General features: G+C 41.9%; 3 protein-coding genes across 3 annotated transcripts; 2 read left to right on the top strand and 1 right to left on the bottom strand.

The window, feature by feature from the left end:
- The first annotated feature begins 16,739 nt into the window (after nucleotides 1-16,739).
- Nucleotides 16,740-49,839, top strand: C8H11orf53 (chromosome 8 C11orf53 homolog). The gene is given in 5 exon segments (XM_032639874.1): nucleotides 16,740-16,836; nucleotides 20,442-20,551; nucleotides 45,375-45,417; nucleotides 47,935-48,233; nucleotides 49,438-49,839. Coding segments are annotated over 5 exon segments (951 nt in total).
- A 6,779-nt stretch (nucleotides 49,840-56,618) lies between these two features.
- COLCA1 (colorectal cancer associated 1) lies at nucleotides 56,619-58,656 on the bottom strand. Its single transcript, XM_032639873.1, is given in 4 exon segments — nucleotides 56,619-56,732; nucleotides 56,734-56,928; nucleotides 56,931-57,172; nucleotides 58,647-58,656. Coding segments are annotated over 4 exon segments (561 nt in total).
- A 693-nt stretch (nucleotides 58,657-59,349) lies between these two features.
- Nucleotides 59,350-68,875, top strand: COLCA2 (colorectal cancer associated 2). Its single transcript, XM_032639872.1, is given in 7 exon segments — nucleotides 59,350-59,526; nucleotides 59,529-59,613; nucleotides 59,888-60,340; nucleotides 61,117-61,211; nucleotides 65,144-65,198; nucleotides 66,604-66,833; nucleotides 68,225-68,875. Coding segments are annotated over 7 exon segments (1,467 nt in total). The 3' UTR covers nucleotides 68,597-68,875.
- Nucleotides 68,876-72,089: the final 3,214 nt, after the last annotated feature.

Here is a 72,089-nt window from a genome sequence, read left to right as displayed (position 1 = left end):
CTCCTCTCCCCTCCCTGGAGGATGTGTAGTAAGGCTGAATGTTCCAAGCTTTCAGTCGTGGCTTTGTCTTTCTGGTGACCAGCACCCATTCTGAAGTTATCCTAGAGCCCATCAAGTGTCACCTCCTTAAAACAACAGACTCGGGCTTCCCTGGTGCCGCAGTGGTTGAGAGTCCGCCTGCTGATGCAGGGGACACGGGTTCGTGCCCCAGTCTGGGAAGATCCCACATGCTACGGAGCGGCTGGGCCCGTGAGCCACGGCCGCTGAGCCTGCGCGTCCGGAGCCTGTGCTCCGCAATGGGAGAAGCCACAACAGCGAGAGGCCTGCATACCGAAAAAAAAAAAAAAAAACAGACTCGCCTATCAACCAGGAAATTCTAAGGGATTCGGGAACTCTGTGTCAGGAACCAGGGTCAAAGGCCAAATATTAGCAAACAAGATGCTCCTAGTACCCCTAACACTCAGGAAGTTACAAGGATTTTAGAAGCTCTGTGTCGAGAATCAGGAGCAGAGCCTGAATATATATTTACTATGTCATAATGCCTGTTCTTTTCTCCATTTAAGAGGCAGCTCACATGTTACTAGCACACTTCACCTCTGCCTCCCTGTAGAAACCTCTCCCTTCTGCTCCTGCACCAGTAGTAAGGGTGCCCCTGGGCCCCTGTGCACTGTACCGTGAAGCCCAAACCACCAGGCGGCCTTTACTGCTCACTTCAACGCCCCCTCATAAAGAGGCCTTGGAAACAGGAAAGGCTTGGAACAAAGGCAGGGTGGAAGAAACAGAGGGTGCTGTGCTTCTCACCTTGGCAGGCCTGCTCTGGGCTTCCTCTCACCTGCCCCCCGCAACCTCACCTCCACTTGACTGCCTTACAGCAAGTTTGTCAGTGAAGCACCTGCCAAGTCGTCAGGAGCTACCCAACCCATGCAGCAGGCCCTGGAAAGGATAGGGAAGCTGGTACAGAAATGTTGTGGTTGGGAGCATCTGACGGGTGTTCCCCAAAAAGATAAAGGAAGCAAATACTAGTGGTGCCTGCATTATGTGGGTTTGTGTTTATCTTACGTAAACTTACACTCGTTTTCCCCTCACTCGTAACAAGCTGCTCCACACCATCATCAGACCTTACTATGACCCAACAACCTGCCTGACTGTGCATGTGCCATGTTTCTGAACCCACCAGCAACTGAAGCGAACACAGGCAAAATAGGTCACCAACCCACATCCTTCCAGCAACAACCATCCACTCACATCTGCCGAAGACTTGGTTCCTTGGGATAAGAAAACAGCCTTTCTGGGATTTCTTTTTAAATGTATTTAATTCCATGTAAACAATTCTGGAGTTCTATGCAAATGCAGCAAGTGTACTAGAGGTTATTTTTAAAGCCCAAGCCCATACCTGTTTCAAATCAATTTCTCAGCGTCAACGCATTTCAGCTCTTCCCAAGACGTCTAGTCTCTGAAATGCTTCTGCAGGGTACTAGACGTCTCTACATTAAACTTCTTCTAGAAAATCATCATGTCTTTGAGTTTTGGATGCAGGATCAGCCTACAGGGAGATGGTTATAAACTCTTCAATTTTGTGTCCAGATTGTGGAAAGAGAAAGGTTATACTTGTAATAACGTTTCTCTACCATGAAAAATAACGGAATTCCCTCTGCTATATTTTATCTCTTATTGCTGCTCATACCCAGAAACTGTCATCTCTGATAGATTCTGTAGCAGGGTTCAGCATGGCAGGCACTCACTGGGGACCTGCTAGGGATACACAGCACCATCAACACAGTTAACAGCGGAGAGAATACAGAGCAGAAGAGAGAGGCAGTCTGCATGGGGATGGAGGATGACTATGCAAGCCACTGACCAGAATGGAAAGCAGCATGAAATCACTGCCATTACAGAGACTCAAGCAAGAAGCACCATGAAATGGGCCATTGAACCCATCTTGGTGAGTATACAAGCAAACTGCCTGGAGAAAGTAATTTGGGCTGAATCTTGAAAATCACTGAGTTATTAGTTATAGCTAGAGCAGGGCCCTCAAACTACAATATTTATTAAGAATCAAAACGGGGGGGGGGTTGAATCTTGTGTATTATGCAGATTATCTGGCATGATGGCCTGATACTCTGATTCAGTAAATCTAAGATAGACTGCATTTATTAAGTGTTGCAGGTAATTCTGAGGCAGGTGGTCAAGGACCACACTGTGCACTGGGATTGAGGCTGTGTGGGGGGAAGAATTAGTAAACAAGAGGAAAGGTAGGATGGGCCCAGATCATAGAAGACGTCGAGTGTCAGGCTAAGGAAGTTGAGTTTTATTCCATCAGCAATGGGGTCTGTATCTGTGTTTGTAAATGCTTCCATTCTGCTTGAAAGCTTTATAATGTTCCAGCTCCTTTAAAACTACAGTGTTGAGAAAAATCTACATGCTTGGAGAATTTACTGTCACTTAAAAATTTTATATTTTATTTTAATATAGAGCTACTGGTTCATAGATTAAGCAAGAATGCACTCCTGCTTGAAAAAAGGATGCAAATCACCAACTCTAGAACCAGTGTGTTTATGCTCTTCCTCTTTCTTTGCTTAAAGGAGGAGAGAAAACAGGTATGAGAAACTGGGAAATTGAGACAAATTTTGTCGTTTTGGTTTCTTTTAGAAATGTGGAGACCAAAAAAGGTGTATTCTATCAGTAAGACAAACACAGACACAAAGTTCTCAAATTAAGTGTGCGTTAGAACACTCTAGAAACTCATTTAAACTACTGATGTTCTTCCAGAGGAGAGTTCTCACACTGTTTGGTCTCAGAACACCTTTATTCTCCTATACATTATTGAGGACACCAAATAGCTGTTTTATAGGACTTATATCGACGTATATTTATCACATTGTAAATTAAAACTAATAGTATTTAAAATATTTATTATTCATTTAAAATAACAGTAATAATCCATAACATATCAACATAAATAAATTTTCCCAAAAAATAGCTATGCTTTCCAAACCCAAACAAATTTATTGAGAAGGGTGGCACTGTTTTACAATTTTACAAATTGCCTGTCTGGCTTCAAAAAAAAATAGCCAGATTCTCATATCTGCTTCTCCATTCAAGCTGCTACGATATCACAGGTCATGTAGCCTCTAGAAAACTCCTCTGGACATTCATGAGAAAATGAAAGAGTAAATGGCAAATAACGTATTACTTTTATTATGAAATCAGTTTGAACTATGCAGATCTCCTGAACCATTCTCTGGGACCTATGAGGATCTCCAGAACACACTTTGAACAGAACACAACCACTGTCATCTGGATTCCATTTGTCTGAAATGGGCATGTGATGCAGAGCTCGAGGACCACTAGCTGTAACCCATTTGAAGACCCGAAATACCATGTTATACAAATCCAGAACAACCTGGAAAGTATCCAGGAACTAACTTTGTTCAAGACTAGGAGACAGGAACTTCCCTGGTGGTGCAGTGGTTAAGAATCCGCCTGCCGAGGAGCTTCAAGATGGCGGAAGAGTAAGACTCGGAGATCACCTTCCTCCCTACAGATACATCAGAAATACATCTATAGGTGGAACAACTCCTACAGAACACCTACTGAATGCTGGCAGAAGACCTCAGACCTCCCAAAAGGCAAGAAACTCCCTACGTACCTGAGTAGGGCAAAAGAAAAAACAGAGACAAAAGAATAGGGACGGGACATGCACCAGTGGGAGGGAGCTGTGAAGTAGGAAAAGTTTCCACACACTAGGAAGCCCCTTCGTGGGCTGAGACTGTGGGTGGCGGAGGGGGAAAGCTTCGGAGCCACAGAGGAGAGCGCAGCAATAGGGGTGCGGAGGGCAAAGTGGAGAGATGCCCGCACAGAGGATCGGTGCAGACCGGCACTCACCAGCCCGAGAGGCTTGTCTGCTCATCTGCCGGGGTGGGTGGGGGCTGGGAGCTGAGGCTCGGGCTTCTGTCTGAGCGCAGGGAGAGGACTGGGGTTGCCAGCGTGAACACAGCCTGAAGGGGTTAGTGCGCCACGGCTAGCCGGGAGGGAGGCCGGGAAAAGGTATGCAGCTGCCGACGAGGCGAGAGACTTTTTCGGGCCTCTCTCTTTGATTTCCTGGTGAGCGAGGAGAGGGGATTCAGAGCACCGTGTAAACAAGCTCTAGGGACAGGCACGAGCTGCGGCTATCAGCATGGACCCCAGAGACGCGCATGAGACGCTAAGGCTGCTGCTGCTGCAACCAAGAAGCCTGTGTGCAAGCACAGGTCACTATCCACACCTCCCCTCCTAGGAGACTGTGCAGCTCGCCACTGCCAGGGTCCCGTGATCCAAGGACAACTTCCCCGGGAGAACACACAATGCGCCTCAGGCTGGTGCAACGTCACACCAGCCTCTGCCACCGCAGGCTCACCCTGCATTGGTACCCCTGCCTCCCCCCGGCCTGAGTGAGCCAGAGCCCCCAAATCAGCTGCTCCTTTAACCCCGTCCTGTCTGAGCAAAGGCCAGACGCCCTCAGGTGACTTATAGGCAGAGGCGGGGCCAAATCCAAAGCTGAACCCCGGGAGCTGTGCAAACAAAGAAGAGAAAGGGAAATCCCTCCCAGCAGCCTCAGGAGCAGCGGATTAAATCTCCACAATCAACTTGATGTACACTGCATCTGTGGAATACCTGAATACACAACGAATCCTCCCAAATTGAGGTGGTGGACTTTGGGAGCAATGATTTTTTTTTTCCTTTTTCTCTTTTTTGTGAGTGTGTATGTGTATACTTCTGTGTGTGATTTTTTCTGTATAGCTTTGCTTCTACCAGTTGTCCCAGGGTTCTCTCTGTCTGTTTGTTTGTTATTTGGTTTTTTTTTTTTTTAGTATACTTTTTAGCACTTGTTATCATTGGTGGATTTGTTTTTTGATTTGGTTGCTCTCTTCTTTCTTTCACTTTTTTTATTTGTTACATTTTATTTTTTTAATTTTTAATAATGATTTTTTTATTTTAATAACTCTTTATCTTATTTTATTTTTTCTTTATTTCTTTCTTTTTTTCTCCAGTTTATTCTGAGTGGTGTGGATGACAGGGGCTTAGTGCTCTGGCCAGGCATCAGGCCTATGCCTCTGAGGTGGGAGAGCCGAGTTCAGGACATTGGACAACCAGAGACTTCCCAGCTCCACATAATATCAAACAGCAAAAACTCCCAGAGATGTCCATCTCAATGCCAGCACCCAGCTCTCCTCAATGACCAGCAAGCTACAGAGCTGGACACCCTATGCCAAACAACTAGCAAGACAGAAACACAAACCCATCCATTATCACAGAAGCTGCCTAAAACCATAATAAGGTCACAGACACCCCAAAACACACAACTAGACGTGGTCCTGCCCACCAAAAAGACAAGATCAAGCCTCATCCACCAGAACACAGGCAGTAGTCCCCTCCACCAGGAAGCCTACACAACCCACTGAACCAACCTTAGCCACTGGGGGCAGACACCAAAAACAACTGGAACTATGAACCTGCAGCCTGTGAAAAGCAGACCCCAAACACAGTAAGTTAAGCAAAATGAGATGACAGAGAAACACAGCAGATGGAGGAGCAAAGCAAAAACCCACCAGATCAAACAAATGAAGAGGAAATAGGCAGTCTACCTGAAAAAGAATTTAGAATAATGATAGTAAAGGTGATTCAAAATCTTGGAAATAGAATGGAGAAAATACAATAAACGTTTAACAAGGACCTAGAAGAACTAAAGAGCAAACAAACAATGATGAACAACACAATAATGAAATTAAAAATTCTCTACAAGGAATCAAGAGCAGAATAACTGAGGCAGAAGAACGGATAAGTGACCTGGAAGATAAAATAGTGGAAATAACTACTGCAGAGCAGAGTAAAGAAAAAACAATGAAAAGAATTGAGGACAGTCTCAGAGACGTCTGGGACAACCGTAAATGCACCAACATTCGAATTATAGGGGTCTCAAAAGAAGAACAGGAAAAGAAAGAAACTGAGAAAATATTTGAAGAGATTATAGTTGAAAACTTCCCTAATTTGGGAAAGGAAATAGTTAATAAAGTCCAGGAAGCACAGAGAGTCCCATACAAGGTAAATCCAAGGAGAAACACGCCAAGACACATATTAATCAAAATATCAAAAATTAAATACAAAAAAAGGATATTAAAAGCATCAAGGGAAAAACAACAAATAACATACAAGTGAATTCCCATAAGGTTAAGAGCTGAACTTTCAGCAGAAATTCTGCAAGCCAGAAGAGAGTGGCAGGACACATTTAAAGTGATGAAAGGGAAAAACCTACAACCAAGATTGCTCTACCCATCAAGGATCTCATTCAGATTTGACAGAGAAATTAAAATCTTTACAGACAAGAAAAAGCTAAGAGAATTCAGCACCACCAAACCAGCTTTACAACAAATGCTAAACGAACTTCTCTAGGCAGGAAACACAAGAGAAAGAAAAGAACTACAATAACAAACCCAAAACAATTAAGAAAATGGGAATAGGAACATACATATCGATAACTACCTTAAATGTAAATGGATTAAATGCTCCAACCAAAAGACATTGACAGACTGAGGGGTACAAAAACAAGACCTGTATATATGCTGTCTACAACAGACCCACTTCAGACCTAGGGACACATACAGACTGAAAGTGAGGAGATGTAAAAGATATTCCATGCAGATGCAAATCAAAAGAAAGCTGGAGTAGCACTTCTCACATCAGACAAAATAGAGTTTAAAATAAAGACTGTTACAAGAGACAAAGAAGGACACTACATAATGATCAAGGGATCGATCCAATAAGAAGATATAACAATTGTAAATATTTGTGCACGCAATATAGGAGCACCTCAATACATAAGGCAAGTGCTAACAGCTATAAAAGGGGAAATCGACAGTAGCACAATCATAGTAGGGGACTTTTAACACCTGCTTTCACCAATGGACAGATCATCCAAAATAAAAATAAATAAGGAAACACAAGCTTTAAATGATACATTAAACAAGATGGACTTAATTGATATTTACAGGACATTCCATCCAAAAACAATAGAATATACTTTCTTCTCAACTGCTCATGGAACATTCTCCAGCATAGACCATATCTTGGGTGACAAATTGAGCCTTGGTAAATTTATGAAAATTGAAATCGTATCAAGTATCTTTTCCGATCACAATGCTATGAGACTAGATATCAATTACAGGAAAAAAGGTGTAAAAAATGCAAACACATGGAGGCTAAATAATACACTAGTAAATAACCAAGAGATCACTGTAGAAATCAAAGAGGAAATCAAAAAATACCTAGGGCTTCCCTGGTGGCACAGTGGTTGAAAGTCCACCTGCCGATTCAGGGGACACGGGTTTGGGCCCCGGTCCGGGAAGATACCACATGCTGCGGAGCGGCTGGACCTGTGAGCCATGGCCACTGAGCCTGTGAGTCTGGAGCCTGTGCTCCACAATGGGAGAGGCCACAGCAGTGAGAGGCCTGCGTACTGAAAAAAAAAAAAACCTAGAAACAAATGTCAATGAAAACACAACCACCCAAAACCTATGGGACGTAGCAAAAGCAGTTCTAAGAAGAAAGTTTATAGCAAAACAATCCTACCTTAAGAAACAGTAAACATCTCAAATAAACAACCTAACCTTACACCTAAAGCAATTAGAGAAAGAGAACAAAATACCCCAAAGTTAGCAGAGGAAAGAAATCATAAAAATCAGATCAGAAAAAAATGAAAAAGAAATGAAGGAAACGATAGCAAAGATCAACAAAACTAAAAGCTGGTTCTTTGAGAAGATAAAGAAAATTGATAAACCCTTAGCCAGACTCATCAGGAGACAAAGGGAGAAGACTCAAATCAGTAGAATTAGAAATGAAAAAGGACAAGTAACAACTGATACTGCAGAAATACAAAGGATCATGAGAGATTACTACAAGCAAATATATGCCAATAAAATGGACAACCTGAAAGAAATGGACAAATTCTTAGAAAAATGCAACCATCCCAGACTGAACCCAGAAGAAATAGAAAATATAAACAGACCAATCGCAAGCACTGAAATTGAAACTGTGTTCAAAAATTTTCCAGCAAACAAAAGCCCAGGAACAGATGGCTTCACAGGCAAATTCTATCAAACATTTAGAAAAGAGTTAACACCTACCTTTCTCAAACTCCTCCAAAAAATAGCAGAGAGAGGAACACTCCCAAACTCATTTGACAAGGCCACTATCACCTGATACCAAAACCAGAAAAATATGTCACAAAGAAATAAAACTACAGGCGTATCACTGATGAACATAGATGCAAAAATCCTCAACAAAATATGAGCAAACAGAATCCAACAGCACATTAAAAGGATCATACACCATGATCACATGGGGTTTATCCCACGGATGCAAGGATTCTTCACTACAAGCAAATCAATCAATGTGATCCACAGTATTAACAAATTGAAGAATAAAAACGTATGATCATCTCAATAGATGCAGAAAAAGCTTCTGACAATATTCAACACCAACTTATGATAAAAACCCTCCAGAAAGTAGGCATGCCAGTAACTTACCTCAACATAATAAAGGTCATATATGACAAACACACGGCCAACATCATCCTCAATGGTGAAAAACTGAAACCATTTCCACTAAGATCAGGAACAAGAAAAGGTTGCCCACTCTCATCACTAATATTCAACATTGTTTTGGAAGTTTTCACCACAGCAATCAGAGAAGAAAAAGAAATAAAAGGAATCCAAATCAGAAAAGAAGAAGTAAAGCTTTCACTGTTTGCATATGACATGATACTATACGTAGAGAATCCTAAAGATGCTACCAGAAAACTACTAGAGCTAATCAATGAATTTGGTAAAGTAGCAGGATACAAAATTAATGCACAGAAATCTCTTGCATTCCTATACACTAATGATGAAAAATCTGATAGAGAACTTAAGGAAACACTCCCATTTACCACTGCAACAAAAAGAATAAAATACCTAGGAATAAACCTATCTAAAGAGACAAAAGACCTGAATGCAGAAAACTATAAGACACTGATGAAAGAAATTAAAGATGATACCAACAGATGGAGAGATATACCATGTTCTTTGATTGGAAGAATCAACATTGTGAAAATGACTATACGACCCAAAGCAATCTACAGATTCAATGCAATCCCTATCACACAACCAATGGCATTTTTCACAGAACTGGAACCAAAAATTTCACAATTTGTATGGAAACACAAAAGACCCCGAATAGCCAAAGCAATCTGGAGAAAGAAAAATGCAGCTGGAGGAATCAGGTGCTCTGACTTCAGACTATACTACAAAGCTACAGTAATCAAGACAGTCTGGTACTGGCACAAAAACAAATATATTGATCAATGGAACAGGATAGAAAACCCAGAGATAAACCCATGCTCATATGGTCACCTTATTTTTGGTAAAGGAGGCAAGAATATACAATGGAGAAAAGACAGCCCCTTCAATAAGTGGTGCTGAGAAACCTGGACAGCCACATGTAAAAGAATGACGTTAGAACACTCCTTAACACCATACACAAAAATAAACTCCAAATGGATTAAAGACCTAAATGTAAGGCCAGACACTATAAAACTCTTAGAGGAAAATATAGGCAGAACACTCTATGACATACATCACAGCAAGATCCTTTTTGACCCACCTCCTAGAGAAATGGAAATAAAAATGAAAATAAACAAATGGGACCTCATGAAACTTAAAAGCTTTTGCACAGCAAAGGAAACCATAAACAAGACCAAAAGACCACCCTCATAATGGGAGAAAATATTTGCTAATGAAGCAACTGACTAAGAATTAATTTTCAAAATTTACAAGCAGCTCTTGCAGCTCAATATCAAAAAAACAAACAACCCAATCCAATATGGGCAGAAGACCTAAGTAGACATTTCTCCAAAGAAGATATACAGATTGCCAACAAACATATGAAAGAATGCTTGACATCATTAATCACTAGAGAAATGCAAATCAAAACTACAATGATATCACCTCACACCAGTCAGAATGGCCACCATCAAAAAAATCTACAAACAGTAAATGCTGGAGAGGGTGTGGAGCAAAGGGAACCCTCTTGCTGGTAGGGTTCCTACTTGTTGGTAGGAATGTAAATTGATACAGCCACTATGGAGATCAGTTTGCAAGTTCCTTAAAAAACTAAAAATAGGGCTTCCCTGGTGGCGCAGTGGTTGAGAGTCCACCTGCCGATGCAGGGGACACGGGTTCGTGCCCCGGTCTGGGAGGATCCCACATGCCGCGGAGTGGCTGGGCCTGTGAGCCATGGCCGCTGAGCCTGTGCGTCCGGAGCCTGTGCATCCGGAGCCTGTGCTCCGCAACGGGAGAGGCCACAACAGTGAGAGGCCCGCGTACCGCAAAAAAAAAAAAAAAAAAAAAAAAAAAAAATAAAAATAGAACTACCATACGACCAAGCAATCCCACTACTGGGCATATACCCTGAGAAAACCATAATTCAAAATGAGGCATGTGGGCTTCCCTGGTGGCGCAATGGTTGAGAGTCAGCCTGCCGATGCAGGGGACACGGGTTCATGCCCCGGTCCGGGAAGATCCCACATGCCATTGGAGCGGCTAAGCCCGTGAGCCATGGCCGCTGAGCCTGTGCGTCCAGAGCCTGTGCTCCACAATGGGAGAGGTCACAACAGTGAGAGGCCTGCATACCACAAAAAAAAAAAAGTGAGTCATGTACCACAATGTCCATTGCAGCTCTATTTACGATAGCCAGGACATGGAAGCAACCTAAGTGTCCATTGACAGATGAATCGATAAAGAAGATGTGGCAATATATACAATGGAATATTACTTGGCCATAGAAAGAAATGAAATTGAGTTATACGTAGTGCGGTGGATGGACCTAGAGTCTGTCACACAGAGTGAAGTAAGTCAGAAAGAGAAAAACACATACCGTATGTTAACACGTATACATGGAATCTAAGGGGGAAAAAATGGTCGTGAAGAACCTAGGGGCAGGACAGGGACAGGAATAAAGACTCAGACCTACTAGAGAATGGACTTGAGGACACGGGGAGGGGGAAGGGTAAGCTGGGACAAAGTGAGTGTGGCATATACATATATACACTACCAAATGTAAAACCCATAGCTAGTGGGAAGCAGCCGCATAGCACAGGGAGATCAGCTCGGTGCTTTGTGACCACCTAGAGGGGTGGGATAGGGAGGGTGGGAGGGAGGGAGACACAAGAGGGAAGGGATATGGGGATATATGTATATGTATAGCTGATTCACTTTGTTATGAAGCAGAAACTAACACACCATTGTGAAGCAACTATACTCCAATAAAGATGTTAAAAAAAAAATCTTACTAACAGCAAAAAAAAAAAAAAAAATGGGGCGTAAAGTCAATATTTTGTAATATACGTAAATGGAGTATAACCTTTAAAAATTGTATATAAAAGAAAGAATCTGCCTGCCAATGTGGGGGACTGGGGTTCGATCCCTGGTCCAGGAAGATCCCACGTGCCGTGGAGCAACTAAGCCCGTGCGCCACAACTACTGAAGCCCATGCGCCTAGAGCCCGTGCTCCGCAACAAGAGAAGCCACCGCAATAAGAAGCCCGTGCACCGCAACGAAGAGTAACCCTTACTTGAAGCAACTAGAGAAAGCTCACACACAGCATCGAAGACCCAACACAACCAAAAATAAATAAATAATTTAAAAGACTGGGAGCACACCATTGTAAAGCAATTATACTCCAATAAAGATGTTAAAAAAAAAAAAAAAAAAGACTGGGAGACAAAACCAAAATTAGGTTAAGCAGCAATAGTGGGTTAAGATAAATGATGGAAATATCAGAAAGTACCTCAAATTTGGTCTAAAGGAGTTCACACTGATAGTGCATCAAAAAAGACACTTTTTAAAAAAAAATCAGAAAGTTTGTTTTAAAATATAGCTATCTGGGCCTCTACTTCAAAAGATTCTGAATTAGAATTGGCTGGGGGCTGGGCAAAGTTATTTTTAACAAGCTCCACTGGTGATTTTGATGTACTGCCAGGTTTAGGAACCTCTGCTATAGATCATATATTGATGTTTATATATAATAAAAAGGATATCCTATTGTATTAAAGTGACATTCATTTTGATTTTTATCCCTAAATAAAAAACCTTTCTGAATTCTATCTTTATCTGAAAGATAGCCTAGCTTTTAAAAATCGTGTACTCATAATTACAGTATTAACAGCATAGTACCTATATTTCCTACTGGGAAATATGGCTTTTTCATACATACTATTTTTTAAAACCTAACTCTATATTAAAAGGATAGAAAATGCCACTGCTATTCATAAAGCAAATAATGGATTCCTTGTTTCCATAATGAACGTTCAAGAGAGTTTGTTCCCAATGGAAACTCATTGTTGCTGACTAAAAATCCTCCTGGGGAGGAAAAAAGTACCTTCATATATAATCTACATTGAGGATGCAAACTGTAGAGAAACTGACACAAAAGTATTTGCATTTAATCAAATCTAAAGCAAGTCATTTCAGAAGCATCACTACCATGTACAGAAGCCGTTCCCATCAGCATCAGGCTGAACTTTCCAGGAGACCAGGCTCCCTTATCAAGCAAAATACACCATTCACCAGAAATCCTACATTGCCATTAAGAAGGAAATTCACCAGAACCATCCAGAATGGAACGTGGTGAGTCAATATCAATGATTTAAAACTTTTTTAAAACTTTAATAATCCTAATGTTTATTTTTAACGTCACAAATGCATAACACAAAGCAAAGGACAAGAAGAAATATCCCTAAGTCCAGCTAGAACATATACCGTAAAAGTATAAAAACACAGACCAGAGACCAACAACTTTGAACTCTTGGTAACATTTTCATAATTCTGTTGCATTTAATTAATAATTGTTGGGTTTATTTTGCTGTTTCAAGTTCATGGAGGTATGGTTTCTGAAAGATCAATTCTATTGAACATTATTTTTATAAAATGAGAACTTGGATATTAAAGCATTCTTTTCCAGTGTAGCCAAATTTTATGTTAAAAGTAACAACTTCTAGTAAGCCCTCAATTATAAAGTGCAGGAGAAGAATCCACATTTATATAGAACTTGAAATATCTTTTATTCATGCATCTTGCTTTTAAGATTAAGGATGAAGGACTTTCCACATACACATGGTAAGGAAGGGCTGTTATTTCATGAATTCAAACTATATACAGATCTTTCTCAGTGTGTTCACTCTGAGGATACAAATGTTAGTGTCAACATAGAGTAAACCCCTTTCAGGAACAAATTTTAGATTAAAAAGTTAGCATTTAAATGTTAATAAGTGATGATAGAAGAAATATTCTTTAAACACTTTGTAAAGTAGCTTGAAAGAAAAATTAATATTTTAAAAACACTATAGCTCCTCAAAGATAAAAAGAGCCATAAGAGCATCTATCTTCTGCAGTATGGAATTGGTTATGACAGAAGTGCTAAGTGTTTGGATCCAGCTCTGAGGCTTAAAAAGTGGAAGAGGAGGGTGGCTATTGGGAGGGGCTTGTGGATGCCTATGGTATGGGCAAACCAAACTGCTAGAAAATCCTCACATGTTAACTAATTTAGCCCCACTTCTTTAAAAGTTTCAGTCTTTATTTCCAGTGTAAAATTTCCTAAGTAGTATATATTAATTAATATATTGAACATTTCAAGATTAATTGCTGAACTTTCCTTGTATTTCCTTGTCTTTCCTTGTATTCTCCTAGAGGCTTTGCATAATAAAACTAGTAATATCATCTCCCCAGATCAAAAGTGGAACCACAAATGCTGAGCATCTAGTGGGCATAGATCAAGCACTATATTCCTACGTAGGGATCTGCCTCCTCTTGGGGAGAGGGTTCTCAGCCTCAGCAAGACAGGCTGAGCTGGGTTGGTGGGGTAAGGAGAGGGTACCTACAGTCTCAAGGCTGTCACCTGAGCCAGACGGTGGGCCAAAGCACTGTATTGCCACTGGCCTGTCCAGGACCTCATTCTTCCCTGACGGGCAGAGAAATGGAACAAATGTAGATGCTGTTCACCAATAATCCAGGATGTTTATTCTGCTCTTTCTTAAGTGAGAGTGTGCCTGTATTTCATACCATGAGGGACCACAATTCAGAGAGACATCATCTATTATCTTAATTTTACCATTGTCTAATGATGTAACTCAAAATATGAATTGTTTTCTAAAGTTATGGGATTGTTTTTGTTTTACTCTTTGTTTTTTTTTTTTGAACTGTCTCTTTATTCCCTTACCTTATGTAACAAGAACCTGCTCAGACACTCTAAAGAACTTAAAAGCAAGAAAATGTATTACAGAAACTGTCATCAAAAGTAGTAAAATAAGGTGCTTCAAATGTCATAAATATATTTGATATTTCATAACTAAAAACAGTTGAGGAATCGCCTACATTTTAAATAGCCAATTTTAGAATGTATGAGTTTGATTTGATGGAGAAAAGATGTAATTTTCAGAAACAACATTAAAGCAACAGCATCATTAAATCTACTGTGGGTCAAATCCTTCTTCAGAGTGAACAGGAATGTGGAGAGGGCATGACTGAGACAGTTTGCTGCGTGTACACAGTCACGATACGACAGCATGAATTTTTTTCCCAAATTCGAAAGGATAAATGATTCTTATTAATAAATTTGCTTGTGCTTTCTCTCCGGAAACACATGTCTTTGTTTTCTCAGCAACTGATCTGAATGAAAGTTTGTATCTAGGGTATTTGAATAAAACCTCTTAAGCATCTCCTCATTTATGCAGGTGTGGATTCTTTAAATAGACACAGTGCACAAGGGGAAATACATTTGGAAGTAGGAATACTAGCAACATTTTTAAACTCTAAATATCACTCCTCTTTAAAAAAGGAGGATAGGGTAGGTTAAGGAACTTTCAGAATTCCCAAAAATAGGACGAATAATCCAGGTAATAGTTTAAAGAGTTTTTACTAGGTTCCATCTCTTAGTTAAAATGTATTTTAATCCACCTTATATGCTGTGTAAAATGCATTTGCTCTTTTGTATCTACTCCAGAGCCTGGTTTATCTCCATTGTCCCTGTTTTCTTACCACCCATGCTGAAGCCCCAGAGAAAGGGTTTCTTCCCCACCTCTTATGAAACTGCTCTCTCCCACATTCTAAAGATCTCCAATTTTCCAAACCCTATGATATTTCTATGTCTTCATTTCCCTCAAATTCTCTAAGGCACTTTCTTTACCCCACAAGTATTTACTGAGCACCTACTAGGCGCCAGATACTTGACATCACCTCTTTCTCCATGCCTAATGTCTACAAGGCCTTTCCCCCTCCATCATTATTCCTCTTTCTCTACACTCCGTCTTTCCTTCATTTCCTTGTTGCTACCACTCTGCTGTGTCACATACCTACATCTCTGCCCCCTCCTCCCCACTTCTGCCCTGACCTTCCCTGGCCCCTTACTTTCCCTGGGCATCAGAACTATAGCCTTTTCCCAGGGCTTCTACTCCTTTCTGCTACAAAGTCTTCCTTGGAGAACTTTCTTTCCATAGCTCTAGTTATCATAGTTTTATAGATGTTTCTTAGATGTTCAGTTCTAACGCTGGTCAAAGTTCTCGTCTATCTATAGGATGATTTCACTTGATTAAGCCACCACAACCTCAAAGTCAGCATATTCAAAACTGAACTCTTCTTTCCACATCAAAACCAACCCTCTTCCCTGCCTCCTTGATTTCTCTTCTTAATCATGGTAGTCTTTTTTATTGTGTGTGTGCATGTGTGTGTGCTTGTGTTCTTTTGAAAGAGACATTTAAGATTCCTTAAATCTGCCCTTCCCTTGTCATTTCCAATGTTTCTGGTTAGCTTCTCACTGTTTTATCATTTTCCATCCTCTCTTCTTCCTCATCCTCAACCCATCCTAAGATGGGCCTTCAGATTAATCTTCCAAAAAAAATTCCAAATCTTCCTAAATACGATAAAGTCATAATATAGCCCTGGTCAAAAAGATTAGTGGTTTCCATCACCTACAACATAAAGTATAAATTTTTACCACCTGGTTTTCAACACCTTCAACGTTTCCATTATTCTCAACTAAAAAAAAAGGATACTTTCAGCAAATATTTACTGAAGGCTTACTAAGTGCCAGACACTGTTCTAGGCATTGGCACTTAAGAGGTTTCAATGAGTAAAAACAAGCAAAGATTCCTACCCTCATGGAACTTACATTCTAGCAAGGAAGAAACAGACAATAAACAATAAACTTAATAAACAAGGAAATTATATAGGACATTATAACAGACAAGTACTACATAGAAATAAAAAGTAAAATAGGGTAAAGGGGAATAGAGATGTTTTATGGGAAGGTGTAACTTAAAATATGTTCTCATTGAGAAAATGACTTTTGAGCCAAATTTTGAAGGAGACAGGGGCATTTAGTCATGTGGATAACTGGAGGAAGAATATTCCAGATAGAGTGGACAGCCAGTGCAAAGTCCTAAGGTAGAAGTAGTGTGGTTGATGCATTTCAGAAACTGGCTGGAGTACAATAGAGTGTTATGAGATGAGATCAGAGGTGTCGTGGAACAAGGTTATGTAGGACCATTGTAAGGACCTTGGCTTTTACTCTGAGTTAAATGGGGAGCCATTGTATAGTTTTGAGAAGAGGAGTGAGGCAATTGGACTTTCTTTTTGAAAGAATCACTTTGGCTGCTGTGTTGAGATACACTGGGTATGGGGAAAGAGTGGAAGCAAAGAGATCAGTTGGAAGGCTACTGCAGTATCTACATGAGAGATGACAGTCGATTTTACCTGGATATCAGCAGTGGAGGTGGAGAAAAGTCAGCAGATTCTGGCTCTATTTTATAGGTGGCACCATCAGGAACTCCTAAAGGATGGGTTGTGAAGTATGAGAGAAAAGAGAGGAACTAAGAATGACTTTATAGCTTTGGGACTGGGCAAACAGAAGGATGGAGTTGCCAACGACTAATAGGAAGGTTTCAGAAAAGCAAATATAGAGGGAAGGACAGAGTTCAGATTTGGACATGTGGAGTTTGAAATGTCTACTAGACATCAAAGTGAAGATGGACATCCACGTCTAAAGTCCAGGACAGGTCTGGTCTAGGGATATCCATCTGAACTTCATCTATATATTGATGGCATTTAAATCCATTAACTCCAATTACCCTCATTCCTTTCTCTTCCTACACATGCCTTGCTCTTTCCGACCTCTGCTTTTGCTCATGCCATGCCTAATGTCTACAAGGCCTTTCTCCCTCCTCCTAACTTATCCACATCTATCTGAATCCAGACTAAATCCCATCCCTTCCCACAAAATTGTCATCAACAAAGTATACTCTTCCCCCTCCCTTAATCCTTCACATGTGCATGTCTTATTTCTCTCACTAAAAGAAGATGTCTTTAAGGACATCTGTTATATGTTCTAAACTTATTTTGCATCCCCTGTTGCATATAGCCCCACATTTTGCACTAGAGTTGGTGCCAACTGATACATAAGACTGATTGTTTTATGGCAAAACTTCAGAAGTTTTGATCTGCTTATTTGCCATCTCATGAACTTTGTCCATTAGTCACCATGTGCTTATTTGTTAAACTTATTTAGAATAGGTATATTTCCTCTAGGCTTTTTGGCATACACATAAAGCATAAATGGATAATTCAGATTGAAACCACCAACTAAAAAGCCCTTCGGAAAAGTGAAACCAAGACTGTCTGCAAACACACAGAGGATCAACCTTTGGGACTGGGCAACTGGACCTCTTCAAAGTCAACCTCAATCTCCTCTCAGACCTAAGTCCACACCCACCATCAATCAGCCAGTTAGGAATGCCTAGGTTAGAGTTGTCCCCCACTTCCACAGGAGCCTTATAAAGTCCCTACTCTTATGTATATCTTTGGTTCTCAAACTTCAGAGAACATCAGAATCACCTAAAGGGCTTGTTAAAACACAATTGCTGGGCCCACCCCTAAAGTTTCTGATTCAGTACATCTGGAGCAGCACCTGAAAATCTGCATTTTTAACACATTCCTAGCCGATGCTATTGTTCCTGGCCCAAGATTCACACTCTGAGGATCACTGGTGTGTATTCTCACTTGGTTGGACTTTTCTGTCTGGCCTTGACTCCTGCCTTGCTCTGACCTTTAGTGCCTGTGTCACTCTCCTACTCCAGGCTGCTGGAACGAGCACTAGAGATGTCTTAGTCACTGACCATACGACCGGGCCACCACCCCTCCCCTGTCCTTCTTTATTCTGGGCTCAAAAGTTTGAAAGCCAACTTGTGTCCTTGACCCCAATTTCTCTCTAGCTCTTCAAGATCTCCTTTCATCATTTTCTCCCTCTTCCCTAAATCTTCAGTCCCTCCCTCTTCCTGTTCAAATATCCTCAAATATCTCCTATCCACGAATTCATTAAATAGATGTAAAAACATAAGCAAAGCTCTCCTTGTCCCTGTAATTGTCTCCAATGATCATTCAATCTCTTGCTTCCCTTCCTCATTCAAACTTCAAGAAGAAATAGTCTCCCTCCCTTTCTCCACCTCTGCCCTTGATGTTATCACCTGGATTCTAGGTAATGCTTCCAAAATTACTCTTGCTAAGACAACACCACAACTGAATTGAAAGCAACGGATGTTTTGCTGTCCTTATCTTCCTGAACAATTCTGCGGTATCTCACTCTTTTTCCTTCTTTCTTGAAATCCCTTCCCTTGAATTCTACCTCATTCTCCTGTTTTATTCTGGTTCTTCTCCAACCATTTCTTCTTCATTAGGGTTCTCTCCTTCTCCTCAGACAACCCTTCAAATGTGGATGTTCCCCAGGCTTCCATCTTTAACCATCTAGTCCAGAGCTTCCCAACCAGTGTGTCAGGAATTAGTATTGTAGGAGTTCCCGGGATATTGATCTCAGCCGTTGAGAGTAGCCTGGTCTATTTATCCCAATATGCCAGATGCATACATTTTCCCTGAATGCCATTGTTATGACTCTACCTTTCAAACAGTCCAAGAGAGTTCATTCTCTTTCCTGGTTTCCTTACTATCAACATTATGATGTCTCTGAAACTTATATACCCAGACCAATCCCATGGTGGAAGCCTGAGAATCAGCCTTGAATCTTCCCTCTCCTTTCCCTCCTACATCTAAATAATTTCCAGATCTGTCCTCTCCTTGCCTTCCTATCAACCACAACTCAGACCCCACTATCTCTTGCCTGAATTATCCTAGAATCCTCCTGACTGTGGCTTTGTAATTCTTAAATCTAAATCCACCCTCATACAGCTGCTAGAAATGTCTGTCTAAAATGCAAATCTAACCACGCTACTACCATGCTTGGAAGCCTCCAATGGCTCACTGCACACAGGATGAAATCCAAACTCCTTCGCCTACAAGAAACTTCATGACTGCGCCCTGATCACTTCCTTTCCCCAGGCTCAGTTTCTCCCTCCTTCTGTTCTTACCTCCAGGACTTTGCCCATGCTTCCCTCTATACCTGGAATGTTCTTACTCATTTACCATCATACACACCGCTTACCTCCGCTATCACATTGCCTTCCCTAACTCCTTCCCCACCCTCAAGAGAAATTGACACATTCTGTGTTTTTCTGAGTATTCTATTCAGGCATACTTTTTGTTGTACTTTGCATATTTGCATTATAATTATTTTTAAGTATTTCTCTTCTCCCATTAGATGGCATGTTCTTTTGTATTACCAGCTCTGACACAATGCCTGACACATAAAGAATACTCAATAAATTATCGATGAATAAATGTAGCCTCAGGCTTTTCCCAAAAAATAAGGCATCACACACAATTCTAAGAGCAGCACTTAGATTCCTTTGGAACAAACATTAAGATCCTTTAGCTTTAAATTTGAGGCTGATTTGAAAGAGATACTTAAGCCTCTTTAATTAAAAGATATATAGGCCAAATCCTGTCAAAATAAGACCCAAAGGATCAGTCAAATAACTTTGTTTTGCTGAAATCAGTTTGCATGTGGCTTTATTTGAATTGAATAATAAATTGTCTTGGAACCTAGTTTTTTTCTCTCCTTCATTTTGTACAGGAATTTTGTATTTAACTTGGTACTTTTCACAACATTTTCATATGCATAGCTTATGTAACTCTGCAGTCAGTTTCAGAGAGATTATTGTACCCATTTTACAGATGAAGGAAACAGGGCTGAGAAATTGTTATTTTCCCAAGTCAGTGGCTAATACGTAAAAGATGGAATAGTGTTTCTTTCACTTAGCTTGGATAAGTTTCTGTCAAGGATCAGGAGATAGGACTAAATGACCTGTGTTGAAGCCACTTCAAATTCAAGTCTATCATTCTAATGAGAAAATAGCATCACAATATTAACCCTGGACAGGTTAACCTACTTATAGTATCCACATTTGATTGTTATTATTCCATTTGCTTAAGTCCCAGGAGACTACAATAAACGAGGGTATCAAGGCGTGAGAGTGAAGCACACAGTCAAAGATCTACTGGCAGAAAAACGATCCAAGCATACAAGTAACTCAAGATTTAATGTAAGTCTCTGTTGAATACATTCTGAAGTCTTTGGGTGTTTAAGTCCTATTAAGGTTAATTATCTCCCCTCTCCCTTTATCTTCTCACCAATCTCTCACCTCTTGAGTCTGGTATTCTCCACAGCAAAGCCCCCCTTTAACTGGCACACACTATATAATTAATCTATAAGCAAGGATTCCAAGAGCTCTGTGAACTTATTGACTGGCTACTTCAGCTAGTGGATATGAAACGATGATGAGTCCTGACTTTTTCATTTCTGCCAGTCATGAACTACCAAAGGCTCAGTTGGTGGGAATAATGCTGACCTTCATATACATGTTATTCTAAATCTGATAGAGACAACTTCTAAACGTCTTCTATATAACGTGCAAAATCAGATTTAAACATCTTAGTAGGAGTTGTCTTAAGTCTAAAATCTCTATCTGGCATCCTTGTCTTTATAAATAGCTCTGCTCTATACCTAAAATGTTTAAGTAGTTACACCCAAATCTCCAATAATGATTCTTGAATGGAAATAGCAGTTGGTTATCGAGTTGTGTATATAATTACTCACCTGCATTGCTGAGGGCAGGACACGAGAGCAGATGACCAGGAATAAAGGAGGCAACCACATACAGCACTGAGCACAGGGGCTGGTACACAGTGGGAACTGCTTCTTCCAGTGTGTTCTGCCCAGAACGTCAGCATCATATTCAACACTGCTCCAAAGTCAAACTTCTGGGACTTGTTTCAAATGAACCAATTCCAGATTCAATTTCCTCCCATCCAAGAACATCCTTTATTTGCACATTTTTTGGCTTTCATTTCTTTTAAACCACCTCCTCTCTTCTAGTTCAAATGGAGCTTAGTTGATAAAGAGAAATCTGAATAATTGGCTCCTTGTCTGTTCCTAGTGCCAGGTTTCTCCTCATGGTTCTTCAGAATCATCTGGAATGTGAGTTAAAAACATCCATACAAATCTAGTCTCTTGAGAGAAAGAGAGGAAAAAAGAAAGAGACAGAGAATTCAGTCTACTCTAAGTGAACCATAGCGGCATGGATGTAACGTGGATTGCTTGGCCACTACTATGGCTAGAATTGTGAAACTTGCAAAAGTTCCAGGCATACTGTCAATTGGGAAGATAAGAGATGCAATGAGGATAACTTCATAGTCAAGGAACAGATAGTCTATCTGCCCCGTGTGAGGCTATAATTCCCTCCTCGGCAGCGTCATCCATACACACATACAGTAATAGGGCACTGTGCCAGATGGAATTACATAACAAGACAAAGAGGCACCTATCCAAATGGTGGATGGAAATATATTTTTTATTAAAAAATTACCTAACATGACTTCTTACTTAAGCTCTGCGACTATCGAAGAGTGTGTTTTCTCTATTTTTTGATGCTTTTACTTTTTAAAAGATATAACACTATAAACATAATTAACAATAAGTCATATTATTTGATTTAATTTTAAAATGCAAATTCCTGGTCCGTGTTCCATGTCTATTAACATAGAGTTATTGGTCTGGGGCCAGGGAATGGTCATTCTTAACAAGCTCCTTGGGTGATTTCTTTGCACATCATAATATAAGAAATTTACCACACAGCAGGGTGCAACTGTCAAAACCCCACACATAACCAATGTTCTTATCTCTACCCAGATTAGAAGTTACTGAGCTATTGCTACTGGCCCAGTGACACTGCAAATGTTATACAAAAGTGGGTACAGGAAACATGTGATACGTGGTCTGTGCCATTAAACAACAATGGCGGAAAGGAAAACACTTATACATTTAAAAAATAAAAGACCATATAACCAAGCACTACACTGAATGCTGAAGACAAAGGACCAGGCAGCATAGCCATGTGTTATGAAGATTGGAATACTATTTGCATAAGCACAGTTTAAAGTGCACTTCCTGTGTGTTATCTCATTCAATAGACACACTACTCCTATGAGATTGATGTTGACATCATTCTCCATCTTACAGATGAAAAAGTTGAGAACAAAAGAAGGAAAGGGATTGTTTGCAAGTTGCAGTTATCAAGTGGCAGGTCTTCTGACTGCCAATTTCATATGCCTTCTAAAGGGAAAGATCAATGTGGACTGGAGTAGAATCATTTCTGATTCATGCTGTCTTCATCTGTTTGGGCTGTCATCATAAAATACCACAGACAGAGGAGTTTATAAACAGCATACATTTATTTCTCACAGTTCTGGAGGCTTGGTGACCAAGTTCAGGTTGCCAACATGGTAAGGTTCTCGTGAAGGCCCTTTTCTGGGTTGCAGAATTCTCATTGTATCCTCACATGATGGGAGGGCATAGAGAGCTCTCTAGGGCCCTTTTACAAAGGCACTAATCCCATTCACGAGGGTTCCACCCTCATGACCCAATTGCCTCCCAAAGGCCCCACATCCTAGTACAATCACATGGGGCCTTAGGATTTCAACATCAATTTGGGGAGGACACAAACATTCAGACCACAGCACATGCAAACAAAGGAAATGAAGGCATAAGAAAATATCATCATATAGAAAGGACTGGAAAAGTGCAAACCAGCTCTAACTATGGTTGTTCTTCTCAGGCATCAGGTACACGGGCAGTATGAACTCAGCCCTAACTTCCTGTTCTCACATATTACTCAGTGTCTCACTGCTGGTATCTTACTCTCATCCTCATTTCAAAGACCTTTTAAATTTGGGTAATTAAATGCATATAGTCCCATTACATGGCTATTCGGACTTTAGGTATCTCCATGAATTGATTTTACTGTCTACTTCTTTCATCTCAACCACTATTCTAGAAAATCCCAAGAAAGACATCATATTAATTAATCACTGACTCTCAAGGACTTTTTCTGTCCCTGTGTCAAACACAACTCAATGAGAAGGTATCATGTAGAATCACATTACTGGCAGCACTTACAGGGCTCGAATGGCATGAGGAATACTGACACTCCTTACCCTTTTTCATACCAGTTCACTAGGTGACAATGAGTCTGATATCTTAGGTAAGTTTAGATAGGAAAGCCATCCTTAGATGTGTTCAAAATTTGCTACTGATAACATGGGTAATAACCAGTCAAAGGATAACTTGAGGAGATTGGAGGCCCTACCACACTGTTTTACCATAGATATTATCCTAAGCCAAAAACTGGACCCCCAAAGATCCTACATCAAATCCCTGAAACATGTGAATGTTGACTTAAATGGCAAAATATGTGATTAAGTAAAGGATCTTGGGTGGATCTTCCACTTACCCTGGAAGAGGTGATCCCTAAATGCAATCCCATGTACTCTTGTTTTTTTTAATGTAGAAGAATTGTGGGTTTTTTTGTTTTTGTGGGGTTTTTTTAACATCCTTATTGGAGTATAATTGCTTTACAATGGTATGTTAGTTTCTGCTTTATAACAAAGTGAATCAGCTATATGTATACATATATCCCCATATCCCCTCCCTATTGCATCTCCTTCCCACTCTCCCTATCCCACCCCTCTAGGTAGACACAAAGCATCAAGCTGATCTCCCTGTGCTATCAGCTGCTTCCCACTAGCAATCTATTATACATTTGGTAGTGTATGTATGTGTTAGCGTACAGTATTTGTTTTTCTCTTTCTGACTCACTTAACTCTGTATGACAGACTCTAGGTCCATCCACCTCACTACAAATAACTCAATTTAAATTCTTTTTTATGGCTGAGTAATATACCATTGTATATATGTGCCATATTTATAAGAGGGAGTTTTGAGAGACACGCAAAAGAGGAAGAGGACACGTGACCAGGGAGGCAGATATCACATATCAAGGAAGGCAGGCAGGTAGGCAGCCACCAAAGCTGGAAGAGGCAGAGTGGACTCTCCCCTTGAGGTCTCTAGAGAGAGAAAGAATAAATTTTGGTCTTTTTAAGCCACGCAGGTGGTGGTAGTTTTTTCCAGCAGTCCTAGGAATCTAGTACACAGATATTATGAAAACTACATCCCCCAGATAAGTACTCTCTAGGAAGTGTCTATCTGATGCCCAAATTGCTGCTCTGTTCTTTATGACAGCACTTGAATAAATTTACATGGGTTATGTTGACTCATCTTTACCACAATTTCTCTCATGAACATCTGTTTTCTATACCATGAAGTGTTTTTCACATTTTTGCAGTAGGAATCAAAGGGGAAAAAAATCCCTTGCATCAAAAGAAACTTTCAGGGCTTCCCTGGTGGCACAGTGGTTGAGAGTCCGCCTGCCGATGTAGGGGACATGGGTTCGTACCCCGGTCCGGGAAGATCCCACATGCCGTGGAGCGGCTGGGCCCATGAGCCATGGCCGCTGGGCCTGCGCGTCCGGAGCCTATGCTCTACAACGGGAGAGGCCACAACAGTGAGAGGCCCACATACCACAAAAAAAAAAAAAGAAAGAAAAAGAAGAAACTTTCACCAAATACTGAACTTAAAACCACTGTGTGCGTTTTAGCCATAATCCTGTGGTTCCACAGCTATTATCATGGACATCTTTTTAAATAATCGTTTCCTCTTTCTTTTTCAAATTTTTCTGGGTTATTCTTTACTATACTATCGACCAGATCATTAAAAATATGAGCCACTCACCAACATCTGGTACCAAAAGATATGTATTTAGACTTTTGATGTAAGTTTATGTTGCATTGTTTTCAATTACACTATTTCAATGACATTCCATAAAAACCGATCATTGAAAATTTTAAATAATATCACAAAATTCGGTGAGCTCTCAGTTGTCTATACTAAAATTAAAAAGAAGAAGAGGCAGTAAGCCTAATGGCCACAATTTTTCATTTTGTTTTGAAATTCAATGAACAAGTTGCAGGCTATTGAACTTTCTAATCAAATTTTTCCCAAGCTATCATAAAGATTCATTTAAAATCATTGACTATAAAACAGCTGCATGAGGGAAAAAATTCTAAACTTGCTAAGTAGGAAATGGAGCTCAGTAACCCAAATTTGGAGTTAAAATTGAGTAGTGGAATGGGGGAGTTCAGTGCAATATAGGGGGAATTAAGAATAGGCTTAGCAATAAGGGTCTGATATTTAATCCATTTTACTGGTTTATGGACACCCTCATAGCTATTCTGCTCTGCTCATTCATCAAAATGCTAGAGTGAGGAACAATAAGGAAATAGATATGAAAGTGATTTTTAAGTTAATATCCTACATAAATATGAGGAAAAAGAAGTGACGATTTCTGGTTGTTCTTAGAAGACCCGAACTGAGGGAAATGTTGAGGAGCAATATCCCAAGTGGGAAATATATTTACATCATATCAACCTTGAATTGTACATAATATACATACACAGACCAAAATCTAACTATTTCCACTTGACATGATTCTTTTTATACTAACCTTAAAGTCACACTGTCAGCTAGGTGTCTTGGTTAATCTTTCCCAATTATTTTTGGAAGTAAAACATTGCAAGCACAGAAAGAAGCATGACAATAGTACATACTGATGGGAAAAAACTGGAAGAACTGAAGGTGAATGGAAGCCATATAGTGCATTTATGGCATAAATTATATGAAAGTGTTTGATCTTCCTTGAGAGGTCAGTGAACTCTAACTGTAGAACAGATGCACATTGTCCAGCTTCATCTGTAACAACTGTCTGTCTTTCCATCAGGACTGCTAGTTAGAGATTTGTTTTGTTCCATATCCAGCTGCTGTTTTGTGGCACCAATCACATGTGCATTTCAGTTATCACCGAGTGTAAACATGATGTCCATATCTGTGATTTGCATTTGGAGTTCTCGTGAAGTATTAAAAAATGAAAGTAGACAATTGGAAACTGTATATTACAGCATCTCAAAGTTTCTTTGATTTCCCTGAAACTTCGGAAAACACATCTGAGACTTCTCTTCTGCACCAAAAGGGAAATTGCTGCCTCCCCAGTCTGTTTGAACCCCCACCCCGTTCTGGTTGTCAGTGGTCTCTGGCAATTCCTTTCTCCTCTCTGGGCCTCAGCGTCCTTGTCGATAAAAGTAGAGTTTGATTCCTCTCATTTCAGTATTCAATTTTAATACTCAAACTTTAAAAAGTTTCTCCCATCCCCTTATCTTCTTTATTATTCATATTTCAAATGTTCACATCTCACTGTTTATGATTTGAAGTGGATCTGAATCTCTGAGAGCTAGCTCATATTCAAGCTGCAGCATCCTTGAGCTGAAGTTTCAGATCACTCTGTCATCTGGGAATCTTCAGCACTTAGGTTCCCAGAATTTTCTCATCTAAGGCACAGGCAGCATAGCATGATGAAGAGTATGGGCTCTGGATCAAGATGACCTGAATGTACTACCCAGCTCTGCCATTTGTCAACTGTATGATAACTGTAAAGGTACTTTAATCTTGGTGTCAGAGGAAGATAATAATACGTCCCTTGCAAGGTTAGGTTTAATATGTCAAGAGCTTTGCACATGGTATGTGTTCAATCAATACTAGTGCTATTAAATACTGCAGTGAAGGAACATTAGAATTCAAGTGATGTAAGAAATTCACTGAGCTGAAGAAATGTACAGTCCACCTGTGGGAGAAAGGATTATACATGAGGATTAAAGACCTAAATGTAAGGCCAGAAACTATCAAACTCTTAGAGGAAAACATAGGCAGAACACTCTATGACATAAATCACAGCAAGATCCTTTTTGACCCACCTCCTAGAGAAATGGAAATAAAAACAAAAATAAACAAATGGGATCTAATGAAACTTCAAAGATTTTGCACAGCAAAGGAAACCATAAACAAGAACAAAAGACAACCCTCAGAATGGGAGAAAATATTTGCAAATGAAGCAACTGACAAAGGATTAATCTCCAAAATTTATAAGCAGCTCATGCAGCTCAATAACAAAAAAACAAACAATCCAATCCAAAAATAGGCAGAAGACCTAAATAGACATTTCTCCAAAGAAGATATACAGACTGCCAACAAACACATGAAAGAATGCTCAGCATCATTAATCATTAGAGAAATGCAAATCAAAACTACAATGAGATATCATCTCACACAAGTCAGAATGGCCATCATCAAAAAATCTAGAATAAATGCTGAAGAAGGTGTGGAGAAAAGGGAACACTCTTGCACTGCTGGTGGGAATGTGAATTGGTACAGCCACTATGGAGAACAGTATGGAGGTTCCTTAAAAAACTACAAATAGAATTACCATATGACCCAGCAATCTCACTACTGGGCATATACCCTGAGAAAACAATAATTCAAAAAGAGTCATGTACCAAAATGTTCATTGCAACTCTATTTACAATAGCCTGGAGATAGAAACAACCTAAGTGTCCATCATCAGATGAATGGATAAAGAAGATGTGGCACATATATACAATGGAATATTACTCAGCCATAAAAAGAAATGAAATTGAGCTATTTGTAATGAGGTGGATGGACCTAGATTCTGTCATACAGAGTGAGGTAAGTCAGAAAGAGAAAGACAAATACCATATGCTAACACATATATATGGAATTTAAGAAAAGAAAATGTCATGAAGAACATAGGCCGCGATGAAGAGTGGCCCCCGCGCGCCTCAACTAGAGAAAGCCCTCGCACAGAAACAAAGACCCAACACAGCCAAAAATAAATAAATTAAAAAATAAAAAAAAGGAACATAGGGGTAAGAGAGGAATAAAGACACAGACCTACTAGAGAATGGACTTGAGGATATGGGGAGGGGGAAGGGTACGCTGTGACAAAGCGATAGAGTGGCATGGACATATATACACTACCAAATGTAAAATAGATAGCTAGTGGGAAGCAGCTGCATAGCACAGGGAGATCAGCTCAGTGACTTGTGACCACCTAGAGGGGTGGGATAGGGAGGGTGGGAGGGAGGGAGACGCAAGAGGGAAGAGATATGGGAACATATGTATACGTATAACTGATTTACTTTGTTATAAAGCAGAAACTAACACACCATTGTAAAGCAAGTATACTCCAGTAAAGATGTAAAAAAAAAAAAAAGAATTATACATGAAATAAGTGATTAAAAATTTTAAAATGGCTTTGGTTTCCAAGTGCCAAACGCATAATAGTAACCATCAGTGAACAAGATGGAGGTTGAAAAGGGGGAGAGCGGGCGTGGACAGGGTAGATGGAAGAAGACTTCTTGGAGGAGGGTAAGCCTTGAGCTAAGTTTGGAAGGAAGATGGTAACTCAGATGAGCAGTGAGGAGGGGTAGAGTCCAAACAGAACACGAGGCCTGGGTGACGGTCCAGAGGGAGAGGAGAGACTCTGTCTGTGATGTGCAGACCCACTTGGTGCATAGGGTGGAGAAGTGAAGAGAAAGTCAGGAGGCCTGGCCTGAGACATGACCTCTCAAAAGTTAGTTTTAGTCTTGCCTGCTGAGGTCTCCCAGACACTCCCCTCCATGCCCAGAGCCTCTGGCATATTTATCTGCTAAAATACTTATTACGCTACACGATAATTGCTTGTTTTATTAAATCTCTCCCTCAACTGGCTAATTTCTTGCTATTCCCATTTTTTTTCCTTTTGGAGCCTCCAGCCCAGGAGAAACAACAGTGGGGTAGAACGGTTAAGAGCTTGTGTTTTGGAGTCTGACAGAGTGAGGATCTGACTCTATTGTGTCAAGGTGATCAAAGTTCTCTGGACTTCTGTTTCATCCTATGTAAATGGAGAGAGTGATACCCACCACAGATGTGTCATGAAAATTAAATTAGATAAGGTATAAAAAGCCCCTGATATGGCTGGTACATGGCACATTGTAAGTGCTCAGCAAATGGCAGCTTATATGGTTTTGCTAGTACCTGGAGTGTGGTAGCATTTGATAAATGTTACTTATCGTGCAAGTGTGCTGTGCAAAGGCAGACACCCACAGTTGGTGGTGAGCTCCGAACAGCAGCCTTGGGAATTAGATACTTTGAATCCATTACTACAAATTCTAATAGAGTATAAATAAATCGACCCGGAGAAAGGCCACTGGGTAACTTTTGTAGGTTTGAAAAATTGATTCACTATGAACCAATGAAACAACAAAATAGTGGAAGCGACAGTTAGCAACTTTGTTTTTATTCTGACTCAGCAATACCACCCTCCTCCATTCTGCGCGTTGAGATGGATAGAGTTGAAGCTCCAACTTGGCGCATTTCCTTAAGATAGATTCAACTGCTCCCATCCTGCAGTTCTAAATCTCCAAATATGTAACCAGTCTTGGATAACAAACCAAGTATTATACTTACCTATCATGGATGACTGTTTTATGAAAACACCAACTTCAAACGGCAGGAAGAAGGAAATAAAAGTCTTAACATTTTGATCAGGATTTGCTGTCAATTTACTGACCTAACAAGTTACTTTTTTAATCCTACATTTCCTCAATTACAAAGGATCATATAATTCTATGAATGGTATGGGTGGGAGGGGACCAGTACTCACTGTGTTTCTGATGCGTCTCCCTTATTCCCACTGGGTACAGCTGCTTATCTTTCTGCTTTGCTAGATTTTCCCGACCCCAAAACATGTTTGACCCTACCCCCGACCTGAGGGGTCTACCCAAAGCTGAGCTGTATCCCTTATTTATTCTGAAAAAGATAAATCATATTTCCTCTCGTTTGACAAGAGTTTGCAAATTGAGTTTACAAGGGAAATAGGCAACAGAAAAATCACATAAAGCACAAGAACAATTATGTGGAGTGCAAATATTCTACACTGATATCTGGTCAAAGATTGGCATGGGTAGGACAGTTGCGGTGACTTCTGAGCCTGAGTTCCCTTCCATCACCTCAATTTTCTCTGGGGTAAATAAGAATTCTTAATGATAATAGCTATCATTTACTGCTAGGCTCTGAAATAGAAACTTTACAAATATTTTCATTTAGCCATTTGAAAGTAAATTTCACTTATCAACAAGGAGCACAATAGCCCTAAGAGGGTGACACTCATATCTATTTTTCAGATGACAAAACTAAGAATCATGAAGGAATCAGTGGAGCTTAGATTTGGACCCAGGTCTTTATTTTACCCAAAGTAGTATTGCCTTCTTAAGTTTACATTTCTGGCCCAAGGAAGGGCTATCTTAGGAATAACCACTTTGCTTCGGGTTCTCTGCTCAGTGCTGAGCTCACCCTTCACACTCCATACATTCTGTTGGCCCCATCATGCTTTCGTTCCCTCTCAACCATATGTCCTCATCCCTGTCCGTCTCTGCAGCAATTCCGTAGACTGCTCAGATGATGCCACACCAAGCCCAAACCAGAGCCAGGACCTTCCTCTCCTCTGATACCCGGACATCTTAGAAGAAACTGGACACAGAAGTTCTCAATTTCCTTCTAGAACCTATCTCTAGCTCTGTCCCAGAACCTGCTTCCAGAGTGTAGTTTCTCTCTGCCATTCCCCACCACTCGGGACCCCCTGCTCTCCTGAGCTTTGGATGGCATCTAGCCCTCCCTGTAAAAGAGGAAACCATTTCCGGAGCCAGAGTCCAAGCACACCACACCGACCTCACAGAAACCTCTCTGCTGCTCTGCTTGAGCTCTGTAGGGTCTGCCTCTGCCAACCCATTATACTCTGACCTCTTCTTCTTGCCTGAATCTTATAGCCCTTCTCTGCCTGTTGCTGAGGTGTGATTTCTTTTCTGAAAGTTGCCGAGTTGACCTGAGAGGCTGGTATCACATGGCTTGCTCCTGGGACAGGATGTAATATGTCACTTCTCCCACTCGAGGAGGAGGCGACCATCTCAGCTCCCTTCTGAAGGCTGGAAAAGATCCCCGAGCCCAGGGAAATGCAGAGCTTACCAGCTCAGTTGACTCTGCTGATACACCTCTTAGGTGCTCTCGCAGCCTACGTGGTGTCCAGCACTCTCTCACAGTTGCACACACTAAAGAATCATATGCATACTCTGAATAAATATAATAACCACTAAGGAAAGGGGAGGGCAATTTCCTTCTGCTCTTACCCTCTGATGAGCAAACGGAAAAAGATGGAGAAAGAAGGACCACCAAGAGTCTCATTTCCTGGGCAGTTTTTAGAATTCCATGCTAAAGACAGATGGAAGCCTTTACTAACATCAAAATCTAATTTTAATCAAGATATAACCCCCAAAGCCTCCTAAAACTTGGACAATTTTATACTGTGCTACTTCTCTTTGATAATCTAATGGTGGTGCTAAATAACAATTTAAAGCCTCAAAGAAAGAGGCAGAACGTAAATAAGCCCACACAATGCTTATCCATGCTTTAAATTTAGGCAGTTGGCCATATATAAGTTCAAAGAAGAAATCACAGCCGTTGCAACCCTCACTGTACTTGCCAAGTGCAAAAGCAGAGCACCTGTATGTTCTGTTGACTCCATCGTCAGAGGCATCCGCAAGCTCTGAAGGCACAGGAGTGCAAATTATCTGTACTACTGCTATTACAAGAAATCCTCATGCCCTTCTATTATTTCTAAAAGTTTACCATAAAAGTTATTTTTCATCTCTTCCACTTTCATAAAAGAGCCCTTCCTACAATGTGTTCTGGCTTTAGTAAGAATTTCGTGCTTGCCTGGGCACAGCAAATGGTCATCAGATGGCCCAAAGTGTATCTTTCTGCTTTGTTAATGTTTTAGTTTTCTTATATATATATTTTTTTATATTTTAGAAGTATGCATGCTCTTTGTGTTTATCAAATTCTTAGGAAGACTATAATTTTTCCTTAATGAGTACATCTCGCTTGCCCTTGCTACTTTTTTCTGAATTGCCAGCAGAAGGATCCATTCATCTGTAATGTTTGCACAGTTATTGATAAATGGAATCAGTGTCTACCCTGGGAGTGTCCCCCCAAACCTTTCACTCACTCTCATAACGCAGTGCCTTGCATATTGCTTGCTAACGTTGTCAACTAACCCCCTTCCTGAGCCCAGAAAGAATTTAAAAAGAAAAAAGCATTTTCTGAGCTGGCAATGCCTTGTAAACTCCAAATGCCAAAGTTTTAATACATAAGTACATATTATATCCCTGGCATTCATTTGAATGAATGTTTTATCTAAAGCTTTCAAAATGGCCCATTGTCTGACTTTAATTAGCCCACGGTCCCGCCTGTTTGGAGAGCTGAACCGCATTTCCAGAGCTGTCCATGTTCCCCACCCGACCACCTGCTCCTTCACAATTGCAGAAATTTAAAAAAAAAAATAATAATAATAAAGGCAAACCTTCTGCAAACACCTTATTTTTTCAGCTGTCTTATTGATTCTGTAGGGGTTTTTTCTTTATATCATGAAATCTAAAACATTTCCTGGTGGTGAATCCTTTCACACAGCTTGCAAAAATAATCAGATTTTGCAGCGAAACAGCCATGGCGGGTCCATCTGGCAGAGTTGAAGTTCTGCAGATTCTGCTCTGGCCAAAGTGTACAGGACCATTTATTAATGTGCATCCCAGTAGCTCCTGTTGTTCTAACTTAGCTACATAAATACAAATAGCATTCCAAAGGCACACCAAGACCCAGGGGTTAAATTTTAAAAAAGTGTTTCATTTTGTAACTCAAGCAACAGAAATCACTTTCCCACAAAAGGCAGCCTGGACATAATTTTGTGCCAAGCAGGAGAGTTTTACCAGTAAAATTTCAAGAAACTGTCAGAAATCTGGAATTCTGTAAACAGTGTTACTTTCCAAAGGGCATAAAATAGTTCATATACCAGAAATGCAAGACACTTGGAACCACAGTTTTTTTTTTTTTTTTGAGATTTACAATAAAGATATGACTTAAATTCTATTTTTAAATTTTTATTAACTGGTTGTTTCAATTACAAAAGTAACACATGATAAAATTTCAAACATAATAAAATAATATAAAATAAAAAATAGAAGTCTACTGACCTTCTCTGCCTACCGATCCCCTCGTTCTACTTCCCGGGGTCACCATACTGAGTTTTATGTGCTGTCTTCCAGAATTTCTCTATGACATTTTATTAGAAAGAAATTAAGCTGTTGCACCAAGTTAATGAATATAAAATCTTCGATATTTACATGTACTATTACAAAAATGCATAAAATAATGTTTTCATGGTGAATTCCTGTCCCCCAAGAGAGAATTTAAACAGACCTTTTTTAGTCTTCATTTTACTTCTATACATTCGAAGGCACTAAGCAAAGCACTTCATCCTTTCATGTCTCCGTCTATGTCAATTACATAGTCCCTGCTGTCACCTGAAGTGGTGATATTGCAAACAAGGTGCACAAATACAATTCTTTCTTTGTGAGATAAATCCCCTATAATCTAGGCTTTAAAGATGCAAGGTAAGTGTTTTTAAGGATATATGTTTCAATATTCCTTCCTCACAAATTCTTATAGGCTTTAGGATTGGACCTACACAATGCCCTATTAAATCACTTAAGGATGTAGAGTTTTTTCCTCTGTAAACAGGGCAGTATGAGGGAGACACGCCAGGCCCCTCTTTGCACACAGGTATCAGTGGGGAGGATGGGGATAAAGAAGAAAAGAGAGAAAGAGCCCTGGGAATTGGTACAACTGGGACAGGTGGCCAGCAGCCCTTAGCACCCACAGGGAGAGTATCAGCTCTCGCCAGGCTCTAACAGAAAGCCAAATAAAGGTGGATATAAATGTCCCCTCCTGGCCTCCTGAAGCCCCGCCCTACTGAGAGCTCCTCAGACCTGTATCACTGGATCTGTTCAGCTGCAATGGCCCATATATTCACCCCACCAACAATTTCTGACCTATCATTTTCAGCCCCAGATTAAATTTCCTAGAATGCCACTTTCAGCACATCTACACTGCTAAGAGCCACTTAAAGGACCACTGCCTGCTACTGGACAAAGTCCAAGCTCCTCAGCCTGGCTCAAAAAAGCTTCTTATAACCTGGCTCCTGCCCCCTCCTCCAGCTTCTCCCCAGTTTCCCTGTCTGCACACTTCCTGCACACATTTCCTTGTCTCTGACATGCTGTCCACACATTTGAGCCTTTGCTTTCCTCCCCAACAACAATGCCCCTTATCCTATCTGCTTACTGATTTCTTTTCATCCTTCAAAAAGGGATTCATATATCACCTACAATACGATACGTTCAGTCATCCCTCAAGATAGCAACTCGCCTCCACCCCTACCCTCATCCTAACCCCAACCTCCTCCCCCTACCTGCACTAAATCATGGTTAGAGTAGATCTAGTAGAATCCAGCCTATGCCACTCACTAGCTTTGTGACCTTGACAAGTCCTTATACTGCCTATTCGTTTCCAATCTGTAATCTAGAGATAATAACTTACTACAGTCTATTTCATTGGTTAATGACAAGGCTTTAATGACATAATGCGTGTGAATCTTTAGCATACTGCAGAGCATATAAAGCACACAAATGTTAGTTGTTACTAAAAGTGATGAAACACATAAGTAAAGTGCCTGATACAGAGTCTGGCATGAAGTAGGTATTCATAAAATGCTAGTTCTCCCAACCCTTGTTTTTATTACTGCACCAATTACATATATATTTCTGCAACTCTCTTCTTTTTGAAACTGTGAGCTCCCTTAGAATCCATGCCTTATTCCTCTTTGTATTTCTGGGAATTACCACAATCCTGATACATAGTAGGCATACAATATATTTTTTTAAGATTTTTTGATGTGGACCATTTTTAATTTGAATTCAATTTGTTACAATACTGCTTTTGTTTTATGTTTTGGTTTTTGGCCCCGATGCATGTGGGATCTCAGTTCCCCAACCAGGGATCGAACTTGCACTCCCTGCATTGGAAGGTGAAGTCTTAACCACTGGACCGCCAGGGAAGTCCCCACAACATATTTTTATTTAATCAATTAAGTGAAACTTCTGCTCTGGGTAAACCAACTTGCTTACTGATTTCTTTATTATTATTCCCTGAAGAAGAGCCATGTTTTTCCATATCTGTGCTTGGTTCACAAAATTCCTTGCACCTGGGAGCTTCCTTTCTCCACTGCATCCTCTCATCTTTCAGTGCCAAATTCAAATCCTTAACACATTGATTTGCCCCTTTTCTCACTTCCAGAGTATGTAGAGCATGGACCATGCACCTGGACACTAGGTACGTACTGTTCTGTACCATGAGCTACTTTTTCCTGGGTATGTCTCTATCAGTTACTTACCGCTGCATAAGAGCCCACTGAACCTTAGTCATTTATAATAATGATTTATTGTTTCTCACAATACTGTGGGTTGGCTGTGTACTTCTGTGCACTCATGCAGTTGCATTCAACTGGAGGTCCAGCCTTGTCAGAAAGTCCAGGATGGCTCCTTCCATGTCTGGCAGTTGGTGCTAGCTGTCAGCAGAGTGCCTGGATTTGCTTCCGCACACTCACTCATCCTCCAGGAAGCTAGACTGACTTTTTTTTTTCTTAATACATTGGGGTTTTTTTTTAATTGTTTTTAAATTTATTTTTTGGCTGTTTTGGGTCTTCGTTGCTGTGCTCAGGCTTTCTCTGGTTGCAGCGAGCGGGGGTTACTCTTCCTTGCAGTGTGCGGGCTTATTGCGGTGGCTTCTCTTGTTGTGGAGCACGGGCTCTAGGCACACGGGTTTCAGTAGTTGCAGCACACGGGCTCAGTAGTTGCGGCACATGGACCCTAGAGCACGTTGGGCTTCAGTAGTTGTGTCTTGCGGGCTCTAGAGCTCAGGCTCAGTAGTTGTGGCACATGGGCTTAGTTGCTCCACAGCATGTGGGATCTTCCCCGACCAGGGATCGAACCCAAGTCCCCTGCATTGGCAGGCGGATTCTTAACCACTGTGCCACAAGGGAAGTCCTAGAATGACTTTTTAAGAGGAAATTGTAAGGCAGAATTTCAAGCAAGCAAAGGTGAAAGCAGCAAATCCTCTTGAAGTTTAGACTCTGAAACTCACATAACATCACTTCTGCCACATTCTATTAGTCACAAAACCATCCCAGATTCAAGGGGTATAGAGATAGACTAATTTGTCAATGGGAAGAGCTGCAAAGTAATTCTGGCCATATTTAATCCACCACAAATGGCTTGTGTCCCTAAGTAGATACTAATCTAAGCCCTTGTTGCATTTTTTCTAGTACCTGAAACATTCAGCATTGTGCCTAGCTTATCAGAGGTGCCCGGTAAATATCTTTGGTTTGGTGGAAGGGCTAGTGCACAGAACCTACTGGTTAAAGGAGAATAAATTTGAGAGTCAGAGAGTTTGGGTTTAAATCCTAGTTCTGTAATTTATTAAATAGATAATTTGGGACACATTACTTAACTGCTCTGATGCTTGGTTTCCTCTTTTGTAAACTTGAGATGATAATATCTACTTTATAATAAGATAACATCATATAAAGCATCTGGCACATGGTAGTTGCTTAAAACTCTAGTTCCTATTCATTATGAAGTGTTTTTTCTTATTTATGATTAAATTACTATGTATCAGTAACTCAGATAATGGGTCCATAAATCAAAACCTCTTTCAAACTTTGCAAAACTAGTAAGATTTATTAGAACAGGTATGGTATAGTTTAGTCACTGTATAAAATTTCACACCAATCAGAATGCCCCAGTTCTACTACATACTTGTCACATTAACTAAGGCATCTAATTCTCTATGCCCATTTTCTTTTGGAGGAAGAAGGTATTCCATCCTAACACAGGTGTCCATTTAAAAGCTAACAGCATTATATCTGGCCTTAACTTTACATTCATTTCAAAGTTGGAGGAAAATCATATGACTTATGGTGGGTCTCAAAACAGATATTAAAAGATGGTTTTAAAATGTTCAGTATTTCATCAGTTCCACCTCTCTCCCAGCCATAGATATGATGACAATGAAAAACTAAATATACTGTGAATTCCTTGAAGAAGGATCACAGCTATTCACAAGTGGCTATGATTTTTATTTAAGCATTAATAGCAATATATTTAATTTTAAAGAGACACTTTCAAACTATGTAATCAGAATTTTTAAAATATACAGCAGTGTGAAAAAGCTTATGCTACTTGGAGCTCTTTTCCTTAGTACATTTCAAAATAGTCCTTCAACTAGGTTGGCATCTAAAAATATTATAGGGTCATAAAAATGACAATAAATGTACTGAACTCCTAATCTTATCACTTTACTACCATGGTGACCTGTTGGTTCAAATTAACTCATTTTCATGGAGGGGATTTGGGGGCAGCTGTGAGGCTGCTGTGTTAGCTACAGGAAGTTGCAGACTGGCAAATTTCATTCAAATGTAAACCTCTAAATTTGGCTACTTGGCATTGCAGGATCCTGTTGTTTGCAGTATGCAAAATAAAAATTATATACCATCTCGCTTGGCCAAAATTTATGGGCTTTTCGATATTAATTTCAATATTACTTCTGGAGAAATAGTATGGTGAGATGCAACTGCGTGAATATAATATCTTTGTTTCTTTTTAATAAATTTATTTATTTATTTTTGGCTGAGTTGGGTCTTCGTTGCTGTGCATGGGCTTCCTCTATTGTGGCGAGCCGGGGCTACTCTTTGCTGCGGTGTGCAGGCCTCTCGTTGCGGTAGCTTCTCTTTGTTGTGGAGCACGGGCTCCAGGCGCGCGGGTGTCAGTAGTTGTGGCACATGAGCTCAGTCGCTCCGTGGAATGTGGGATCCTCCCAGACCAGGGCTCAAACCCTTGTCCCCTGCATTGGCAGGCGGACTCCCAACCACTGCACCACCAGGAAAGTCCCAAATATAATATCTTGAACAAGGTGAAAAGGAATGTGTTTTCCCTTCACATGAGCAATGATAACTAGTGTGCATGCCGAAGGCTCATGTTTTAAGCTGTTCTTTCTCAACCTATAAATCTGAGACGCCAGCTCTAAAATCTATCCAGTGAAATCCTTCCCAGTCTCAACATACGCCCTTTAGATCTCGTCTATGTTCTGTGAGACAAACTGAAGTTATGTGTTATCATTGGTTTTTATATTACTTATCCATCTAAATATTTCCCAGGCCACCATAGAGAGCACAGCACTAACTACAGCTATAAATAATTAAATGGAAATGTTTTATATCATGGTGGTGGGTCATAAGAGTTTGTTAAAGTGCTCAAAATTCATCAAATTTTATGCTTAAAATTTGTGAATTTTATTATATGTAAATTATACCTTAATAAAGCTGACTTCCCCCCCAAAAAGTAGAATATCCACTGAAGGACTAAAGAGTGTGTGTGTGTGTATATATATACACACACACGCATATATATATGCAGGGTAGTTTTTTTTTAATTCATTTATTTTTGGCTGTGTTGGGTCTTTGCTGCTGTGCGTGAGCTTTCTCTAGTTGCGGTGAGCGGGGCTACTCTTCATTGTGGTGCACGGGCTTCTCATTGCAGTGGCTTCTCTTGTTGCGGAGCACAGGCTCTAGGCGCGTGGTCTTCAGTAGTTGTGCCTCGCGGGCTCTAGAGCACAGGCTCAGTAGTCGTGGCGCATGGACTTAGTTGCTCCGCGGCATGTGGGATCTTCCCGGACCAGGGACCGAACCCGTATCCCCTGCATTGGCAGGCATTCTTAACCACTGCGCCACCATGGAAGCCCCCCCAGGATAGTATTTACACACAGGGAAATACAAATCTCACTAGTTCTTTGTGAGCTTTTATATAATTATATGATCTCTATGAGTGTCCCTAAGTCTCCTTTATACTAATATTTTAAACTATGAAGTTTTCTGACTTTTATTTTCAAGTTATGAAAGCTCTTGGAAGGCAGTATGGTGTGGTAGTTAAGAAATAGGCTCTGGAATCAGAAAGTTCCTTGTTTGATCCCACCCACCACCACTAACAACAATACTACCTACAAGGGAACCCGAGTTATTTTCTCTGTTTCAATTTACTCATCAAGATGAAAATAGCATTACTTATCTTCTGGGGTGGTTGTGATAATTAAATGTTAGTAGATATAACACATTTGGTCATGTGCCTAATGGTGTGCTTATGAAATTACTACAAGTGCGTGCTTATGAATTTTATTTATAATCTAAATCTCTGCTGGAAAATGTTGGCAGTCATAGAAAAATAAAAAGTTAAAAATAAAAGCTGCTGTGGTTAAAACAGGACAGTATCTACTTCTAGTTTTAATACTTAGGGATTTGACTCTGTTTCAGATAGTCAACAGTCTGGAGGTGGGGAGATTTGTACCCAAAACAAAATAGAATCCTGCATAAAACAAATTTTACTAATTTGTTGGGCTGGCTGGAAGTAAGGGAAATCACCAAAGCTAGGGGGTTTGGGGCAGGGGGTGTTGGGTTGAAGGTTAGCATGGAAGGTGGGGAAAATGTTTGAGCAGAAGTAAGGACACAGAATGAAGAGAAGTTGATCACACCAAAAAGGCAGATTCCCCTAAGGAAGGGTGTTCAAATTAGCCTGATACATGAAGACTGGTTCTTGAGCTATTTTTGCCAAGACTGGGGAGATGAACCTGGGACAGGGAACCTGGAAGGGAGCTGCCTCCAAAGCAATATAAGCATAACTCTTCTGGAGAAGCACAACCTCAATTTAGGAACCCAGATTTTCACAGATTAAGGTCAACCAGATATGAGTTTCAATCAAAGATCACCAAATGCATAAGGAAACAAGTCACTAAGAATGACAGTCAACATAAACAATAAAGTTAGGGTTTCCCTGGTGGCGCAGTGGTTGAGAGTCCGCCTGCCGATGCAGGGGACACGGGTTCGTGCCCCGGTCCGGGAAGATCCCACATGCAGCCATGGCCGCTGAGCCTGCGCGTCCGGAGCCTGTGCTCCGCAACGGGAGAGGCCACAACAGTGAGAGGCCCGCGTACTGCAAAAAAAAAAAAAAAAAAAAAAAACAATAAAGTTAAATTCTCAGGACTTTCAGATATTAGAACTACCAAATACAAAATAAATAATAACATAATACATAATGAACACTCAACAAAAAACCAAGCAAAATTTTTAAAAAATCAATGGAAATTTTAGAAATGAAAATATATCTAATCATTGATACCAAAAAATTTCAATGTTTGTGTTAAACAGTAAATTAGCTACAGTTGAAGAAGGAATTAGTGAACTGGATGTAGAGCTGAAGAAATCTATACCCATCTATCCCAAAATATAGAACATAGAATCATGGATATAGAGGAAGTAACAAAAAGTTAAGAATATATAGGGGATAAAAGTAAAAGATTTAACATACATCGAAGACCCAGAAGGAGAGAATACAGATAATACAGGCAAGGCAATATTTAAGTAGAGGATAGTTGAAACTTTTCTGAAAGACATGTACCCCCAGCCACATGAAGCACACCCTATACAAGCAGAATACATTTTAAAAATCTACCCCAAGGTAAAATGAGATGGACTTGAAAAACCATAAAGACAAAGGGAGTATATTAAAAAGGCAGTCAGAAAAGAAAGAAAGATTGTTACAAAGAATAAGTTTAAGGTTAATAGCAAACTTCTCAACACCAATCATGGAAGCCACAAGACAATGGAGTGCTATCTTTAAAGTGCTGACAAAAGAATAACTGTAAAGTTACAATTATGAACCCCAAAATAGTATCTTCTAAGTACAGGGCAAAAGAAATTATATTTTCAGATAAATAAAAAACTGAAACAGTTTACCACTAACACCACCTACAGGGAAGGAATTTTCTAAAGGGTTATTTCAGAAGAAGGAAACTTGAATCTAGAAAAAAATTTTGGAGGACAGATAAGCAAAGAAAATGATGAACATGTAAGGAAATCTAATACAGATTTACTTGATAAAATGATGAAAATAATTATGAAGTCTAATTTGTGGAGGTTTAATAAAAAGAAACAAGCTAAAATACAAGAAAATACATACTCGTGTAAATTAGGAGAGGAGCAATAAGAGTTAATGTCCTAAGGATCTTGTCTGTCAGTGGGAGGTTTAAGATACTGTTTGTAGGGACTTCCCTGGTGGTGCAGTGGTTAAGAATCCACCTTCCAATGAGTGGGACATGGGTTTGATCTGGGAAGATCCCACATACCGTGAGCAACTAAGCCCGTGTGCCACAACTACCGAGCCTGCACTCCAGAGCCCGCAAGCCACAACTACTGAGCCCGCGTGCTGCAACTGCTGAAGCCTGCACGCCTAGAGCCCGTGCTCTGCAACAAAAGAAGCCACCGCAATGAGAAGCTCGTGCACTGCAGTGAAGAGTAGCCCCTGCTCTCCGCAACTAGAGGAAGCCTGCACACAGCAAGGAAGACCCAATGCAGCCAAAAATAAATAAAATAAAATAAATAAATTATTTTAAAAAGATACTGCTTGTCATCTTTGTTAAATACACAGGTAAAATTTTATGACTAACCATAAAGAATGGAAATAGAGTGTTTACTTTCCACAGCAGGTAAAGGGCAAAAGTATGCAGAAGAAACAAACACAAGAGCCTTCTTTACATCAAATAATAAATAAAATCAACTAGGCTAGTAATTATGAAAGCTTTGTAGAGTCTTCAGGTATTAAAATTGGGTTGGGGTGGGAGGTACAGTGCTGGCAATTCCACAGTAATAATTAAAACTGGGCAGAAGAAGAAGAAGGGGTATAAGAAGACTGTTGGTGGCAATGGTGGTGGTAGATGGTGGTATTGGTGGTGGTAGATGCTGCAGGGGCTGTGTTGGCACAGACTGAGTTCTGTCATGCCTCAGGCAGAGGCCAGGGCAGAGCCACAGCAGCTGATGAACCAGTGCATGGCTGACAGGTGCCGATACTTCTGTCCATCAGGTTGGGCATATGCACTGCATCTCACAGAAGACTTCCTCCTGGCCCCAGCCTTGGCCAGAGCAGTTTAAGGGAGCAGGCCGGGAGGAAAAGATGCAGAAGAGCAGCAGGACATCTCCCCAGGCAGCACCCAGGACAGCTACCACCCTGCCACACCCTGCTTACCCAGTGAAGGAGGCTGAGGCAGAAGCCACAGGGAATGGGCCCTGGCACAGGTCTCGGAGGAAAGACCCAGATGGACAGAGCGGGAAATCAGAGGGAAACACTGGATAACATGGGCCCTGGCAACATGGGAAAATGTGCCCAAACACAAGTGCTTCTACAGTTAATCAGTAACTCCTTTCCTTCCCATATAAGAATCACAGTACCCTGACCTACACCAATCTCTGACCCTGCATGCCCACGAGTTCCCTTCTGCCATTTGCCATTGTTAATTTATTAGAGAGTTTGAGATTAGCAGAGGCAAACTATTATATATAGAATGGATAAACAACAAGGTCGTACTGTATAGCACAGGGAAATATATTCAATATCCTGTGATAAACCATAATGGAAAAGAATATAAAAAAAACATATATGCATAAATGAATCACTTTGCTGTACAGTACAAACTTACACAACATTGTAAATCAACTATATGTCAATAAATTAAATTTAACAAAAAAAGAAAGTGTTAACTTATTAAATAGGAAAACATGTTTAGAGGAATATACCATAGATTTGAAGAGACATAAAAATGCATCTGAGTGATAATAGCTAATACTTACATCCTCCTTACTCTAAGCCAGGAACTATTCTAAGTGCTTGACACATAAAATCACATTTAATCTTCATGTGCCCAAGATCACACAGCTAACAAGAGGCAGAGCTGGGATTCAAACACACACTCTGGTTCCAGAGTCTTCACTCTCAAATACTGGGCTACTTCTGAACGGTTGGAGGACATTTTGCCTGAAGAAGATACAATTCCAGTTTGGGGCTATGGATGGAATGCTTGTACCCCACCCCCATAATTCATGTGTTAAAGCCCTCATCACTGGAAGCAACCTAATTGTCCATCGACAGATGAATGGATAAAGAAGATGTGGCACATATGTACAATGGAATATTACTCAGCCATAAAAGGGAACAAAATTGAGTTATTTGCAGTGAGATGGATGGACCTAGAGGCTGTCATACAGAGTGAAGTAAGTCAGAAAGAGAAAAACAAATACTGTATGCTAAGACATATATATGGAATCTAAAAAAAAGCCCTGATCCCCAGCGCGATGGTATTTGGAGGTGGGGCCTTTGGGGAGGTAGTTCAGTCATGAGGGCAAAGCCCTCATGAATGGGATTGGTGCCCTTATAAGAAAAGACACGTGGAAAAGATGATCTCTCTTTGTGCCACATGAAGACACAGTGAGAAGACAACCAACTGCAAGCCAGGATGAGGGCCCCCAGAGAACCCGACCTTACTTGCACCCTGACCTCAAACTTCCAACCTCCAGAACTGGGAGAAATGTTTGTTGTTTAAGCCACCACGTCTATGGTATTTGTTCTAGCAGCCCAGACTGATTAAGACAGTTGAGAAATGATGGGTTATCTTCAGATATTTGAAGAGCTATGTATGGAAGAAGGGTTTACCTTATTCTGTATGGACCAAGATTAGAATTAAGAACATGACTCTTTTCAGCCTACTTTATCACAACTGGAGGTCCCCAAAGAAGAAATAGGCTTTCGCAGAGGGTGCTGAGTTCTCCACCACTATAGGCTAAATGCACCCAGGGCTGATAACATGGAGAGTATTTCAGCCTTGAGTGGTAGTTGAATGAGACTCTCTGCAAAATCTCTTCCAACTCTTGAGAGTTTGTAGGATTATTAGGGTCAAGACTAAGTGTTCAAATCCGAAGAACTGGATGTTGAGGACTCACCTTTTACAACAGCAACATTGTTCCTGGGCATCTTGGAGCCAGAGCTTGCATTTGGATATCTTAAGACTCTACTCACCTGGATACCCTTCCTTCAGCACTCAGCTTAAGCATCAACTCCTCCAGGATATGTCCCCCATCCCATCCCTAATACTGGCTTAGGTGTCCACCTCAGCCCACCTTACTTCTAAAATGCCACTTCTCACACTACACCGAATTATCTGTTTCATTATCAATCACTCCCTGTATTAGTGTCCTAGGGCTACAGTAACAAATTACCACAAATGGGATGCCTTAAAACAATAAAAATTTACCGTCTCACAAATCTGGAGACTAGAAGTCCAAAATCAAGTTGTCGGCGGGCCAGGCTCCCTCAGAAGGCTTTAGGAGAGCATCCTTCTTTGCCTCTTCCTAGCTTCTGGTGGTTGCTGGCAAACCTTAGTGTTCCTTAGCTTGAAGTTGTAACTCTCAGATTTCTGCCTCTTTCTTCAGACTGCCTTCTCCCCTCTGTGTGTGTGTCTCTGCGTGTCTCTCTCCTCTTCTTATAAGGACAACAATCATATTGGATTTAGGGCCCACAATCCTCCAGGACGAACTCCTTTTAATTTAACTAGTTTCACCTTCAAACCTTCTATTTCCAAATAAGTCCACATTCACAGGTTCTGGTAATTAGGACTTCAATATATCTTTTCAGGGGACATAATTCAACCGACAACATCCCTCAGCCTCCTATGCTCACTAACCTGCGGGATCTTTGACGCCTATTTTTATTCCACATATTTTTATTGTGTCTATGATGGATCACACTCTGTTCCGGACACTGAGAACAAGTCACAGTCAAGGTCTCTACCCTTAGTGAAGCTTCCATTCTACATGGAGGCAGACAGCTTAAAAAGTGGCCATTCAATGTTAAAACCAAATACAAACATATTTGTGTGTGCATGTATGTATGTATTTATATAAATCTTTGATATATATTTGATGAAGGATATTAACACAAACAGTAAAAAAAAAGATAAATTATTTCATCTAAACTGTGCTTTTTGGCAAGTTTATCAGAATCTAAAACTTTGGTTTCTCTCTGTCCCTTGTTTGTTTTCTGGTATTGTGTTCTTAACCCTCATTTGACCCTCCTCTAAGCTAACCTCTCCTAAAATGTTTCTTAGTAGCAGAAAATAAAGCTTGTAGAACGTATTCCTAAACTTTTTTTAAGTTCAAACTTGCAACTAAAGAAGAAAACACTTGTGTGTTTTAGGACACTGTCTTCCAGGGCAGTGTCAGCTCTACTCAGCCTCCGTTTGGCCCGATGCCAGGTGAGTATTGCAGTTCAAGGGGCAATTCCTTCTCTTTTGAGCAAAATCAGGCATTTAGGCTTCTATTCTTTCATAGCTGCCTTACAGCACTTGCAAAATTTTGCAGCTTTAAAACACTTATTTTTAAAATGTAAAATCAGGGAAAGCAGACCTCATTCAGTCATTCCTGAATTTGGAACGCATTCCGTCCAGCATAAGCTTATTGGGCAAAAGCAATATCAATTAAGCCCTTGATACAGTTTTAAAATGTTTAAGATTCTGGCACTGTGGTCTGATAGATTATGCACATGCTTCAGAACAGAAAGAGAGAGACCTGAGGGCAGGTGGAATAACAATTATTTATTGGTGCTTTCTATATGCCAGGCACTTAGTTCAGCACCTTACATTAATTTTAATACATATGTCTCATTAAGTACTCCTGTTGGGATGGAATAGGAGAATTCTTAATAATAATTTGGGGCACTCTCATATGTGTGTGTATACACATGTAGACACATACACACACACACACACACACACACACACACACGTTCCTTCCAGATCCCAAACTCAGAAGGGCATATGGTTTCTCAGTAATTTTGGTAACCTTCAGAGCTGGAAAAGGGAAAGGGATAAGAGCAGGAGACGATCCCACATATCTGAATGTCTCTATGCTGTGTTTCCCAATCATATTTATTGTCACTGGAATGTGGTTGTATCTGCTCCATTCTACAGAAGAAAATTTCTGCAGCCTCTGTTATCATCTAGAATTATTCTTCCTCTTTTTAGGGAGAAAAATACATGCTTAAAAAGCAAAGGGTTTTTTTCTCTGTATTTTTTTATTTGGAAATTGGAAATACAGACATGAGATCCTAGAAGCCTTGTTTACTTATTCTTCATTCTGTTCTCAGCCTTAACCACTACTGTGGATATAAATTCCTGGCATGAAACGAAACCTTATTTATTGATATTAATTTTCACTTGCACAGATGTTTTTTCTGGAGAATTATGCTTACGATGAAACCTCTAACTGCAGCTTTCAAATTCATGAGCAGATTAGAAGTTTGGGGCTATAGAATTTAAGATGAAAGTGGAGTGGGTGGAATTATGCTTTAAGTTTCTACAGGGAATTTTGATTTCCTCTGAATGAATGAATAAATTCACATGTAATTTTTGAACACAGTATTATACGACTGGGTTTACAGAAAATGTGTAGGACATAAGCTCTGCCCCCATGGAGCTTGCAGATGGATTGGAAAGAGGGCTGTAACTCAGGAGAGAGAGTATCGAGCATAATACGAAGTGCCACATCAGGTGGCAGGGGCCAAAATGCTGTGTCTGGAGAGTCATGTATGACTGAGTCAGTGTAATAAGAAGGAAGGTCTTGATGAGTCTGTCTTCTCTCCCTGTGGAAGAGTGGGCAGGGTGGGCAGGGACAAAGCTCAGAAGCAGTCCACTGTGTTTGGGAAAGGTGACAAAGACAAGCACCCGCATCACCCTCCCAGCTCAGCCTCTTTGTGACCTGAGGGAGTAGGTCTTAGCTAATTGGATCACACCCACCACCAGCTGGAAAAATAAAAATCAGTTTTACAGCCCTTGAGTCTGTGCTCCTGACCACGTTCAAAGTGATGAAGGGTTTCCTGCTACAACTGAGCTACGAGATCAGAAAGTCTTTAGCTAACACAGCTCTTCTCCTCTGGGACTATTTCACTGGCCTTACCTTAAATGAGATTCTTCTCAGTTTCAGCCTCTCCAGGTTTCCACCAAGGGAAGCTTTCTGTGACACGCATTCCCTTCTCTAGCTTGCAGTGCCCAGGGGAGCTGAGTGAGAGACTCAACGTGGCCACAAGAGGGCAGCAAATAACACCAGACTCATCAAAGCCAGAAAACATTTTTTGTGGTCCTCTAACTTTGCTTCACGGAAGCAAAGCAAGCAGCAGTTTCTGGTGCCTAATAGGTGCAAGTCACGGCCAGTGTACAAAAAAATTAGAAGAAGAGTACGGCCTGCCTCTGATTTGGGGCGGGGTTATTGTCTCACCTTATCTAGAGATGCTGAGTCTCACATAACATGCCCCAGAAGCAGCCTCTTGCAAACGGTCCTGTATCTATGGGGACAGAACTCAGAAACTGTGAAAAAAGTACTTCATTAGATGAAATGTAAATACCAAGGGCTTCTTATTCTATCTCCTTAAGCCCAAAGAGATAGAATAAGCACAGCGTCTAGCACAGCACCTGGCACACTGAAGGTGCACAAGAAGTGAGAGACACTGAACAGTTATTGCTCCATCTAAAGCGAACTTATCCCCGAAGGCAGAGCGAACTTTAAATGTATGAATTATTTGGGCTGGACCAGTTAAAAGAGGTAATGCCGCTATAGTTAATGCCTTTCAAGACATTTATCTATTTAAATGTTGGCCTTGGCATCGGGCCTGCGTTGGAAATACCATTTCACACGTGGAGAGACCTGGCTGCAACAGAGATGCCTTGACTTCCTCCAAGGAAACAACTTTTGCCCGTTTGTTTTCCCCTTGGCAACAGGCTCACCGGTGATGTCAGGTTACTATGGTGTCAGGAGATCCCTCCTAACCGACTTGGACTTCCACAACAGTAAACAGTTCGCAAACGATGCTTGCACCCGAACTGTGGCGAAGGACATTGCCTGCGAGTCCTCGGCAGGGCAGGGCCACCAGGCCCACCTGGACTCCTACTTCCCGGAGCTCTACGGGGATCACCGCCCCACGGCCCTGACCCCCAACAGCGGCTCCCTAATCAGCGCCTAACCCCTGCCACAGCTCCTGCCGCTGCCCTTCCCCAGCGAGCCTGCACACTTCGTGCTGGTGAGTATGCAGAGGCTTAATTTAGGGGGTCACTAACGTCGGGGCTCCCGCGGCCCTGGCCAACCTATGTGCTTAGCAACCAGGTCTGCTCGCCCCGGAGACCCCCGGGAGGCTGCTCTGCGCCGCCCCGGGAGATGCCAGGATCCACGCCCAGGGAGCCCTCCTCAAAGATCCGTGCCAGCCACGCGGCAGGAAGCTCTATCTAGGGATTTGGGCGGGGACGACTGATAAAACAGGATATATATCCATTTTGTTAATACTCTACCGATTGTGCCAGATGTTTCCCCATTATTCCTCCCGTGCATAAGGAAAGAGCACTGAAGTTACCTCGCAGACAGCGAGGCTGTCAGCCAGGGCAGGCGCATCAGGACTCCTCTCGCCCTCCCCCTCCCTGCCTCCCCGCTCCCACGATATTTCTACCCTCTAGAACCTTGTTCTCTCGCAGTCCTTCCAGAGACGAGTTCATAAAGATGAATACTAGTAAATTTCTTATACTGTAAAGCCCTCAACCACAAAGGCATGAATCTCTGGAGATGGGATTTTAGACAAAACAGGCTGTGGGAGAGTAGGAATTAACATTATTGAGTATCTACTACAGCCAGGAACTTTTATGTGCACTTGTTCATTTAATACTTGCAACAACTCAGGGTATAGTTATTAAAGCCCTATCTTACAGATGCGCAAAGTGAAATACTCAGAATCAGGAAGGTAGTAAGTGGCCCAGCCATGAATTGAAGCCAAATCTTTCCAGCTCCAAGCCTATGAGGTTCTACCCCCTTGCTCACTGAGGACAGGTAGCCTTCCTAGCCCTCTCAGAAGCCCACTGTGTAGCTTAGGGTCTACTTCTTCCAGGAGTAAATGATGAAACGCTGTCAAAATGTTCATTTTATTATCTTCACATTTAATGTTTTCTGGGGAAAGGACTCTCTCTCTCTCTACACACACACACACACACACACACACACACACACACACACACACACACAATCTAATTCTAGAGTAAGAAAGGAACTAAAACTCCCAGTGCCGATGTCAAACACCAGAGGGGAGAGCTGCCTGGTAGGGAGGCTTTGGACAGCAGAGGGAGGACACCTAGTCTGCTCTGGAAGACATGGGCCAGCAGCACCCTGTGTTGGGAAGGAAATCTGCCCACGTCAGACAATCACCTAATGACTAACCCCAGTGACCTTTCCATCCTCCTCAGAGGGACTCGTGGGAGCAGATGGTGCCCGAAGGCCTCAGCCAACCAGACCCCGTGCCGGCCGATGCCCTGCAGAGCTCGGCGCCCAGCACAGGCTGCCTCTCCCAGCTAGAGTCGGGGAGCACTGCCCAGCACAGGAGCTCCGGTTGGGTGGCCCCCCTAGCGGGGGTTCAGTCCTACTCTCTGCACACACTGGAGGATCTGTACCACATGCAGGGGTACCCAACCCCATCCCCCTACCCCTTCACCTCTTTCATGACAATGTCCAATGACCCACCACCCAAGGTGGGGCCCTTCTCCCCAGACGAGGGGGCAGACACCTCTGTCCTCCAGGACCCTTCTCCGTGGACCAAAGAAGGTGGGAGCCTGGCATGGGGGGCATATGAGTGCCGTGGAGCTTACTGAGGATGCCAGAGGACTTCTGTGCTTTTCTTTAAGTCAGTGTCTGTATTCACAGATTGTTGTGGTGTGGCGGCTTTTTCAGAACTGGATTTTCAGGATAAGCCATCGTGCCACCCTTTGTTAATGGAGGATGATGGCATTTATTTGTGATCCTCCCACTATAACCCCACTGAAACACACCACAATGTGAATTCAGTGTGTCAGGGACCATATTCTAGTTAGACAGCCTGACAGTGGGGTCTCTGGGGGAATTTAGTAACCCATTATGTTCTGAATCTTTTGTTATCTTTGAAGTATCATTTTTAGCACTGATAGTATTTTTTCTTAAATTACATTAAAAACTTCATGCAGATCATAAAACATACTGATTTCCCTGTCCAGTTTTTCTTAATTATGAACTATGTGTGTTCTTCAATAAAAGAGAATGCATAGGATATAATATAGATTAGGGTGCATAAAACAAAACTCATTTTATATCATGTGACTTTATAAAGTGTGAAGCATTATATGCATTTATCCCCTTACGGTGACTTGCAAATAACAATAACTTGCAAGTAACAAATGTGACACCACATATAAATGCTTTATTGTCATTAAAATGGGGTCAGGACACTATGGCTTCATAAATAACATGGTTTTAACTCTGCACTAAAGCCCAGTATGTCCAAAAATCAGGCTAATCCAAAAAACAACAAAGACCAAAGACTTTCTTTGATCAACGGTAGCCTTAATTAAGCTAGACATTGTCTCTCTGATGGAATAAACCGACAGTTATCAGAATGCATTAGCAAAATGGACATTCTATGATCAAATAAGAATGCATGCATTGTAAGGAAAACACAGAGAGCAGTCCTGGGCTGTCGGCAAGAAACAAGACTACAAAACACCAAGAAGCAAAGGGTCTTTGGAGAAGGACATGTTGTCAGGTCCTTTGACAACATGACCTTTGAAGAAAGACCTTGTTGATGGCTCACTGGTCAGAAATATATAGCTCTTATGATGTATAAATGAAGAAACTGACATTTGAAGCATCAATCTGTCTCATGTAAGTCTGACTGGTATGGACTCCTTTGGCAATTAAATTCCCATAGTAATCCCCACCAAGCAGTGTGCCTGTCTGCAGGCCAAGCCCATCATAAACACCTTGCACACACTTTAACATTGCAAAGTGTGAGTCAAGGCTCACAGGTCACACCCACAATCTTCCTCTTGTCTTCCTACCACCTTCCTTTCTTTATTCCCTTCACCACATTTTTCTGACCCATTGGGTCTCTCCTGTTGCAGCGCTTTTTCCCTCCATCTCCTGGGGGTCCAAAGCCCCTCAATACAGTCTCCCTCGCATCCTCTGTGACAGGGTTCCATGCTCTAGGTTGGAGTCTAGAAAGTCAAATATGGATATTAATTCACATTTAGAAGTGAATAATTGATATTCCTCCTTGTCTAGGCCTTCAAGGGTATATATTCTGGTTGAGCAAACATACACATAATTTGTGGAGTTCTCAAAGAAATACTTGAATAGAAGCCTTCTTTTACCTCACAACCTTCATCCCCCTCCTGGGACAGCATCCCTGGAGAAACAAACAAAGGAGCATTCGTGGTCCACAGCTGTTGGGCTGCACTCTCCCGGGTCCCCTGCCTACTCCTTCCCTCCCACCACTCCTTTTCACAACCAGATCTTTACTTTGCTCAATATTTGCTCTTCAATGGAAGGGGACAGCTTCTACCATGGGAGAGAGCTGCCCTTCTCAAGTCTGCTGAGACTGGAGACCTTAGTCCTGGTTGCCAGCATCTTCGGTAGAGCCATCTGTCATCCAGCCTCACTCAAACCTGGACGGCAGGCCCCACATCAGAAGGAAGAGATCTGGCCCTCCCTGTAGAGGCAGGGTCTTCACAAGGAAGGATCTCAAAGTCACTTTTCTAGATTGGTTGTATAAATTTTATAATAATTACAGTCATCTACTGCTTACCATTTGTTACTAAGTAGCACATAACACAATAATCATAAGTTTATGTGTAAGTCATAAATATGTGTTCCTATAACTTTAATTTTGGTTTAATTATAACACTAAATGTTAGGCATGCTTATTTCTCTTAGTTTGCTATTGTCTATTCACCTATTATGTTCATCTTCTCACGACCTGAGGATTCACTGGCTCTCAGATAAGTAGAGCTCAGTGACCAGTGGTGTCTACATTCTTCTTAGAGCATCCAAGCCCTTTCATAGTGTTTGGCAAATTTAATTTATAAAAAAGGAGACACACACAGGCCCATACTCTGTCTAGTATCCGTTTCAGTTCTCTAGTCTAAAGGATCAAGTGGAGTGGGGAATGGTGCTAATAATTTCCAAATGGTAAATGACTTTTAAGAATTCTATTTAGCTTGACAGTGCTGCTATATTGCATATATTTTAATTTGGTTCTTTTTATTGTTCTGGGAATTTACAATACTTTGTAAAAAGTGAAACCAAGATATAAACTTATGCTAGGAAAATGAATTTATATTTCCCTGTCCCATTTCCCATTCAAGTACTCTCTATTTCCTACCACATGCCAGGGACTAACTGCACCTTTATGTAATAATGCAGAATGCCAACATAAAGATTATACATGTTCTCCTCTCCGTCTCCTTCTCAAACCTGCTCTTCCCAGACTCACAGCTTTCCTGGGGAAGCCAGAGAAAATTTAAGTGTTCAGGTTCAAAACACCATTTCTTTTAGGTCCCTTAAGATTTAAAGTAAGCAGAGATGGTGATGTCAAATTCAAGCTAAGAAATCTCCCTAGAGGATAATGTCCAAAAAAAATGGAGAGCAATATTTTCCCATGTAAAAGCTAAAATATAGGCAATCCCCCCATACATCGCTAAAAACAGATACTATAGTATGTAGTTGAAACTGTTTGTACTTCTCTTACAATGTTATACAAACCCCAAAGAAAGAGAGAAGAAAACCACAGCTTTACCTCGTTTACTTAATAACTGCTTTTAAATCAGCGTTATGACTTGCTACAGCTAATAATACAATATGATGGCAAGGGGAAGACTTCAGTACTAGAGTACTGTACAGAAAATTCCACAAAGGGAAAAGAATTACTAACCCCAATAGTAAAATATATATTTGCATACATACACATATATCTATATACACGTAAATGTAAACATATATAAAGGAATTACCAGTACCTCTGTGAACCATTTTTAATATGTAAATCTAAATAATACATTCACAAGAAATAAAACATCAGGTATATTTAAAGAACTGAAACAACAATTGATGTCCAAGGTTTAAGTCACATTACGTTACAGTCATTCTACCAACCACACATCAAAATTATACTCTTTCTTTATGTTCGATCATTAGGTTCTGTCTAAGGTGTCCTCACTGTTCAAAACAATATTACACTGTTCATCTTACACACCATATTTGATAACTACTGACTCTCGAGAGGTTAAGTGCAAAATCGTACACTCTGGCTAAAGAGGATTCTCTAACTAAACTCATCAAGGGAAGGATAGTTCTGTGTCCTCAGCACCTGGCTTAGTGTCCAGCAGGTTGTAGGTGCTCAGTAAATCTCTGTTAAGTTGAGGGAAAATTATACCACAAAGATGAGTAACAACTTAGACCTCAACACTATGGGTGACAATTCTGATGTATAAGGAAGTCCTCACCATGCTTAGGATTTAACTTAGTCATACTCTTTGCAAATCATGACAGTACTGGCTATTGAGTTGTAGTGGTAATATATTTAAGATGACTGATTTCATATTTTTAAATGTCTTTAAGAAGGAAAATTACTGAACCTTTGAAGTAGCATAGAAAAATGTTTATATATTCATTTAGTATCTATGTAGACTATAAATATTGATAATAATTCTTATAAATAAAAGTTATTCAGTGTTTGGTATTATCTCTGGTGTGATAAAAACACATATAATAAATAGATCAGGAATTAGAATCCCTAAAGATCAGGTTAAATAAATAATAAGAAAATCTTCTATAATTATTTGTAAATGATGACACCATGTTATATTTGATCTTTGCTATAAAAGTGTCCTCTAATCATAATCTCTGATAAACGTGTGGGTTTGCAATATGTAATGTCATTGTCAGTGTATTACAAGCCAAAAGGAAAAGAGAGTGAAAAAGAAAATTTACAAGCTCCAAAAGGAAGAAAATGTGGACAAAACAAGTAGTACCTAAGAATCAGCTTTTCAAATTGGGAAAATTGATAGCCATCCCTGCTAACCTTCTCTCTTAACCAAATATCTTGAGTGGATAATCTAAAAGTTTAAGGCTTAATAAATTAATTTAATCATAAATGAAATATCACTTATTTCTTAATGTTGATAATATATTCACAGGCTTTTATCACAGTAATCTTTATGTTTTTGTATGTCTCAAATGTTGCATAATAAAAATGTCTTGGGAGGGTGGGAGGGAGGGAGATGCAAGAGGGAAGAGACACGGGGACATATGTATATGTATAACTGATTCACTTTGTTATAAAGCAGAAACTAACACACCACTGTAAAGCAATTACACTCCAATAAAGATGTTAAAAAAAAAATGTCTTAAGATGAACTTTTCAAGCAGAATCTGATGGTATCTTCCTAATTTAAATGATAAACTATCAAATGCTCATTCCCCATGGAAGTCTCTTAATGTAAAAACTTTGGATATATTTTATGGGAAGAGACTGACTTACCACAAATCATTAAATAACCTTCATCTAATAGTCTTCCTGGTCATTTTCATATGGACCAAACATTCACATTGGACCCAGTAAGTATTTGTTTCCTCCATGTTTTTGGAACTTGATATTTCCCACAAGGTTTGGTAACAGTGTCCCAACAGTCAGAATGACAAAAGAATTTTGCATTAATGAAGAGAATTTAGAGCCACAGTCAAATTCGGAGGGAATAAACTCCCTCTTTTTCTTCTACTGAAAGTCTTTTCATATTCATGTGTCATGTGTGTCTAATTTAATAATGTCTCCTAAATATAATGTTCTGCACTGTCATTTGCATACAAAAGCCTGCCAAAAAATTTCAGTTAAAATATTCAGTTTAAAACTTTTTTAAAAATGTATTCTATTCCCATTATTCTGGTGCTACAGGACTTTAAGAAGGCCAAGGACCAACTAAAGTGTTTCTGAGATCCGTGGCTCAGAGATTTGAAATACTATAACATATGAAGAACCAGAGAAATTACAGATGGTGAACCTTAAAAAGAGAAGGTTTGCAGTGGGGTTGGAAGAGGACATGATACCTTCTTCAGGCTTAGTCCTCGGCCTGGTCAGAGCAGATCATCAGTATATGCTTGTTGAATGAATGAATGAATGAATGAACAAATGAATGAGCCAAACAGACCTGTAATGAAGGAGCAGTGGTGTGGACATGGGAGAACAGGTATTCCATGTTACTCACCAAGCAGTTGATGACAGAAAGCATGACTATCAGTCTGTATTTCTGGTGCTTGGCACCAGGCCTGGTACATAGATGGTGCTCAGCTAATACACCGCATTGGATTTTGTCTCAGCCAATTAAATTTAAAGCAGTCCAACAGTGGAACAGGCGGCCTGACACACCGTGAGCTCCCACTTCCTCTATGGGCTGGCAGCTCAGCCAAGTGGCGGAGGGAGCCTGGGCCGGACAAAAACCGGCAAGGATGTTGGAAAAACACTCCAAGTCTGTCTCAGTCCCTCAAAGATCCCTTCCAACATCCAAACATCTGGATCCTATGTTATATTTTGAAGCAAGTGAGCCTGTTAAAACCCACAACATTTTTTTCAGTCTTTTATTAAAAACCTGAAAGAGATGATCAGGACCTCAGGGCAGACACCTTGAAGGTGACCATGACCCCAGCAAGAAAGAAGAGTTTCCGGTCTGAGACGCACAAACTGTCATAAGCCTAATTAGCAGATTCCCCTCCCCTCCAGTCAGCCTCTTCTCGGGGTTCCTGTGACCCCAGTGTTTACAGACCACTCTCCAGTCAGTATCTGCACTGCCCCAGCCTCCCCACACACCCCGACAGTAGAGCAGACAGGACACGCTGTCCACGAGCACAGCTCTGACAAGTGGGTTTGCATGTCTCACAGGCAATATTTTCCAATGTCAGTCACAACGCACTGGTGGGTCATTAAATTATATTAGCGACTCCGAATCAACATAGATGTTTTCATGAATAGAATGAGATGGAAAAGATGGAATAGAAATTTTCAGGATATCTCTTGTGCATAGGTGTACATTGTTCCATGAAAAGTTTGTTTTGTAAATATATAAATATTGTTATAGATACAGTATGCGAACATGTAAAATGAATTTCCTAGTGTGGTTTGAAGTCCGAAAAGTTTGAAAGCCTCTGCTATAAAAGATCAGGAAGACAACAATGTTAATTAAGAGTAAGGGTTTAGCATCTGATTTATCAAAGTTTGACTCCCAATCCTGCCATGTGTGTGCTCAGTAATCTTGGTCATGCCGCTCATCCCTCTGAGCCTGTTTCCTCATCTGTGACATGGGGAGGCTATACCATACAGTGCCTGACATGCAATAAACACTCAATAAAGGACAAACTCTAAAAAGTCTATGAGGAACATCCAACTCCATGGGGCCTCAGTGCTGAGCCGGTTGTTCCAGGCCTTGTGACACACACAGCCCCACAAGGAGGGTTCACAGGACCCAATTTAAGAAGAACCCTCCCTCACCCCCGCAGGTGTGGCGTGTGGCTCTTAAATACCTGTGCTGGGGTTCTGCAATTATAGAAACAGTGGCAACGAAACTCCTTATTGTTAAGCTAAAAACTGGGGGGCTTCTTTCTCAAATCAGGGTTCAGACCTAAGGAAACCCAGTTTTCTGAAGTTGCTGGCTAGCAACAGCACTGGAACACCCATCCCAGCAGCAGCGGCCAACGCAGAATCCCCCAGAACTGCTGTCCTTCTTTGGGCAGAGGCTTCTGGAGGAAGGGACAAAGAGGTCTTTGCTGTCTCTACAGAGCCCGTGACTTCCAAGGAACTCACCTCTCACTCAGCCCTGCCTGCCTTCTCCAAAGGTCAGCCAATCATCAGCACCAATTTCGATGATGTTGCCAAGGGCGCTCAATGGCCTCCTGTCATCCCTGTCCACTTCCACATGAAAGGAGAGGTTAGGAAAGAGACTAAGCCTGAAAAAATGAGACAGCACCCCAGAACATGGGAAAACAGACACACACAGAGAGCCAGGGAGAAAAACAGCAATGTAGGTAAGAAATAGAAAGCAATGACAAGAAGAGAGACAAAAAGAAAGAAACTCAGAAAAAAATAAACACGAAGGCCATAGAGGAAGATTTTTTTAAAGCAAACCAAAAACTAAGTATAAAACAAAATGGAGGGCTTCCCTGGTGGCGCAGTGGTTGAGAGTCCGCCTGCCGATGCAGGGGACGCGGGTTCGTGCCCCAGACCGGGAAGATCCCACATGCCGCGGAGCAGCTGGGCCCGTGAGCCATGGCCGCTGGGCCTGCGCGTCCGGAGCCTGTGCCCCGCAACGGGAGAGGCCACAACAGTGAGAGGCCCGCATACCGCAAAAAAAAAAAAAAAAACAAAAACAAAATGGAGGACAAAAGAGAAAAGAAGTTATGGAAGAAGCTATGAGGACAAGAGACTGTCCCTAATTCTACACTGCTTTGCTCACTGTTCCTTCAGAAGGGGGCCGTGCCCACACATAGCAGGACAGGGAGAAAGAAATAGGGGCTCTCTGAACTCCCAGTGTCCTTCGCCTCCTCATGAGTCTGGTCCTGAGTACATCAGGGAAACTCAGGACACAGGCTCAGTGCCTTTGGAGAAAGAGGCTCCAGAAGCTGACAGATTCCAGCTGGGCTGGGGACAAACACACACCACACCTACTGCCAGGTGCCATCTCAAGTGTTCCCAGCCCTGATTCCCTCCCCCAGAGACACAACTTCAGTTGCCAAGCAACTCTGATCCATCACAGACCCTGGTGTCTTGTCACTCTTAGAGCCCCTTTCTTCCATTTCTGTGTGCTCCTTCCTACATCCAACACATTCCAGGGCATTCGGGTATTTTTCTGGTGGCCTGAGGGGCTCAACTCCACCTCTTGCACTTCAGAGAATTCAGAGAACAAAGAACAGAGGCCTATAACCATTGCCTGTCCTGGCAACATGGAAATGTCTTGGCTTATCTGGAAAGGTAGCCCCACCCTGCCCTCTCTTGGGGGCCAGGAGAGGATTTGGCCTGGCACCCACTCCCTCTCTGGACCACTGCTGTCTTCTCAGCTTCCAAATCACACAGAAGAGGTACAGCAAGTGGTTGGAGAACTTAACCCAGCACAATCCCTGGTCATTTGTGAGGGGCTTAGGCCTGGACCAATGAAGCAGCTGACTTCATATCCCTCCCACCTCTCACCCAAAGTGTGAAGGCCTGACACAAATCCATATCCTTTCAGCTAGAATGAGCAGAAGCCAAGCTTATCATTTCTCTCAACACACGCTCCTGCAGCAAAAAAGCAGGAATGGCTCTAGAGGGATAAAGAGGAGAAAAAAGGGAACTTCATAGTGAAAAAAACACCAGCCTCAGAAACTCTCCAGAAGGTGAAGCCCCACAGGCATCCCCAGCTCTGTGGGGAGGAGCAAAGGGTCTTAACAGGCAGGCATTCTGTACTGAAACCCCAGTGTCTGGGGCACAGACAAAGAGCGGAAGAAAGGGGAGGGAAGCCAGCACGTGGCCAGGCGGGGCCAGAAGGAGATGAGGCGCAGAGCTGAGGCCTCTGCAGGCCTCCAGCCTGCAATCTGGGCCCAGAGTGACTCCTTGCCAGGCCAGACCTACTGGCTGCCATGTTCACTCCCCAAAACCTGAGATTTTCTCTTAAAACAGAGACTGAAGAGATGGAAATCAGTCAGCCCGGCCAGCCTGGCTCAGGTGGTCATGAAGGGCACCCTAAGTCACTCAAGGCTCCCAGGGCTACCTCTGAGGCAGAAATACAGAGCATCTTTGAGGACTCCTGCTCTGTCTGTGGGAAGGTGGGCAAAATGCTCAAAATACAATAAAAGCAAGGGCCAGGCCCCAAAGGGGTCTTAGCCCCTGTTTCTGTGGACTCTCTGTGGGGTGCCTCTGTGCAGGATTTCTGCAGAAGATAGTCCATTTTGTTAAGCCTTTGAATATTCAAATTGAAAGTATCGCGCAATCATTGATTGTCAAATCATGGGTTTCTAGAGGTTTTAAATACTTGGCATGAGGGGGAAAAAACTCAAACCTATACCCGAAGGTATAAAACATTAATTCTGTTTGTCTCCTGCTCCAGGAACCTGGGTGCAGCTGGATGCTTTGTGAAACTTTAAAAATGTTGCATCTCTGCCTCTCCCCCTGCACAGGAGCCCTCCTAGGCGCTGAGTCCCTGCAGCTGCAGCATCCAGCCACCAACCCAGCTTCTGATGACCACGATGTCGGGTAACTCGGCTTCTTGTCCTGGGGTAGGGTCACGAGGGTAAGGGGCGTTTTGATCCGGGTGTATTTCCACGGCTTTTCCTGCATGGAACAGAGAGGCACAAAGTCAGGGCATGCAAGTAGGAGCCCGGGATCCGGAGAGGGCACGGGCCATGCTGTGGCTGCTCCCACTCCACGCCTGGTCCCGAGGGCAGAGGCCCACAAGTCCAGTTGTCCGCTGTGGCGTCCGCGTACCCCGGTCCTTTCACTTGGTCATAGTTGTGACCCTTGGACTTCCCGGCGCGGACTTTGTGCGCCCAGCAGCGTTGGCGGGAGCTAGAGGCTCACGGTGAGCCTGGGACTCAAGCCGGTTGAGCCGGCCCGCGCAGAGCTGAGCCGTGGCGGTCCCTGTGCGGACCCCGGGCAGCACCCGCTGTCCGCGGGGACGCGGACGCGGCGAGGAAGTCGCAGGGAGACGCTGGACCGCGGACAGGGCGCGGCGCCCAGGCCCTGCGGGCCAGACGCGGGATTCCTTGGGTCTGGGCGACGAACACCGCGACCTCCTTTCCCGGGGAGCACCCTAGCTCCCAGGACCCGGCCCGGGGGCCTCCCAGCTGTCCTGCTGCGGTCTCCGCAGTGACCAGGCGAGGCGCTGGCGGCCCGGCCCTGTCGCCGGGCGCCCCGGCTGATCGCGCGGCCCGCCCCTCCCCGCGCGGCTCTCCCGCGCTCACTCCAGGGTCGACGTCAGGGCCGGAGTCGCTCCTGGGATCCCGCGGCCACCCCCGCCCGCAAACGCCCGCCCGGCCCGACCTACTCACCGCGGCTCCGCAGGGCCCGCCCGGGGCCGCAGCTGCCCCCGCTCCCGGCGCGCAGGACGCCCTCCCCAACGACCCCTAGGGCGCGCTCGGCCTCTCCCGCGAGCCGGGCACCCAGGCCCGGCCCCGCCGGCCCCAGGGGCGGCCCCTTCCGGACGGCGGCATCCCGGCCGAGTGCGCGGTCCTCAGCCGCACCGCACGCCTTCCCCAGCTCGCGCTTCGCGGACTCGACTCGGAGTCTTCGGGCGCCGCGGAGAAATGCCTGCCCCAGAAAGGGAGGGGGTGGGGAGAGACGGGAAGAGGAGCGAGCGGGAGCGGAGACTAAGGAGGGAGGAGGAAAAGATGGAGAGCAGGAAAGGCGAGAAAGGGGGTGAGGGAGAGAAGGCAGAAGAAAAAGATGAGAGGGAGGGAGTTCTCGGGCCTGGTCCCTTTATTGGGGTCAGTCTGGCGAGTCCCTCACCGACCCAAGGACAAGGCTGGCCAAACCCACCTGCCGGCTGCTTGCCCCAGGGCTGGCTTCCAGGCCAAGGGCACGTAGAGGTCAGAGGCTCCCCAGAAGCCACGTCTGCCCTGGCGGAGAAGGAAGGGACTCAGAACTTCCACTGGCGTGGGAGTGGGGTGGGCTATGTCAGCTGCGGCGACGCCCAGCCCCTCCTCAGGTTCTGGTCTGGGAGAGGTCTCCATCCTCTCCCAGACCAGAACCCTAGGTTCCCCTAACTTAGCCAAGGGGTGAGGTCCCCTAGACTGGTCTCCACATTCCTGAGCAGAAAAACCTGCGCTATTGGCGTAGGGATAGGGCTCAGCCTGGGGCAGGTAGCCCCACAGATTTCCGTAGGTTCTGTTTCCACTGGGGCCCTGAAACCTGCCCACGGTATCTCTTCATCCTTTCGAGTTTGAGAAATTTGAGTTTCTTTCCCATCTGTCTTTTAGCGTTCTCTTTGCATTCTCCAGACCTAGAGATCTGGCCTCAGGTGCCATAGTTTATAAAGAACCCCCCCACACCCCAGCCTGACACCCAAACCTCACACTTGACCACTGACTCGGTTGCCTTTCCCCAGAAAAACCTAAGGTGTATCAAGGTGTCCGGGTGAAGATCACAGTGAAGGAGCTGCTGCAGCAGAGAAGGGCACACCAGGCAGCCTCAGGGGGAACCGTAAGCATAAACTCTTCACTTCTTCCCAACTCGTGTTCAGCTTCATTCAGCCCTGTGTCTGGGAAGGTGTAGGAGGCCACCCTAGGCCCCAGTCACCATCCCCAGGCCTGGCCTTCCGTAGCTGTTCTTATAACGTCTGCGCCCACCTTCATCCCAGTTCACCACAGAAAACAACAGAGAACAGCTGGGGCATGTTGTGGAGCTCAAGATTTGGGGAAGCCCATCCCTCACTGATCATAGTTGAGTATAAGAGCATGTTGGTCCAGTACAGGGGAGAAGCAGCCAGTAGGTAAGCAGGTTGTTATTTTGTAGGAAGACAGTGTATGTGCCCTCGCATACGCAAAGAAAATCTCTCCCAGAAACTTCCTTTTAGGGAGCCCTTCAAGGAGAGAATCTCTGTGGAGCATTCCCCGCCACCTCATTCTTCTGGAACCCAGCCTCTGAGGTCATTGATCTGTAAATCACCAGGCACTGAAATTTCCCAGCCGAAAGGGGCCGTGTAGCCTCAGAGGAGACAGCTTGAAATATAGAACCTCCTTAAGATGTAATGAAGCCTTGAGCAGTTCCAAGTTATCATGCGATTGATCTGGGCAGTCATAAGGGTACCCTGCCATTTTATGTACATCCTAAAGCAGAAAATACTACCAAGAGTGCTCAGGGCAGCAGCAGAACCAAATAAACTAGGTGGGGTTATCCTCCAAGAGAGGGCAATTCATTGCTGAGAGCCCTTGATCACACAGTTGCCTTTGGGTTGGTTTGGGTGTGAATGTCGGATATGAAGGACAGAGCCCATGTTGCCAGTGGTAAGACTGGTCCTGTCTCCAGCTTATTGGCATCTGTCGCACAACAGTTTTTGTGTCCAGTGCTGTTTGTGTGCAATGCCCGACTTCATGAAACTGGGCCTTTTCGGGAAGAGGCAGATGCCATAGGGGTGATCAACACAGGTTTTAGAACCAATGGACTGGGTCCAGACCTCAGCTCCTCCATGGCATGAAGCCTCGCGCAAGTTACTCAATCTCAGTTTCCTCATCTTTAAACTGGAGATAATGGGATTTTGTGAGGATTAAATGAGTTATTGCACATAAGCACTTAGAAGAGTGGTTTCCACTTAGAAAGTGCTCAATACATGTTAACTATCATTCTTATTATTTCCAAAAAGCAGCTAAAATAAAAGTACAACCAGGGATTGAAAGCCAGCCATTCAGTAATGTTCATTCACACCCTTTGCTCAGAGTTTTAGAGTTCTGGTGTGAGCTTGCTGTGATATGGCATGTACAGCACAAATTTTACATTTTCTGGATGTAAAGTCAGTACCTCCATGTGTAGAATTTCAGCTAACACCATAAAACTTCCTTCCATTTGTACAGGGTTTTCCAGTGGTTCTTTTAAAGCACTTTTGCACACTCACTATTTCTTTTAATTCTTATGACAACCAGGAGAGGTAAGTAGATCAGGGATCTGTATGCCTCTATTACGTCTAAAGGTCAAAGCCTTACAGTCACTAATGGTAGAGCAAAAAGTGGGACTAAGATCTTCTTGTTCTTAATATTTAAAGAAACTTCCCACCCACTGGCTCTTAAAATTCATCTTTCTGCAGATCCAGCTGTGCTGAGCAGGAGTCTGATAGCCTCAACCACCAACCCCTTCAGTTCAGAGATTATTATAAAATTAATAAAACCAGGAACAAGGGAACTGCGAAATACTGCTGGTGCCAAAAAAAAATCATCAAGATGTTCCTAACAAAATGTAATCTTTTGTTAAGGAGCTTTGGTACCTGGTAGAATTCTGCTCCAGCTGCAACCTGCACTGCAGTTGCCCACTTGCACATGGCAATTTTATTACTCTTGGCCTCTTACAGGTTGGTTTGGCCACTGTTCCCCTGTTAGCTAGCTGCTGGAAGGAAGGCAAGGCTGAAACATTGCACTTGTGTATCTGACCAGTATCTGTTCCCTGGAGCAGTCTGACTTATCTGAATTTTCTGAATTCCTCCCCGAGAAATAATCAAGCAGTACTTCTGAGCCAGTGCCTTTCAGGAACATGCAGAGCAAAGCAAGCCCTCCTTTGCTTTCTGGAAGATTTTATCCACCCAGATCCTCACAGACATGGAGGAGTAACACAGGGTTGGTTTAGTTATGATAGCCAAATGTAAAATCTCTCACTGGGCACCATCAGAAGGATCTAGGATTCTAGGAAAGCTGTGAGGTATACTCAGTAGGCAGGGATGGCAGGTAACAGGGCATGGTGTATGCCTGCTTCTGGTTTAACAGAGATCATCTCCAATTTGTTCAGTGGTTTAAGGATACCTCTGGGAAGCGTTAAGCCAAGGAAAGAGTTAACTTTATCAAATATATAAAGCAGGAAGAAATTTATCATAATTTGCTATAAAGTCAGAGTAGAATCCACAATTTGAAATTTTAAGAAGGCAATCCTGAATGGAAGTTATAGATTGAGACAAACATTAGGGTCTCAATGTCAGGAGAAACATGTGTATGCCAGATTTGTCAGTTTGATTAAAAAACTTACTTCGGCCAGATCAATTTACAAACAGCCCTACACACATACACGCATGCACACACAACTCTTTTACCTTTAGGATAAAGAGAAACTGGAGTTAGTACTTACCAAAAGACATAATTTACCCTTTTTTTACCATTAATTTTTTTAAACAACCTTGATGTATTTTTATAAATTGTAGATTGTGGATTTTTGCGCTGTTTGAAATCTAAGAGAGTGGAGACTTTGTATTCTTGCAGCAAAGTAGAAAGTGAACCCATGACTAGAAAGATAATATCAAGTAGGGTATTGTAAACATACCTGAGGGAGATAACCTGGGGAGGCCTACAAACGGACCATTCCAGGGGAGGAATGGGGTTAACCAGAGCTCTACATTGAAGCCGAGTTTTTAAAACCCACTCCTTGCAAGTGCCTGAGCTTAAGCTGCAGCCAGATATTTGCATAAAGAACTGGTGAGGGATTCCAACTTCCTGGTTCATGATATTACAGCATGGATCGTTTTCAAAATTAACACCACCTCCTGTTTCAGCAGCGGCCGACTGTGCAGGCTCCCAGCGGCTCAGTGTACAGGAGTGAGTATACCCTGTAAACCAGGAGAGAGGCATGCTGAGCTCTGCTTCCCAGCACAGATTCTCAGAGCAAGGCTGGTCCCTTTAAACTTTAAAGCCACCACCTGAAATCTAAAAAAAAAAAGAAGTCCCAAATAACTCAGTTAGTACAATTATCAATTTAACTGGAAGACACAGGCTGCTTTACTTTGAATAGTTAAAAGGAACAGTCTCATAAACTTCAGGTATTTAACTATCGTAGTGAAAAAAAGCAACTTTTATAGAAAATAGTAAAAAACGTACCGAGAGGTGAAATATTTCCCAGCCATTAACTAGAATGTAGATAGGCTCCAGTTCACTGACTACAACTTTAAGAAAATATTCTCTATTTTAATATTTCATAGCTAGGAAGAACATGTGACTATTTTTAGCTATCCAGGATTAAGCTGCCAGATAGTATATGAAATTTTTGAGGAAAACGATTGACTAAGTTACGGACAGTTGGGATTAAATAAATGTTAATCCTTATTTAATTTAAATTAAATAGTTTAATAGAAAGGATATTTACTGTGTTTTCTTGCACTGTTCATTTATGTCATATAAAAATCATTTAAATTAATTTTTATCAAAATTAGCAACCTGTATAATTTAAGTGGGAGATATTAGAAAAAAATCCCCAAGCAAAAATGAAAGTTGAATCCGAAGAAGATATAACATTGGTTGTATTTCACAACAGTGAGTTTTTTTCAGAAGAAAGAATCTGGCTTACCTTAAGCAGAAGGCAACACAGCTCACGTCAAAATGTCTTAGATTTCCCTTTAAAGAACTTTTATTTCACTTTGCTTTGTGGTCATCTTCTTGCTTTGGCAGCTGTCCGGAGGCAACAGTGTCCACCTTTCAGACCCAGTCCCACCATCTTCTGCAGGTCAGTAAAGCCAGCCTTACAATTCCCTCAAAAACTCTTCCAAAAGTCCATCTCGAAAGGCTTTCAGTACTTGATTCAGGGGTTAGGATAGGCACCACCATTTAATTGGAATCCAACCAATCAGAAGGTGAAAAAAGGCATGGTGACTCCAAATACAAGCCCAGCAAGGAAACAAGTGCAACATTTTGTCCTCATTTCTGAACTGTCTATTCCCTGCTACCTACTCTGCTCCGAGAGCTTGTTCTTCACATTAGTTCCAGGTCCTCGTCTCCAAGTAACTAAACCTGATTAAAAGATCAGAACTGTTTTCAGAAACCTGTTATCTTTTTTAGTGTACTATTAGATGGAATACAGAACATCCCGAGGTCCTAGAATAATGCCTTTTCTCTTGTTTCGCTTAGTTTCTAGCCAACAGGGGCTTCCCTCCCCTTCTTTTCTCTCTTCCCAGAAAGCAGTTCAAACAAGTGTAAGTTTTCTCAGCCCATTACGAATAACTCCATTACATAAACACTCCTACCTATGCCACTCAACGGCTCAGAGTTTAAGGAGGTCATATATAAGGAAACCAGTGCTATGGGAGCTCCCCACTGAATGTGCCACTTAACCTTAAAGGAGCCTCGAGACTTCAAAAACTCCAGTGTTCTGTCATTCCTCTGATGGACACACTCTAAACCTATCTTCTATGAGCATTTAAGAGTAATAATCAGAAATGGGGCCTATTAATACTGAAATGGAAAAGGGAGGGGTTTCAGAACTATTCTTGTTTGGTATTTAACATATTAATTCCATGATCATGTGTAACATGTTCACTAAGGAAACATTTTGCTTTTTGTAATATAAAATGAGCAATACTAATCTGTAGACATTCCTGGTTTCTCTATTTATAATATGCATTGCCATTTGTAATACTCCTCAAAATTTAAGTTACTGAGTAAGTGTGAAAACTTTTGGAAAGCAATTAACCCTAGATCAAGAGAATTATTTCCCATGGCATCAGAAGTTTTCTTAAAGTCTCAAACAACACTACAAGTTACTTCTGAGAGATGAGGGTCACTTGGACTGCAGATAGGGGTAGGGTGTTGGTGCTTTATAGTCTAAGAGAGTGGACAGGGAAAGTTTGAGCTTGACTGTGACAGTTGGACAGAAATGGGATCACCATTGTTTTCTTTTGCCCAGGCCACATTTACAGCCAGTTTCCACATTATTAACCAGATTCATTTCAGTGGACTTGAATTCTCTAAGGCAACTAAAAAATCCAGATTGCCTGCCTGCTTACTTTTCTCGAACTTCTTAAGCCCCCTTTCCCCCTAGAGGTAGTAAATACTCAGAATAAAGAACAGAACTCGATTCAAATCTGTAAGTGCAATTTTTAAACAAAAATCTCTCCTTTTCCTTTTTCTTCTAGGACAGTATTTTGAGCCTGAACCAATTCCTTCCACACCCAATTATTTCCAACCCCGAGAATTTTCCAGTTATGTTTCTTGTGAAGAAAATCCAGGCTTCCTCGACCAGATATTTGATTCCTACCTTCAGACAGAGACACACCCGGACCCTTCGCCCAGTTCCATGCAAAGTACTCCACACTATTTCCCAGACAGCTTCCAGCCTGCCCCTTTCTGCTTTAACCAGAGCCTGGTAATTTATCTCTGTTCTTTACAAAACCTATTATTGTTTACTATGGGGCAGAGAGTTTGTATCATCTCGTAAGAAATCATAAAGACACTATCAACAAGAAAATCATCCAGGAAACAAGCAAAGAACCATTTAAAACTCAATGGAGGTAGAAATAGCCACACACTGAAGGGCAAAATCCTTTGGATACACACGTAATTATGATTTCCCAAGTCGGCTACGCCCAAGTACCTTTGGTGTGTAGCCATAAAAAGAGGTTTCCCGGCAATACTCATTTAATGTTTTTAAACTGTAAAGTTCAGAAATCTACTCATTGAAAATTACTGATTTAAACAGTGGCCCTTGGATTTTTGAGTTCTAGAAATTAGAATTAAGGCTGTTTCAACACAGTACAAACTGTCATCTGATAAGGGATTTTTTGTTTTATTCTGGCATTGAATTGGCTCTACTAACTGGTTGTTTTGGTCTGGTACAGGCACAAGAACTCATTTGGGTCTGAGATGGTTGGTAAAAAAATGAAGTCCTAATAGTTGAAAACGTTTGGATTGTCTGTTCTTCATGGACCTCAAATGTCTGAAAATGTGTTACCACTTAAAATGGAAATAAGGTGTCCATTGGTAGATACCAGTTGTTGAAGATGTCTTTTAGATACTCGTATAGTTTTTTTTAAACCTTAGAAAGTAGTTTTTTAATGTAAATACTTTTTTCTTTTGGTTTGTCAAAAGTCCGTGTAGGTATCTGACTAAATTTTAAGGGGATAAGAAATTAACTCCACCGGATATGTACACAGGGCCCCAGTCATTCACTTCTCTTCCAGCTTCCAAGTTAGGCTTTCTCAGTAACAATTGTGGACCTGCTTAAGAGAAAGAAGAAAGTACCTTTCTCTGCAGGGGTCAAGACTTTAGCGCCTGTAACAGTAGTTTCGAGTCTTGGAGTCTCCCAGACACTGGCTCATTGAGGATCTCGGTTCTACCTGTGTATGTTCACCTTGTTCTCCGCAGTCAAGGGTGTGGAGAACATCCAGGCTGCCACCTGCAGCTTATATCGTGGCACACAGCAGGATTTGATGCGCAGGTGATGAAGCACAATGGGATTTTGTGGTTTAAGAACAAAGCACGCTCTAAAGTATGCTTATAACAAAGAAAGCCAGTGAAGCAAGGCAATTTATTGTTGGGAAAGAAATAGGTAAGTATAGAATGCGGTGTCATGAAATCACGCCAGCCAGCAAATAAAATTACTTCTGCAGACTTGGGTTGTGTTGGGTGTTTTGTTGTGCTTTTCTTTTTTTTTTCCCCCTAATGTTCTTACTCTGAGTTACTAAATCTACTCTATTGAGTTCTTTTAATTCTGTCTAATTTATCAAGCTTTTTGTTCCTTGGTTTTCATCTCTCTAGAACCCAGGATGGCCTTCGGATTCCTCCACTCTCTCTGGTTCCTTAGACTACAGTTACTCTCCTGCTCAGCTACCTTCATATACTCCGGAGAATTACAACTCTCCCCCTTCTCTGGACACCAGAAACTGTGGCTACCCCTCGGAAGACTACTCCTACCCTCACCTGCCCTCACACACCCAGTACAACTGCTTCTCCTCTGCCACCGCCTCTGTCTGCTGCTGTGCATCCTGCAAGGCAGAACACTTGGACACCTTCAGAGCTTCAGAGTGTTTTGCTTACCCCAGCACAGACTATGTGAACTTCACTCCCTCAGCAGCAGCAAGCAGTGATTTCTGTAGGAGGGAAACAAACTGGGACATCTGCTATAGTTAATAGAAATTACATTAGTTTGGAACATGGCATGCATGCATCTATTTTTTTACCACCTCTAGATGACAACTCAAAATATGCAACCTGCTAACAAAATATCACAGGCGCAGTTTACATGTCACCATTTTCGATTTTCTCACACTAATTTAGGCATTAATACGAAATTCAGACCCAGTCATAGTGCCACTCCTACTTTGTACGCTTACAGTTAAAATTGTTGTAGGGAATATTCGTTTTACTTTCTGTGTAATGAACAAATTATAATTTTTTAACTAATAAATAATTTTGTATTATTAAAAGTTGGCTTATTTTTTTTTATTTTCCAATACTCATTCCCCAGTTGATTTGAGTAATATCAACTAATTCTGGAAATCACTAATTACTCTTCAGTATTTAATTTCACTTGTTCATGGATTGGAAATTATTTTAATATTGTGAGGTGCCTTGGCTCCCATGGAGACGGAGGGTAGACACAGCTATGACGGCTGAAGAGGGACAGTCAGCCTCACCGCTAGATGAGAGTGTACATCTTGGGGCAACATCAGAGAAAGACATTTATGAATCATTAGTTTCTCATATCTATCAGTGTCAGTGGAAGGTTAATATGACCAAAAAGCACATCTTACCTACAGCACTGTTAACCTGTAGATATTTCATTTCCAAAATCCTTTTTTGTAAACTTTCGGGGCAAATACTTGATCTTTCTCTTGAGAGCTACCATGCAGTTGATGTACCAAAAAGGTTAGAATTCTTTGTTACCTTCTATTTCTGAATTTTTGCTTTAGGTCTTTAAATATGCATCGCTCGTGTTTACAGATTGATTTGTAGGATTGACTATGTTGTGTACAACTGAACTTCCTCTGATTGATCTATTTGAACAAGGCCAACTGTCTTTCAAGCTGAAGAGGAGTTACTTAAGCCATCTGTGCTAGACTATACTGTTAAATCCTGTTTGCAGAGGGCGTTAAGGCACAGGACTTCATCCCTGCTGTGAGGTCTGGGGGACATTTTCCTCGTCTTGGGGTTCAGCACAATGGCAGCAATACTGGTACCATTGGTACTGGCCACAGCTACCATTTTCTGAGCCCTTCCTGTGTGCCAGAATTGTCTAAGGGTTTTCTCACACATTTAATTCTCTCATTTAATCTTTGCAACAACATTGATAGCAAAATGAGGAATCTGAGGCTCAGAGAAGTTGTCACCTGCCCAATGTCACCCAGCCAATAAGTGCCTGAACTTGGGTCTGAAAAACACCAAGTGGTGCTTCCTACTCTCCACTGGTGAAAAGTTTGTCGCCATTTGTGAAAAACTGTTCAGGAACCTGTGGAATCATCCTCCATTAAACCCCTGTACACACAAAGCTGTGTTCCCAGCTGACTACCAATAGTCAGAGCTCCCCAGACGGGTCGAGCTGTCCACAGGATGCAAAGATGCCGAGCACAAGAGCTGCTAGAGCCCCCCACTCTGGCGACTGAGGGGAAGAAGGTGACAAACTGCTACCTCAGTGGGTTTCTTTTGATCAGGAGACAGATTTGCTTTCAAACTGACACCGTCAAATTGTCCCCTCACTGGGGACTCTGCTAAGGCTTGGGCAAACCAGACGAGTTACAACCTGCCTCATGGAATAGATATGCCAGGGGAACAGAACAATTACTGCCTTTAAAACTAAATTTTTAATAGCTTCAAACTAAACTGAAGCTGGCCTATTGTCAACAAACGTCTGTTCACACAGCCCAAAGCCCTTGCATGCCCTGCACCCCACCCCCAGCAGCTGTCCCAAAGGGACAGAGAGCAGAGAACCCATAGATGTCCAGTGGTTGGCACCAAAATCTCTCTTTCCTGGGTGCCATTCTTTTTCTTTTTTTCCCCACTTCTATCCTCTGCCTTCTGAATAGGTGATCTTGCAGCTCTAACAAACAGAGAGCACTTCCTACCTCCCTGTTTCTTGTTCTTTCTTCACATGCCCCTGAGGTTTTCCCTAAATCTGGCATGGAAAAAGATTCATTTAAAAATGTGAAAACAAACAACCCCATCCAAAAATGGGCAGAAGACCTAAACAGACATTTCTCCAAAGAAGATATACAGAATGCCAACAAACACATGAAAGAATGCTCAACATCATTAATCATTAGAGAAATGCAAATCAAAACTACAATGAGATATCATCTCACACCAGTCAGAATGGCCATCATCAAAAAATCTAGAAACAATAAATGCTGGAGAGGGTGTGGAGAAAAGGGGACACTCTTGCACTGCTGGTGGGAATGTGAATTGGTTCAGCCACTATGGAGAACAGTATGGAGGTTCCTTAAAAAACTACAAATAGAATTACCATATGACCCAGCAATCCCACTACTGGGCATATACCCTGAGAAAACCAAAATTCAAAAAGAGTCATGTACCAAAATGTTCATTGCAGCTCTATTTACAATAGCCCGGAGATGGAAAGAACCTAAGCGCCCATCATCGGACGAATGGATAAAGAAGATGTGGCACATATACACAATGGAATATTACTCAGCCTTAAAAAGAAATGAAATTGAGATGTTTGTAATGAGATGGATAGACCTAGAGTCTGTCATACAGAGTGAAGTAAGTCAGAAAGACAAAGACAAATACCGTATGCTAACACATATATATGGAATTTAAGGGGAAAAAATGTCATGAAGAACCTAGGGATAAGACAGGAATAGAGGCGCAGACCTACTGGAGAACGGACTTGAGGATATGGGGAGGGGGAAGGGTGAGTTTTGACAGGGCGAGAGAGAGTCATGGACATATACACACTAACAAACGTAGTAAGGTAGATAGCTAGGGGGAAGCAGCCGCAAGGCACAGGGATATAAGCTCGGGGCTTTGGGACAGCCTGGAGGGGTGGGAGGGGGAGAGTGGGAGGGAGGGAGACGCAAGAGGGAAGACACATGGGAGCACATGTATATGTATAGCTGATTCACTTTGTTATAAATCAGAAAAAAAAAAAAATGTGAGACAAGAGCTAATATCGCTACTGTGCACTACGATGAATATCTCCAACCTTAAAATGGTCTTTAAGACCTTTGCAGAAACTTGGGGCAACAGATCACCTGGCACATTACAAAGTCTATCAGAGCCCACCCAGTCTCTTACCCACTGCAGCTCACACAACAGCTCGGGAGCCCCACAGCAGCAGTGGGACAACCTAGAAGGCTTCTCATCAACAGATGCCTGGGAAGCTGGGTAAAATACAGGTGCCTACACCTCAGTGTGAGAAAGCATGATCAGTAAGCCAGTGGTGGGGCCCAGGCATCTGCATTTTTAAATGTACCTAAGTTGATTCTGAAAAACACTTGAAAAACACTGATGTATTCAATGTCTGGATTGTTCCCTTGTAGAACCCAGAAGCACAATAATAATAGCTTACATGGACTAAGCTCTTTCTATGGGCCAGTGACGTGAGCATTATCTCATTTAATCTTCAAACAAGCACACCCGATAGATACTATTATGGTTCTCATTT

This window comes from Phocoena sinus, chromosome 8 (assembly GCF_008692025.1).
Source record: "Phocoena sinus isolate mPhoSin1 chromosome 8, mPhoSin1.pri, whole genome shotgun sequence".
Classification (NCBI taxonomy): Eukaryota; Metazoa; Chordata; class Mammalia; order Artiodactyla; family Phocoenidae; genus Phocoena; species Phocoena sinus.
This window is presented reverse-complemented; position numbering and strand designations above follow the sequence as displayed.